General features: G+C 44.0%; 1 protein-coding gene and 1 long non-coding RNA gene across 5 annotated transcripts; both read left to right on the top strand.

Moving 5' to 3' along the window:
• The first annotated feature begins 5,018 nt into the window (after nucleotides 1-5,018).
• LOC109870258 (thyroid hormone receptor alpha-like) lies at nucleotides 5,019-52,841 on the top strand. Of its 4 annotated transcripts, none has more exons than XM_031804685.1 (9): nucleotides 5,019-5,378; nucleotides 27,342-27,403; nucleotides 28,296-28,334; nucleotides 33,567-33,667; nucleotides 34,205-34,352; nucleotides 34,535-34,740; nucleotides 39,537-39,683; nucleotides 40,944-41,202; nucleotides 48,623-48,881. In XM_031804685.1, exons 1-9 carry the CDS (start codon nucleotides 5,323-5,325, stop codon nucleotides 48,871-48,873), a joined length of 1,269 nt encoding a protein of 422 aa, XP_031660545.1. In that variant the 5' UTR covers nucleotides 5,019-5,322; the 3' UTR covers nucleotides 48,874-48,881. The 4 variants fall into 4 exon arrangements, with proteins under 4 accessions (XP_031660545.1, XP_031660547.1, XP_031660546.1 ...); XM_031804686.1 differs by lacking the exon at nucleotides 5,019-5,378 and adding an exon at nucleotides 17,201-17,813; XM_031804687.1 differs by lacking the exon at nucleotides 28,296-28,334.
• An 11-nt stretch (nucleotides 52,842-52,852) lies between these two features.
• LOC116357447 (uncharacterized) lies at nucleotides 52,853-56,742 on the top strand. The gene is made up of 2 exons (XR_004205418.1): nucleotides 52,853-55,361; nucleotides 55,671-56,742. It is a non-coding gene; the product is annotated as an uncharacterized LOC116357447 (long non-coding RNA).
• Nucleotides 56,743-65,737: the final 8,995 nt, after the last annotated feature.

The raw sequence follows: 65,737 nt of genomic DNA, 5'->3' as shown, positions 1-65,737 counted from the left end.
ACTGCGACCTGGCCAAGATAAAGCATAGCAGTGTGAACAGACAACACAGAGTTACACATGGAGTAAACAATTAACAAGTCAATAACACAGTAGAAAAAGGGGGAGTCTATATACAATGTGTGCAAAAGGCATGAGGAGGTAGGCGAATAATTACAATTTTGCAGATTAACACTGGAGTGATAAATGATCAGATGGTCATGTACAGGTAGAGATATTGGTGTGCAAAAGAGCAGAAAAGTAAATAAATAAAAACAGTATGGGGATGAGGTAGGTGAAAATGGGTGGGCTATTTACCAATAGACTATGTACAGCTGCAGCGATCGGTTAGCTGCTCAGATAGCTAATGTTTGAAGTTGGTGAGGGAGATAAAAGTCTCCAACTTCAGCGATTTTTGCAATTCGTTCCAGTCACAGGCAGCAGAGTACTGGAACGAAAGGCGGCCAAATGAGGTGTTGGCTTTAGGGATGATCAGTGAGATACACCTGCTGGAGCGCGTGCTACGGATGGGTGTTGCCATCGTGACCAGTGAACTGAGATAAGGCGGAGCTTTACCTAGCATGGACTTGTAGATGACCTGGAGCCAGTGGGTCTGGCGACGAATATGTAGCGAGGGCCAGCCGACTAGAGCATACAAGTCGCAGTGGTGGGTGGTATAAGGTGCTTTAGTGACAAAACGGATGGCACTGTGATAGACTGCATCCAGTTTGCTGAGTAGAGTGTTGGAAGCCATTTTGTAGATGACATCGCCGAAGTCGAGGATCGGTAGGATAGTCAGTTTTACTAGGGTAAGCTTGGCGGCGTGAGTGAAGGAGGCTTTGTTGCGGAATAGAAAGCCGACTCTTGATTTGATTTTCGATTGGAGATGTTTGATATGAGTCTGGAAGGAGAGTTTGCAGTCTAGCCAGACACCTAGGTACTTATAGATGTCCACATATTCAAGGTCGGAACCATCCAGGGTGGTGATGCTAGTCGGGCATGCGGGTGCAGGCAGCGATCGGTTGAAAAGCATGCATTTGGTTTTACTAGCGTTTAAGAGCAGTTGGAGGCCACGGAAGGAGTGTTGTATGGCATTGAAGCTCCTTTGGAGGTTAGATAGCACAGTGTCCAATGACGGGCCGAAAGTATATAGAATGGTGTCGTCTGCGTAGAGGTGGATCAGGGAATCGCCCGCAGCAAGAGCAACATCATTGATATATACAGAGAAAAGAGTCGGCCCGAGAATTGAACCCTGTGGCACCCCCATAGAGACTGCCAGAGGACCGGACAGCATGCCCTCCGATTTGACACACTGAACTCTGTCTGCAAAGTAATTGGTGAACCAGGCAAGGCAGTCATCCGAAAAAACGAGGCTACTGAGTCTGCCGATAAGAATATGGTGATTGACAGAGTCGAAAGCCTTGGCAAGGTCGATGAAGACGGCTGCACAGTACTGTCTTTTATCGATGGCGGTTATGATATCGTTTAGTACCTTGAGTGTGGCTGAGGTGCACCCGTGACCGGCTCGGAAACCAGATTGCACAGCGGAGAAGGTACGGTGGGATTCGAGATGGTCAGTGACCTGTTTGTTGACTTGGCTTTCGAAGACCTTAGATAGGCAGGGCAGGATGGATATAGGTCTGTAACAGTTTGGGTCCAGGGTGTCTCCCCCTTTGAAGAGGGGGATGACTGCGGCAGCTTTCCAATCCTTGGGGATCTCAGACGATATGAAAGAGAGGTTGAACAGGCTGGTAATAGTTTCAGAAATAGAGGGTCCAGATTGTCAAGCCCAGCTGATTTGTACGGGTCCAGGTTTTGCAGCTCTTTCAGAACATCTGCTATCTGGATTTGGGTAAAGGAGAACCTGGAGAGGCTTGGGCGAGGAGCTGCGGGGGGGGCGGAGCTGTTGGCCGAGGTTGGAGTAGCCAGGCGGAAGGCATGGCCAGCCGTTGAGAAATGCTTATAGAAGTTTTCGATAATCATGGATTTATCGGTGGTGACCGTGTTACCTAGCCTCAGTGCAGTGGGCACCTGGGAGGAGGTGCTCTTGTTCTCCATGGACTTCACAGTGTCCCAGAACTTTTTGGAGTTGGAGCTACAGGATGCATACTGTATGCTGTACTCTCTCTCTTTCTCTCTCTCCCCCAACCCCTCTCTCTCGTTCTCTTTCTCTGTCTCTCTCTCTCTTTCTCTTTCTCTCTTTTTCTTTCTTTCTCTTTCTCTCTTTCTCTTTCTCTTTCTCTTTCTCTTTCTCTCTCCTCTCCCTTCCTCCCTCCCTTCTCCCCATCCCATCCTTTCTCTCTCGCTCTCTCTTTCTCCCTCTAGAACAGATATTAAAACAAGCTTTAGTGGGGCTGAGCTTCTTGAAAGCCTGTTGCTTTATGGGGTTGACCTTGACTATAGGGAGAACTCTGCATCCGCATTGGTGCTTGGAGAGGGTGCAGGCAAGGTTACAGCACTGATGAAACTAGAGATGAGCTAGTGATAGAAAACAAATTGACACCCTACATAGAGGGAAAATGACACATCATAAATAGACAAAATACCATTTCTATAGCCAAACTTATCTGTTGGAGCGTATTTGGAGATTTAACTGATTCCGTCACTTCTTATACTTCAAAACCTGGCCGCATTATTTGTCTCCCTTTGACTGTAACACAATGAGTCCCTTTATCCTCTTCTCTGTTTTATTGCTGAGGACAAATTGTTCCAACAGCCACAGGCAGCAGCAGCACGAGAGATAGCTCTGTCAATGGATCTGATGAGAGAGAGGGAGGTTTGTTTATGTGTGGCTGAAGGCCACTCTATTCATTTTCATGTGATAGGCCTTCTGGTGATTCTGTGTCATTACTGTCGCAAGTTTTTATTTAAAAAAAATTTACACCACAGTTTGTCCTCACATTTGTGGTGTAGGGTCGCGGAAGGCTCTATGACAATGCATCGCTTATGTGCTGTGCTGGATTCTGTGTGTGTGTGTGTGTCTCGTGTTACCAGTTCCGAACAAACACATACTATGTGAGGTGAGGTTATAGGCCAGCTGAGCACGTGTTAATACAAAATATACCAGTTCACCATAATATTACCCCACCACTGCATACTGTAGTGCCTTGAAACACCCTTGAAGTCCCTGTCGAATATTAAATATCCAACATGAGGTCATTGTGCCATTATGTCCACGGGGGCATATGGTTAAGCGTTATCTATCAGGGTCATGACACCACTGTAGGAGACCACCTTGTTTTCTCCCATGATGCCCTAGTTAAACGCTTGTGTTCATAGTAAATAGCAGAGGTGGGACCAAGTCATTGTTTTACAAGTCACAAGTAAGTCTCAAGTCTCAAGGGGCGGCAGGGTAACCTAGTGGTTAGAGCATTGGACTAGTAACCGAAAGGTTGCAAGTTCAAATCCCCGAGCTGACAAGGTACAACATCTGTCGTTCTGCCCCTGAACAGGCAGTTAACCCACTGTTCCTAGGCTGTCATTGAAAATAAGAATTTGTTCTTAACTGACTTGCCTAGTAAAATAAAGGTAAAATAAATCAAAAAAGTCTTAGCTCCCAAGTCAAGTCTCAAGTCCTAAACTTTGAGTTTTGAGTCCTAAACAAGTCACCAAATGTAATACCATTTCATATTTTTAACAAGAGTAATAATTAGTATATTACATTTTAAGCAAATCATGAATGCTTTTAAAAAATATCGATATATTTATTACTTTCCAAATAAACATTATATTTCCATGGAAATACATTGGTAGCCATGAGAAAGACCCCCCCCCCCCGCCCCAAGAGTGATCGACTATCGAGGATCGCTATGGGGCACAATCGGGCGATATAGGCTTATACACAATCGCACAACCTTAACACACACACACTCTCTGTGTGGTTACAGTAGGCTAAGGTATGTCAATGGTTTTAGGAACAGCAGTAACATCAGGCAGGATTTAGGCTACCAACTGCCTAGCCAGTTGTAGCTCAATCTTGGGTGCAATGATCACGTTCCCGCACTGACTGACTGTGTGGAGGCTCATTAATTTAACGTTACGTTAGCCTACATGCTACACTAGCAAAGTTATACATTTAATAGCTGTTGGCTATATTAGCCACGACTTACCGTTCTTTGTGCAGATTCAAATGTCGAACAAAGTTGGAAATTGTTGCGCCTCCGTCTGTAGTTTTCTTCCCGCATGTTTTGCAAGTTGCAATCCGTTTTTTGTTAATACAGCATCATCTTTATATCCAAAAATAATAATTTGAGGTATCATCTTTCCAAGGGCTCCATCTGAATTCACTCGCCGACGTTCCTCTGCACTGCCAGGCACAACTTTTTCTCAGCTGGCACAATTTCCAAATGTAATCCGTTAAATGAAGAGTTGATGCGGTGCACATTTTTGTTAATAGCATCATTTTTAATATTTGGGCTTGGTGAGGGTATCTGGGGAGGGTATCAAGTCAGGTCGAGTCAAAAGGCTCAAGTCCAAGTCAAGTCACGAGTCATTGGTGTTAAAGTCAAAGTCGAGTTGCAAGTCATCATATTTGTGACTCGAGTCTGACTCCAGTCCAAGTCATGTGACTCGAGTCCACACCTCTGGTAAATAGTCATGCTAACATGACTGTAAAATAAATGTAATGATTTTTGTGTATATTTACCATAAGAGAATATCCATACACCAACTAATTCACTTTCAAGTGAAATATTTAAAAAAATATATATATATATATGAAAAATATTCAGCCACTCTTGGAGGAAAACAGAATACAGTGAAGACGTAGTAGGTTTATTTTTCTTATCAAAAGCCAACACTTTCCAGCTTTAAAATCAATCAATGTGCTATGAAATAGAACACAGCAAACTTGGGGATTTTCATGAAGCAATGTAGTAAATTGTATTCCTGTGGTCCATTAAAATCACAGCTTTTCAACTCACACTATTATGTCTTACCACTATTATACCACAGATTTACTAACAACAATCTGATGCTCGCAATCCCTCCATCCCTCTGTTTGGGATTAGAAATGCATTGAATGAGAGATTAGGGAGGAAGAATAGAACCGAGGGAGGAGTGGTCAGAATGGTTGAATAAGGGAGGAACCCACCAAGTCTCCACATCGGTCAACTGTGCCTAACTAAATGTATCCTATCCTCTCATTGACAGATCTTGTCCGGTCCAGTCCATTCGTCAGTCCCAGGGCCAGCACAGGGGGGTCGCTCCGGAGGCCAGAGCCCATCCGGACCGGGACCCTGTGATGTCGCACTGACTGACCCCCCTCTCTGCGAATGACCAGCAAGCATCTGAGGGTGGGGCCCGCCTCAGTCTCGCATGATTGGCTGCTGGATGGAATTAAGGTGAATGGAACACATGCCCAAGGAGCAGGACCCTAACCTATCAGAGGGAGAAGAGAAACTGTGAGTCCCGCCTACTTCCTAGTCTCAACCTTACAGGCTATGACCCTGCCGCTAACATCACGCGTGAATAGGTATCACATGGTCTTATCATTTTAGAGGTCGTCTGAGGAAAGTGTAGAATTACTGTGTGTTTTACCTTTTTGTTTTGAAAGTTTGCTCTCCGGTTTCTCTCTCTCGCTGTGCTTCTCGACTATGCTATTATTTATTTTCTCTCATCCATCTCTTCCCTCTCTCCCGGCTCCCTCTATTTCTTCTCTCCGTTTCCATCTCTCTCTGCCTTTCTCTCTCTTTCCACTTTCTTTACTGTATGCAAGTTGAAACAGCTCCAAAAAGTGATCTTGTTTTCTAAGAAACCTGTACACTAGGCCTCCAGGCTTCCCAACCCTGAGTGTGTAACTGCAACTTACAAACTGTACCGCTCAAAGACAGTCCGCCCTACACGAACATAGGCTGTTTCCCTGTTCATCATTAATTAAAACACAACATCAGTGAAATAGAAGCTCCTCTGTCTCAACCAGTCAGGCTGTGGCAGAGTGGAATGGGGATTTTTATCAAAGAGAAACCTGCTCTTGCTCAAAGGGCACAACTATCAGTCAATTTGATATGCCCCGGAGCGATTGGAGGCACAGCTCCACCTGGCTAGGTTAGAATTATATCACATTCTGGTAGCGTAGCCTATAGTTTCATATGGTTGATAGTGATGATGTTTGTGTTCTGTTACTGTTGTGTTTATGTACACACAATACCCTATAATGACAAAGCAAAAACACGTTTTTGCAAGTGTATTACAAATAAAAAACTGAAATATTACATTTACATAAGTATTCAGATCCTTTACTCAGTACTTTGTTGAAGCACTTTTGGCAGCGATTACAGCCTCAAGTCTTCTTGGGTATGACTCTACAAGCTTGGCATACCTGTATTTGTGGAGTTTCTCCCATTCTGTCAGGTTGGATGGGGAGTGTCGCTGCACAGATATTTTCAGGTCTCTCCAGAGATGTTCGATCGGATTCAAGTCCGGGCTCTGGCTGGGCCACTCAAGCACATTCCGAGACTTGTCCCGAAGCCACTCCTGCGTTGTCTTAGGTGAACCTTTGTCCCAGTCTGAGGTACTGAGCACTCCCTTTAAGAGTAATGGAGGCCACCGTGTTCTTGGGGACCTTCAATGCTGGTACCCTTCCCCAACTATGTGCCTTGACACAATCCTATCTCAGAGCTCTACGGACAATTCCTTCGACCTCATGGCTTGGTTTTTGCTCTGACATGCACTGTCAACTATGGGACCTTAGATAGACAGGTGTGTGCCTTTCTAAATCATATTCAATCAATTGAATTTACCTCAGGTGGACTCCAATCAAGTTGTAGAAACTACTCAAGCATGATCAATTGAAACAGGATGGTCTTAATTTAAGGTTAGGTTTAAGGTTAGGGGAAGGCATTAAGGTTAGCAGTGTGGTTAAGGTTAGTTTTAAAATATGATTTTATGACTGTAGCTGTGCCAGCTAGTGACCATTCTGCAGAGCTGCCTCCAGAATAATTAATACAGTGACAGATTAGCATTTGATGAAAAACGCTAATCTGCCCACTTCTCCATCAAAGATAATAAAACAAAAACACTATAATAAATACCACAGTAATATCCGCAGAAACACCACAGTAAATGCTACAGTATACTACAGTCCTAAAAAACACTACAGTAAATACTACAGTGTACTACAATCAGCAAAAACTCACGTTAACTGTAGTGTATATACTATGGTAATTTTCTTTTACCACAGTATTTATACTATAACTTTAAATACTACAGCATACTATAGTAAATACTACAGTGTTCACTGTAGTGTTTTTGCAGACTTTAGTCAGTGACTAGTACAGTAAAGTCAGCAAAAACACTACAGTGAATACCATAGTATTATTACCATAGTATGCTATAATATTTTTGTTCATGTGGGTGTGCTTGCACGTGTACCTGGGTGTGTGTGCATGTATATGTGTGTATGTTGTTCCTTTGTGCTTGTGTCTGGTGTGTGTCATGGTTGTGACATATGGCCTCATGGAGAGGGTCTTTGGCTCCCTGGAATGCTGTGTCAAATTCCCTGGTGCTGATCCCTGTGGCAAATGACCAGGGCGCAAATGAAAGGAAAGCCAGACTAGATTACTCAACCGCAATGGACACCTGACGGTAGATTAGCAACTGGGCTGGTGTGTGTATGTGTGTGTGTGCACATGTGTTTGGGATTCTGTGGGTTTGTATGTGTCTGTGTGTATAATGGACGTTCAGGGCTAAATTAAGCCCTGTTAATTAAAGAAGAGGAGGAATTAAAGAGCTTGCTAATCACATTGAAGTTGATTAAACGGTTTGCGACTGTAGTGGATTTCATTTAACTTCTCTAGGGTAGGGGGCAGCATTCGGAATTTTGGATGAAAATGCCCAAATTAAACGGTGTGCTACTCGGGCCCAGAAGATATGATGTGCATATAACTGGTAGATTTGGATAGAAGACACTCTAACTGTTAAAATAGTGTCTGTGAGTATAACAGAACTGATTTAGCTGGCGAAAACCTGAGAAAAATCCATTCAGGAAGTAGTTTTTTCTTTGGTTTTGTAGTTTTCTATTCAATGCCAATACAGTATCCATTAACTTAGGACTCTATTTGCAGTTCCTATGCCTTCAACAGTCTTTAGAAATCATTTCAGGTTTGTATTCTTATTTTCATTTTTTTTCCCCCATTTCCTCCCCAATTTCATGGTATCCAATTGTTTTATCTTGTCTCATCGCTACAACTCCCGTACGGGCTCGGGAGAGACGAAGGTTGAAAGTCATGCGTCCTCCGATACACAACCCAACCAGCCGTACTGCTTCTTAACACAGCGCGCATCCAACCCGGAAGCCAGCCGCACCAATGTGTCAGAGGGTACACCGTGCACCTGGCAACCTTGGTTAGCGCGCACTGCGCCCGGCCTGCCACAGGAGTCGCTGGTGCGCGATGAGACAAGGACATCCCTACCGACCAAGCCCTCCCTAACCCGGACGACGCTAGGCCAATTGTGCGTCGCCCCACGGACCTCCCGGTCGCGGCCGGTTACGACAGAGCCTGGGTGCGAACCCAGGGACTCTGATGGCACAGCTAGCGCTGCAGTACAGCGCCATTAACCACTGCGCCACCCGGGAGGCCCCAGGTTTGTATTCTTATAAATGAGGGAGTAAGACAAGTCTGAACAAGTGGACCCTACCGTGTCGCAGAGCTTTTTCATGCGCATGTGCATTTCTTGTTTACCTTTTATATTGACTACGGTATTGTCCGGTTGAAATATTATAGATCATTTAGGCTAAAAAACAACCTGAGGATTGAATATAAACACTGTTTGACATGTTTCTATGAACTTCTTTTGACTGCGTTTGAGCCTGTGGATTTTACTGAAGAAAACACTCAAACAAAATGGAGGTTTTTGGATATAAAGAGACTTCCTCAAACAAAAGGAACATTTATTGAGTAAATGAATGTCTTCTGAGTGCCACCATATGAAGATCATCAAAGGTAAGGGATTAATTTTATCTCTATTTCTGAGTTTTGTAACGCTTCTGCTTGGCTGGTTACTGTTTGTAATAATTTGTTTACTGGGCAATGTTCTGAGCTAGGTATGTTCTGGGCTAGGTATGCTTTCTCCGAAAAGCATTTTATAAATATGACACATTACTACATATAAAAGCACTAAACCTCTCTCTCAAAGCTTCACTTATTCAAAAGTTTTACTTCAACCCTAAATGGTTCTCAAGTAGATAACTAAGAAAAGCTCATCCATTGTTTAAAAATGGCCTTTTTTGTCTTTGTGCAGATTGCCATGTCTCATTTTCGATTCATTGAGTATAGCTCTTTTTCAAACAAGCATTGCAGAGCTGGCTACAATTTCAATTTCATCCCAATGAAAGATAGAACAAATATTACAACAAATATTATGGCTGGACTCAAATGTGCTGGTTGTTAAAATACTCAGAGTCCGGGGGCGTGGTTAACAGTGTGCACCTCATCTCTCCTTTCACATCCAAACTGGATCGATATTTGGTTTCAATGCAGACGAGAGCACTGCTGAATCAAGCTTCACAAAGATATGAGCTGGTGAAGGGTACCTTGAGCGTTAATGCTTAAGGCAGGTTATTCTCTTTGAGTCAGAAAGCAAAACTCCTCCTAGTGACCCGTGAATGCATTGTCTGCAGCATTCGGTCACATGACAGCTCTAAAAGCCTCACTTGACTGTTGCACTAGAATTATTCCAATTCAAGCGAAACGGTCAAGTGCGGCCTTTTCCCACAGCCTTTTCCCGCCAAGGGCACTCTCTGGTTGAATTTCATCATTTAGATTTAAATAATTTTCATTTAGATTTTTAAGGTTAACCACATTACAATGATTTTTAGATACAAATACAATATATATATACTGTATATAGAGTTGAAGTCTGAAGTTTACATACACCTTAACCAAATACAGTTTTTCACAATTCCTGACATTTAAATCCCTGTCTTAGGTCAGTTAGGATCACCACTTTTTTTAAGAATGTGAAATTCTTTCATCACATTCCCAGTAGGTCAGAAGTTTACATAGACTCAATAGTATTTGGTAGCATTGCCTTTAAATTGTTTAACTTGTGTCAAATGTTTCAGGTAGCCTTCCACGAGCTTCCTGTAACGGCTCTCATTGGTGGTAGGAAGAGTAGACCAAAGCGTGGAAAGTGTTCATGATTCTTTTATTCAAAAAACACTCAAACAAAATAACAAAAGCGAAAACGGAAGCGCACAGTTCTGTCAGGATAAGACACTAAACAGAAAACAAGATCCCACAAACTAATGGGGGGAAAAAGGGCTGCCTAAGTATGATCCCCAATCAGAGACAACGATAGACAGCTGCCTCTGATTGGGAACCACACTCGGCCCGAAAACATAGAATTTCCCACCCGATTCACACCCTGACCTAACCAAACATAGAGAACAATAAGGATCTCTGAGGTCAGGGCGTGACAGTACCCCCCCCCCAAAGGTGCGGACTCCGGCCGCAAACCTGAACCTATAGGGGTGGGCATCTACTCTTGCTGGGGGCTCCGGTGTGGGACGCAGACCCCGCTCCGCTTGAGGCTCCCCCCACTTTGGTGTCGCCTCTGGTGCAGGGATTGTCGCCGGGACCTCCGGACGGTAGATAGTCGTCGGGGACTCCGGGCTAGGAACCCCCCCTGTAAGCTCCGGACTGGAGACCCTTGCTGCAGGCTCCGGACTGGGGACCGTTGCTGCAGGCTTCGGACTGGGGACCATCGCTGGAGGCTCCGGACTGGGGTGCGTCGCTGGAGGCTCCAGACTGGGGAGCGTCGCTGGAGGCTCCAGACTGGGGACCGTCGCTGGAGGCTCCGGACTGGGGACCGTCGCTGGAGGCTCTGGACTGAGGACCATCGCTGGAGGCTCCTTTCCCTGGCTCATCACTACAGGCTCCGGGCCATGGATCATCACTGGAGGCTTCGTGCCATGGATCATCACTGCAGACTCCGGGCCAGACTCCGGGCCAAAGTGTTTATGATTCTTTTGTTCAAAAAACACTCAAACAAAATATCAAAAGCGAAAACGAAAGCGCACAGTTCTGTCAGGCTAAGACACTAAACAGAAAACAAGATCCACAACCTAATGGTGGGAAAAAGGAATGCCTAAGTATGATCGCCAATCAGAGACAACGATAGACAGCTGCCTCTGGTAGGAACCACACTAGGCCAAAATTAAAGAAACAGTAAACATAGAATTTTCCACCCGAGTCACACCCGGACCTAACCAAACATAGAGAATAATAAGGATCTCTAAGGTCAGGGCGTGACACTTCCCACAACAAGTTGGTTGAATTTTGGCCCATTCCTCCTGCCAGAGCTGGTGTAACTGAGACAAGTTTGTAGGCCTCCTTGCTCGCACACACTTTTTCAGTTCTGCCCACAACATTTTCTAGAGGATTGAGGTCAGGGCTTTGTGATGGCCACCCCAATACCTTGACTTTGTTGTCCTTAAGCTATTTTGCTACAACTTTGGAAGTATGCTTGGGGTCATTATTCATTTGGAAGACCCATTTTCGACCAAGCTTTAACTTCCTGAGACATCTTGAGATGTTGCATCAATATATCCACATAATATTCCACCTCATGATGCCATCTATTTTGTGAAGTGCACCAGTCCCTCCTGCAGCAAAGCACCCCCACAACATGATGCTGCCACCCCCGTGCTTCACAGTTGGAATGGTGTTCTTCGGTTTGCAAGCATCCCACTTTTTCCTCCAAACATAACAATGGTAATTATTGCCAAACAGTTCTATTTTTGTTTCATCAGACCAGAGGACATTTCTCCAAAAAAGTACGATCTTTGTCCCCATGTGCAGTTGCAAATCGTAGTCTGGCTTTTTTATGGCGGTTTTGGAGCAGTGGCTTCTTCCTTGTTGAGCGGCCTTTCAGGTTATGCTGATACAGGACTCGTTTTACTGTGGATATAGATACTTTTGTGCCTGTTTCCTACAGCATCTTCACAATGTCCTTTGCTGTTGTTCTGGGATTGATTTGCACTTTTCGCACCAAAGTATGTTCATCTCTAGCAGCGTGGTTGCGTGATCCCATGGTGTTTATACCTGCGTACTATTGTTTGTATAGATGAACGTGGTACCTTCAGGCGTTTGGAAATTGCTCCCAAGGATAAACCAGACTTGTGGAGGTCTCCAATTATTTTCTGAGGTCTTGGCTGATTTCTTTTGATTTTCCCATGATGTCAAGCAAAGAGGCACTGAGTTTGAAGGTAGGCCTTGAAATACATCCACAGGTACACCGCCAATTGACTCAAATGATGTCAATTAGCCTATCAGAAGCTTCTAAAGCCATGACATAATTTTCTGGAATTTTCCAAGCTGTTTAAAGGCACAGTCAACTTAGTGTATGTAAACTTCTGACCCACTGGAATAGTGATGTAGTGAATTATAAGTGAAATAATCTGTCTGTAAACAATTGTTGGAAAAATTACTTGTGTCATGCACAAAGTAGATGTCCTAACCGACTTGCCAAAACTATAGTAAATGAGTCTCCAACCTAAGTGTATGTAAACGTCCGACTTCAACTTTACCTGTATTTATGTGAAAGATGTTTGAAAAGGATATTTTGGTCTTAAATTATATTGTAAATTGTAATGGTAGAGTTATGTCTTTCATGAAGTTATCAGAATTGTACAGGAAGGTCTGCTCAATCCGGAGGAATAAAAATCACATAAATAGGAAAGTATACCAGTTTCATTTGAAGACCAAGATGTTGACAACTGTGCCATACAGATTGCAAAATAGTTGGGAAGAGATTTTTGAAGTACCAATTTCATGGTACAGGGTGTATGAGATATATGAGAAATATGAAATAACACAAGATTCAAGACTTCGTGCTGTTCAGCTAAAATTATTATATAGAATTCTTCCCACCAACAAACTGTTGAATATTTGGGGCATAAAATAATCTAAACTCTGCAGATTTTGTTGTGAGGATACAGAATCAATAGACCATTTATTTTGGTATTGCCCTCAAGTAGCCTGTTTCTGGACTCAGGTTCAGGTTCAGGTTCAGGAATGGCTGAAAATGCATAACGTTGATCTGAAATTGACCCTAGAAATAGTACTGTTAGGAGATCTGGAGAAACCAGGTCAGTCAATTACTAATATACTAATACTCTTAGTGAAAGTATTTATCTTCAACTCGCAATCTGTGGATTATATTTGATAGATTGAAATTGTACGATAAGCATCACAGCACAGTTGAAAGATACATGTTGTGTAGAATTTCCGAAGAGGGTGGCCAGCAGAGATAGGTGGGATGGGTTGAGGGAAGCTGAGGGTTGGGATGTGGAATTGGAGACAAGTGGGAGTGGAGTTGCTAGGCAGGAGATGGAATGATGGTCAAAGATAAAAGTATTCAAAATAAAGTCAAAATAAAACATAATAAAAATTAAGTTTGAATGACACTGAGGGGCAGTGTTTTTACAGCTAATGCCGGTTTGGCTGAGGCTGATGCCGTGCAGGTGTTTGTACACATGCATATGCACACACTCTCATTCAAATACACGCATACACACACATATGTAATAGTGCCAGACATGCACTCAAATATATACAATTGGCATTGCTGTTATGATTCCAGTTGTCCTTGATGTCCTTTGTTTTGTGTTATTGCATTTAAGTTCGCTGTTTTCTTTTGTCTTTTTCTTTTTCCTCTGTAGTTCATTTTGTTGGTTGTTGGTGCATTGGGGGGTTACTGTGGGAGGGGTCTCGGATGTTTGAGGGACAGCTATTAGGGAACTGTCGGGGGATCTTGGAGGGTTTGGGTCCCCGTTTTTTTTGGGCCTGGTGGGAGATCTGCCCGACGTGCCCTTGAGCAGGGCGTTGACCCTGGATGCTTCTGTGTGTCGCTCTGAATGGGAGTCTGTTGGATTACTGGTGTGGTGTAGTTGTTGAGCGGCTTCACTGCAGGTATATTGTATGTTTTGGATATTCAATCAAATATTTTTATGAAATTCCAATGATTATTATTGTTTTTAACTACGTTTGGATCCTGCAAGGATCTTCGTCAGGTCAGGGTCTAAATTATTGTTTGTTTATTAACAAAAAGGTACGTGGTAGAGCTTATGAGTGTGCAACATTTGTTTCCTTACCTTGAAAGCAGTTTATGAACAAGGAGTGACTGCAATCTACACTTTGGTTATTGTTAAACTAGCCACTGTGGACCGCAGTCACTACTGCTTTTCAAGTTAGGCAACACAAATTTAAATATAGTATTTTGCTGATCTATCCCTTTAACTGCACTGCTAAGGTGAGAGTAGCTCTTGTACTATTGCCCTTAATAATAACAATGGCATATAGTAATATTAAGTGTTGTGGTTTTGTGGGTGCTGATGGTAGCAAATAGCTTAGCATTAGCTTTTTTTGTTTCCTTATTGGTTTTGGTTTTCAACCTTGCCAAAAAAGGCAATGTCCTATGTAATGTTATGCAATTATAAGCTCCTTAACGCTGTTGTCAATGATGTTGCAAATGAAGTCAATGTACTGTTTTAGTTGCTGATAAGATGGCGGAAATTGACGAGGTGTAGAGAGCACATTGACATACGGAGAGGGGCTGGGTTATCATTCTATAGCTGGAATCAAATGCACACACACACACGCACGCACACACGCACGCACACATCCACTCCATTCAGACAAGACAACAGCATTTGTATTTCGACACATTTTTGCAGTCTGAAAACGACGACTTCAGTTGAGAGATCCATTCAAACAAGCCTTTTTATGAATAGATAACAGCCATCTAGCACATTGCATTTGACCTTCTTGAACTTCTCCAGCCTCTGTGGCTCTGTTTAATTCAATTGCCATACCAAACAATGCAATTGAAGTCACTGGAGACATAAACAAGATTTTGGCCCAATTGGCTTTTCCTTGCCCTGCTGACGTCAGGATTTCCCACCATGGCTTCGCTATACGAGCTTTGTCCTCTCAATATTGCTTTTATGACTTCCTTGTGTCATATGGAAATGAATAGCAGTAGATGTGATGCTCAAATTGATAACGAACAATATGAAAAGCAACAATGCCTGTAGTACCCTATTGTTATCTTGTTACACATTCATTGGACATGTAAGACAAACAATGTTACGATTTCCTTTTGGCATGGGCCTCAATCATAACCAGAATCATAATTGCTTGCAGTTTCCCTCTCTCTTTGTTTCTTTTTCTCTCTCTCAAGTCAGTAATGACAAGGATTAACCTCTTCAAACCAATCCACACACATCACCACAAGAGGCCAGTCCTAGACAGACAGACAGACAGACAGACAGACAGACAGACAGACAGACAGACAGACAGACAGACAGACAGACAGACAGACAGACAGACAGACAGACAGACAGACAGACAGACAGACAGACAGACAGACAGACAGACAGACAGACAGACAGACAGACAGACAGACAGACAGACAGACAGACAGACAGACAGACAGACAGACAGACAGACAGACAGACAGACAGACAGACAGACAGACAGACAGACAGACAGACAGACAGACAGACAGACAGACAGACAGACAGACAGACAGACAGACAGACAGACAGACAGACAGACAGACAGACAGACAGACAGACAGACAGACAGACAGACAGACAGACAGACAGACAGACAGACAGACAGACAGACAGACAGACAGACAGACAGACAGACAGACAGACAGACAGACAGACAGACAGACAGACAGACAGACAGACAGACAGACAGACAGACAGACAGACCAGACAGACAGACAGACAGACAGACAGACAGACAGACAGACAGACAGACAGACAGACAGACAGACAGACAGACAGACAGACAGACAGACAGACAGACAGACAGACAGACAGACAGACAGACAGACAGACAGACAGACAGACAGGACAGACAGACAGACAGACAGACAGACAGACAGACAGACAGACAGACAGACAGACAGACAGACAGACAGACAGACAGACAGACAGACAGACAGACAGACAGACAGACAGACAGACAGACAGACAGACAGACAGACAGACAGACAGACAGACAGACAGACAGACAGACAGACAGACAGACAGACAGACAGACAGACAGACAGACAGACAGACAGACAGACAGACAGACAGACAGACAGACAGACAGACAGACAGACAGACAGACAGACAGACAGACAGACAGACAGACAGACAGACAGACAGACAGACAGACAGACAGACAGACAGACAGACAGACAGACAGACAGACAGACAGACAGACAGACAGACAGACAGACAGACAGACAGACAGACAGACAGACAGACAGACAGACAGACAGACAGACAGACAGACAGACAGACAGACAGACAGACAGACAGACAGACAGACAGACAGACAGACAGACAGACAGACAGACAGACAGACAGACAGACAGACAGACAGACAGACAGACAGACAGACAGACAGACAGACAGACAGACAGACAGACAGACAGACAGACAGACAGACAGACAGACAGACAGACAGACAGACAGACAGACAGACAGACAGACAGACAGACAGACAGACAGACAGACAGACAGACAGACAGACAGACAGACAGACAGACAGACAGACAGACAGACAGACAGACAGACAGACAGACAGACAGACAGACAGACAGACAGACAGACAGACAGACAGACAGACAGACAGACAGACAGACAGACAGACAGACAGACAGACAGACAGACAGACAGACAGACAGACAGACAGACAGACAGACAGACAGACAGACAGACAGACAGACAGACAGACAGACAGACAGACAGACAGACAGACAGACAGACAGACAGACAGACAGACAGACAGACAGACAGACAGACAGACAGACAGACAGACAGACAGACAGACAGACAGACAGACAGACAGACAGACAGACAGACAGACAGACAGACAGACAGACAGACAGACAGACAGACAGACAGACAGACAGACAGACAGACAGACAGACAGACAGACAGACAGACAGACAGACAGACAGACAGACAGACAGACAGACAGACAGACAGACAGACAGACAGACAGACAGACAGACAGACAGACAGACAGACAGACAGACAGACAGACAGACGTGCATGTGTGTATGACCTACTCTCAATACTTATTTTCCACCATAATTGGCAAATAAATTCATTAGAAATCCTACAATGGGATTTTCTGGAGAAAAAAAATCTCATTTTGTCTGTCATATTTGAAGTGTACCTATGATGAAAATTATATTTCTTTGTTGTTTCTTCACTCGAGTATTGCCAATCTCTGTTTTTGCCTCAGAATTGTTTTGAAGCGCAAAACTGGGTTGTTGGCAATTAGCTACGTTTGGAAATAGCCCTCATTTCAAGTTATTGAGCTTTTGGCTCCGTCGCTGAGGTACAAGAATAGACCCATCGAGCCTGCCTTGAGGTCAGAGCTGACAGCTACCTGTTTGTTGCCATATCAGCCTACCTTCAATCATCCCCAAACCTGCTGTCAACCCCTCAGGTGGAGAGGCTGGCCCACAGCCAATCATGAGCATGGGTGGGTCTAACAGGAGAGTGAGAGCCACAGACACGAGAGAGAGAGTGAGAAAATGACCGTGAAAAGCACAGCGTTGAGATTGTAGGAGGGATTCAGAGGAACAGATCAGCCAGAGAGAGTCTGCAGGGATTCATACAGAGAGAGAGAGACTGAGAGAGTGAAAAAGAGAGGCAGAGTGGGTGTGTGTGCTAGCGAGCCAAGGTCTTTTCGGAGCTAAACATAGCAAGGTTGGCAGCAGTGTCAGTGTACAGTAGATGTGACTCGTATTTGCCAACGCTGTTTGAGGCCAGCAACTCTTCTCGCCATGCATATTCTACACTCGCACTGCGTCATAAGGTCAGAAATGGTCTTCTTTTTTGGACCTTCAACTTTTTTTTGCAGATGAATTGTCTCGTGTTGGTGTTGTTGGGTGTCTGCTGTGTTGTTGTAGTTTTGGGCACAGGAATGATGGTACATAGGAAATAGGTCATGTTGCTTGCTTTACTTCTTGAGTAAAGAAAGCAAGACTTTAAGGGTTCTTTAAAGGTTCCGACAAGGCACTTGGCCCCCAAATGGTACAAATGTGTAGCCTCACCATTTAAATGTGAAATCATTTGTTTGTTTTGTAAAAGATCTGTGCACAGTATTTTTTCCCCTTCTTTTTCACTCTCTCTCGCCTCAGCAGAAGACTTGAGCTGTGAAGCTCTGAAGGGCATTTTTTTGATAGAGCACAACAGAAAGCGTTAAGAGGGGACTGGACGCGAGGCTAGCTACTTCTGAGGGCTCCGCTAAAGTGATAAGCTCCTCAGTCTCTGTCTGCTTGACTGTGATGATGGAGGTTGTGTATTTCTGAATGGATTACCTGAGGTGTGATGTTGTTAATGGAGGCTTGGAAGGTGGCAGTGGCATCCCTAGAGTAAGTCTATTGACTTGTTTTTAAATTATTTTTGTTTTAGCCTTTATTTAACTAGGCAAGTCAGTTAAGAACAAATTATTATTTTCAATGATGGTCTAGGGACAGTGGGTTAGCTGCCTTGTTCAGGGGCAGAACGACAGATTTTTACCTTGTCAGCTCGGGGATTTGATCTTGCAACCTTTTGGTTATTAGTCCAACGCTCTAACCACTCTAGGCTACCTGCCGCCCCGTTGGGTGCCCCGTCCCCTTCCCTAGGGAGTGGGATGAGTTTTATTTGTGGGGTTGGTGGGCGATGGGGGTCTTGAGTAGGTGCGTGTGTGCGTAGCAAATGTGAAGACCCTGGTTGGGGAAACAGGGACGGAACTTTTTCTGTCTCTGTGTGTATGTATCAGGATACTAAGTGGTGTTATTCTGTGTGTGTGTGTTTGTGTGTGTGTGTGTGTGTGTGTGTGTGTGTGTGTGTGTGTGTGTGTGTGTGTGTGTGTGTGTGTGTGTGTGTGTGTGTGTGTGTGTGTGTGTGTGTGTGAGTGAGTGAGTGAGTGAGTGAGTGAGTGAGTGAGTGAGTGAGTGAGTGAGTGAGTGAGTGAGTGAGTGAGTGAGTGAGTGAGTGAGTGAGTGAGTGAGTGAGTGAGTGAGTGAGTGAGTGCTTGTGTAGTCGTGCGACACAGGCAGCATCAGAAGGCCACAGGGTGGGAGGCTGTACTGTCAGTGGGTTGACAATTTGATGGCTATCACCCCGGGCATCGGCATATCTGATGGCTTTTGATGAGGAAGCCAGAGCTGGGAGTGACATTTACCGTTGGCTATCACCCAATGACAACGCTATACTTGCTGCATTGTTGTTACAGCTGGACATGTTCGGTTCATCCCATAGTGGCACTCGATGGTTGATATATACATACTAGATGATTGATAGGGGGCGCCTTGTTGAAGCCACCATGCCACCATCTTGGTACTCCCCCACCATTGTAAAAAGTATTTTGCATGCTATAGAAATGCCTTTATTAATGTCTACAAACATTCCTGATAGGCTTATTCTATTACAGACACGTTCGCACATACTTTGAAATTGTATTATGTCAGCTAGACATACAAATAAAAACAATGCAGAGTTTTTTAAAAAGTAAGAAGAATTTGCTAAATAAACTAAAGGAAAAATAGTAACACAAAACAACAATGACGAGGCTATATACAAGGGATCAATGTGCAGGGGTACTGGTTACATGTAGGTAGGGATAAAGAGACTATGTATGCATAAATAATAAACAGAGAGTAGCAGCAGCGTATGTGAAGAGTGTGAAGGAATGTCAATATGCATGTGTGTGTGTGTGTGTGTGTGTTTTGGAGTGTCAGTGTAGTATGTGTGAGTGTGGGGTTAGGGTCCTGTGAGTGTACATCGAGACTGTGCAAGAGAGTCAGTGCAAAACATTTTAATAGATGAGAATAAAATAAAGGGGGGGGTCGATGTAAATAGTTCGGTGGGTGGCCATTTGATTAACAGTTCAACAGTTTAATTGCTTGGGGGTAGAAGCTGTTAAGGAGCCTTTTGGTCCCAGACTTGGCGCTCCGGTACCGCTTGCCGTGTGGTAGCAGAAAGAACAGTCTATGACTTGGGTGGATGGAGTCTGACCATTTTTAGGGCGTTTCCCTGACAACGCCTGGTATTGAGGTCCTGGATGGCAGGAAGCTCGGCCCCAGTGATGTACTGGGCCGTACCCACTACCCTCTGTAGCATCTTGTGGTCAGATGCCGAGCAGTTGCCATACCAGGCGGTGATGCAACCAGACAGGATGTTCTCGATGGTGCAGCTGTAGAACTTTTTGAGGATCTGAGGTCCCATGCAAATCTTTTCAGCCTCCTGGGGGGAAATAGTCATTGTCGAGCCCTCTTTACGATTGTCTTGGTGTGTTTGGACCATGATAGTTCGTTGGTGATGTGGACTCCAAGGAACTTGAAGCTCTCGAACCTGCTCCACTAAAGCCCCGATGATGTGAATGGTTGCATACTCGACCCTCCTTTTCCTGTAGTCCACGATTAGCTCCTTTGTCTTAACCACGTTGAGGGAGAGGTTGTTGTCTTGGCACCACACTGCCAAGTTTCTGACTTCCTCCCTATAGGCGGTCTCATCGTTGTCGGTGATCAGGCCTACCACCATTGTGCGTGGCTACGCAGTCGTGGGTGAACGGGGAGTACAGGAGGGGACTAAGTATGCACCAGGCCCACGTAGTATGCACCAGGCCCGCGTGGCTAATGTGTAGCTCTGTCAGGTTGGATGTGGAGCGTCACTGCACAGCTATTTTCAGGTCTCTCCAGAGATGTTTGATCGGGTTCAAGTCCAGCCTCTGGCTGGGCCACTCAAGGACATTCAGAGACTTGTCCCGAAGCCACTGCTGCGTTGTCTTGGCTGTGTGCTTAGGGTCGTTGTCCTGTTGGAAGGTGAACCTTTTCCCAAGTGTGAGGTCCTGAGCACTCTGGAGCAGGTTTTCATCAAGGATCTCTCCGTACTTTGCTCTGTTCATCTTTCCTTCAATCCTGACTAGTCTCCCAGTCCCTGCCACTAGAAAACATCCCCACAGCATGATACTCCCACCACCATGCATGACTGTAGGGATGGTATTGGCCAGGTGATGAGCGGTGCCTGGTTTCCTCCAGACGTGACGCTTGGCATTCAGGCCAAATAGTTCAATCTTGGTATTATCAGACCAGAGAATCTTGTTTCTCATGGTCTGAGAGTCCTTTAGCTGCCTTTTGGCAAACTCCAAGTGGGCTGTCATATGCCTTTTACTGAGGAGTGGCTTCCGTCTGGCCACTCTAGCATAAAGGCCTGATTGGTGGAGTGCTGCAGAGATGGTTGTCCGTCTAGAAGGTTCTCCCATCTCAACAGAGGAACTCTGGAGCTTTGTCAGAGTGACCACCGGGTTCTTAGTCACCTCCCTGACCAAGGCCCTTATCCCCCGACTGCTCAGTTTGGCTGGGTGGCCAGCTCTAGGAAGAGTCTTGGTGGTTCTTCCATTTAAGAATGATGGAGGCCACCAGTTTCTTGGGGACATTCAATGCTGCATAAATGTTTTGGTACTCTTCCCCAGATCTGTGCCACGACACAAATCCTGTCTCGGAGTTCTACGGACAATTCCTTCAACCTCATGGCTTGGTTTTTGCTCTGACACTGTCAACTGTGGGACCTTAAATAGAGAGGTGTGTGTCTTTCCAAATCATGTCCAATCAATTGAAGTTACCACAAGTTGTCGAAACATCTCAAGGATGATCAATGGAATATATTTGTATATATTTATTTATATATATATTTTTTTTTTACATATTTGCACAAAACATTTTTTGAAGGTTTTTTCTTTGTCATTATGGGGTATTGTGTGTAGATTGATGAGAAAAAACGCATATTTAATTAACGAGGCTGCAATGTAACAAAATGTTGAAAAAGTGAAGGGGTCTGAAAACTTTTTACCGGTCTCTCATCCTGTCATATCTAGCATGAAAGCAGTCATACATATGTATTGCAGCCCTATAAACGTGTCTACTTGTTATTGTGGCCCTTTTTGGTTGAGTGTCAAATGACCTCACGCTGTTGTAAAATAAGTCACTTTATTCCTGTTTGGGTTTGCAAAGTCGCAAATCACATGCGCTTCATTACAAGTACTGAATTTAATTTGAAGAAAAAAAATGGATTGCCCCAATTAGCCATTTCTCTATTAATAAGGGTGTTTATACATTTCGCCCTCTTCTAAAGAACCATCTCAGTCCTCTTTAACACTAGATCCGCCAAGACGGTCAATCTGACTTAATTTCAATAAAAACTTCTCCTAAATATGTGTATTTTACACTCTAGTAGTACTTTCGGACAAATTTCATAAAAGACAACAACTTTCTGAGCATGCCATCCTCAAAGCGCCATGACTGCATATTTAGTAGAATAGCCGGGCCTCGAAGAGCACCAACAGCCACCAGTCCAATAAATCCATTCAACTAGAAAAGCCTGGGCTAATTGGACCCCCCTTCGTGACAATGTAATTTGTTTGCGTTTATGAAGGTCTTAGGTAACACTAGAATACAACATGTAAATACTTAAAAGAACATAACATGGTTTATGTTACTGTAGACGATACAGTATGACTCATGATGAAGTCTCTCCTGCTCATGGGTGTTGTTCATCTGCAGCCAAATCAAGCATGTTGTAAAACACAGCAACAGGCCAGCGGCGAGTTTCTCCATCCATATCCGACTCTCGCTCACCTGCTGCCCGATACGGATCCTTTCCCAGATATGGAAAGCCGTTCACCACGAATCAGAATAATAATCATCAGAGATCTCATGATCCATTTATTCCCCGCCATCTGAGTCCGTTTTCATTCAGATCTTGTAAGCAAGGCTTACAGCATGTGAGTCCTTTTCGTTCTGGGCTTGCCATTGTAAGATATGCACGCTCTCACTGTGTAGCCTACTCCAAGTTTTATTAGCCTACTAAACTATTATACCTGCTTGGATTCAGTGGACTGATATATAGGATACACTGTTTTGCGATTTAGGAATAATTAGAATATATGGTAGAATGGCCCGAATGGCATGTTCTTCATTCACAATTGGTGATTACATAATTATGATTCGTTCGCCCCCCCCCCCCCTCTCCCATCATAATATACTTCATTTATTTAATCTTGTTGTTATATGTGTGACAATTTGTTTCGGTATAGTTTTGGTTCAGTTTCGAGGCAATTATCGAGGGGATTCTCAACTGGGCATGGCACATTCAACTATCGGAGAAGGAGCGGAAAAGGCCGAGGAAACCATTCAAATGTTATATAGACTTATTTAGGAAAAGTCTAGGACGAGGGGGACATGACTTTAAAAATGGCAGAGTAATTAGACATTTAAATTTGTTTTCAGTCATTGCGATGCGTTCTGCCTTTCTAGTACTAATATACACAATCGCAAATCAATCCATTAATATTTAATGTAGGAAGGTCATAAAAAACATGAAACAAGGCAATTTATTTCAAAAGAACAGAGTAGCATGTTTTGAGTTGTATTTATTTGTGCTTAGTTGTCAAGGCTATGGCTACGCCCTACCACAGTCAACACACATATTTTACATTAAGAATATAATGGAATATCCCAAATGGCTATTGCTGATTGTCACCAGTAGCCTACTCACATGAGGAATACATGGAAACATGGTTATTCTAGAAAAAAAGTTATATTTTAAAACAGCATCCGCGCAATTGTACAGAGTTTTGGCAAAAAAAAAGGTTAATTAGAAACCTTGGCATCTGCACTTTCAGATATGGTATATCAATCAAAATGTCGGGCCTGCATGGACCTCTGTATGATGATATGGAAGTAGCGCTATTTGGTAAGCGCCTTGCTTCTTTTGTCGATGCAGGACATCAAGTCTCTTCGTTTTCTATTCGACAATTGATACTATTGTCACCCATCATTGACTATTGTAAATGTAATCTTGTCTTTAGGCCACATCTATTACTATTATTCGTATTCGTATTAATATGTGTGTGAAATTAGTTTCGATATAGTTAAGGTGTAGTCTGAACGGGCCAGCTGGGCGGGAGACTTGTTTTACAGTCGAAAATACACTATCATCTTATTTTAGTATTTACAGTTTATGCGCTTCTGGATCAATCAAGTCATTTCGTGAACCTGAGGTTAACATAATCTTTTAACATAATAAATGCATTCGGTTATCAATGTATTATGGACTATTCATACAATTTAACTATAAACAATGGTCAGAATAACCGTCATGGCCATTCTAGTAGTTATTGAATTAAGGCGCTCTCAGTTTTAAAGTGAACTTTGGCGTTAAAAAAAGGTAAATAACTGAGCTCTCTTTCTATTCACACTGCCATTGCCTTTCAATGAGGACTCAAATCTTTTGCCAGTTCACTACACCCATTTTGTGGCCCGAGTCCTCTTTGCATTCATATCGCTATGTTTAGAAAGGAACCACAATCTTTTTCCTACATTCCCTCAATACACTCTGGATTTTTACAAAGCGCAGAACGTGTTATCGGACACCTAGATATGCCTACTTACATTTTGGAAGCTAATAGATTGCATTTCGTTAAAATATGAGATGATAATTGTAATCGAATGATACCAATAATATATACGTGTTAATAGTAACAAATAAACAACAGCAGAATAACTGCCAATTAAATAGTGCTGTAATTGACAATTGTACACCCAATGTAGGCTACTGCTCCTTTAAAAGCTATCATTTATTTTATACCCTATGTTGTGATTCTCACCAAATATGTTGTCTCCTCACACTATTCAAACCCCACTTTCGAATAAACAGTTTATGAAGCTCTCGTATGTATCACATATTGCAAACAAATAACCTGACTAAAAACTCCACACAAATTGTGGGATTTCTGTGCATCCTCGCATTGGCAGCGGTGCAAAGTGCTTAATACTTTAAAAGTACCGCTTAAGTAGTTGCTTTCGGTATCTGTACTTTAGCATTTCTATTTTTGAAAACTTTTGCTTTTATTCCACTACATTCCTAAAGAATATTCTGTAATTTTTTTACATTTTCCCTGACACTCAAAAGTACTCGTTACACTTTGATTACTTAGCAAGACAGGAAAATGGTCACAATTTCATTTTAATGATGGAAATTTGAATGCAGAGATACAGAGGTCCTGAGGCCCATTGTTGTGCCATTCATCCGCTGCAATCAACTCATGTTTCAACATGATGCACGGCCCGATGTCGCTAAGATCTGTACATAATTCTGGAAGCTGAAAATGTCCCAGTTCTTCCATGGCCTGCATACTCACCAGACATGTCACCCATTGAGCATGTTTTGGATGCTCTGGTCGACGTGTACGACAGTTTTCCAGTTCCCGCCAATATCCAGCAACTTCGCAAGGCCATTGAAGAGGAGTGGGACAACAATCCTCAGGCCACAATCAACAGCCTGATCAACTCTATGTGAAGGAGATGTGTCGCCTTGCATGAGTCAAATGCTCGTCTTCTTCGTCGTCGTCGTCGTCCCCCTTGACACTGACTTGTTTTCTAATCTATGCCCGTACTTTTTTTCTTAAGGTATCTGTGACCAACAGGTGCATATCCTTATTCCCAACCATGTGAAATCCATAGATTATGGCCTAATGAATTTATTTCACTTGACTGATTTCCTTGTATGAACTGTAACTCTGTTAAATCGTATAAATTGTTGCATGTTGCATTTATAATTTTGTGTAGTGTATATTTTAAACCAAACACTTTTAGACTTTTACTCAAGTAGTATTTTGCGTTGAGACTTTCACTTCTACCTGAGTTATTTTCTAACGTATCTTTACTTTTACTCAAGTATGACAATTTAGTACTTTTTTCCCACCACTGTCAATTGGTGCCTAGAAGAGAGAAGATAACGATGTGCAGATTCACCCGAAAGAAACGTGTGCTGTTTTGGATAGTGATCAAGTATGCACAGAAATTCCCAAATTTGTGTGGAGTTTTTAGTCAGGTTATTTGTTTGCAATATGTGATATATACGAGAGCTTCATAAACGGTTTATTCGATAGTGGGGTTTGAATAGTGTGAGAAGACAACATATTTGGTGGTGAGAATCACAACCTAGGGTACAAAATAATTTCTAGCTCTTAAAGGGGCAGTAGCCTACATTGGGTGTACATTTTACAATTATATCATTATTGCATCTGCATTTATTATCCTGTTATTTATTTTGTTACCAATAATATATACATGTTAATAGTATATTTTGATTACAATTATCATATCATCTTTTAACCACAAAATGGGTGAAGTGAACTGGCAAAAAGTGTTGAGTCCTCATTCAAAGGCAAGGACAGTGTAATAAAAAGACAACAGAGTTATTTTGCAATTATTTTTTTGACTGAGATCGGTTCTGTTAAAGGGGACTATATGTGAAAACACACTAAGACTCGATTTGGTTCACTGTGGCACCGACATTACTGTAATTGAAAACAACTCAGTCGGTAATGCAACAAGAAGGCATACACACAGGGTCAGACACAGTTGGCATTTCAGCCCAATTAGGGAGTCAATGAAACAGCCACTTAAGTCCTTAGGATTTCCCTCACAACAATGGATCGCTATTTACTGAGAACGGAGAGGGGGAGTTAGACCAGACAAACTAGTGTCCAAATTCACTTTAGTAAACTATATTATGTTTTATTAAAACATGTTTTAAAAGGAGTGGCATTTAGCCTAGTGGTTAGAGCGTTGGGCCAGTAACTGAAATGTTGATAGATCGAATCCTCGAGCTGACAAGGTAAAAATCTGTCATTCCGCCCCTGAACAAGGCAGTTAACCCACTATTCCTAGGCCATCATTGTAAATAAGAATACTTTCCTAAATAACTATAGGATAAATAAAATATGGTGAGATATGCTGAAGTGCTCAGGAGAGTCTGGATGGTTGCAGAGGTGGGACCCTTGGAAGTCTACTAGTGTTGACATCTGATAGATCCTACAGCATGACTTGTTAGTGCACTCTCTTCTGGGCTGTGTGCTTCCAGAGCTCCCTAAGGAGCTCACAGTCTCCTCAATTCTCCTGTTGCAGAGCTATGTTCAGATGTGTGTGTGCGCATAGGTGTGTTTTTGTATGCGTGTGAGTGTTGCCAACTGTCTACTTGTGTGTGTGTGCGCGTATGTGTGTTTTGGCGTCGTTGTATGTGTGTGTGTTGTTGTTGTTGTTCTTGCCTTCCCCTCTAATGTAAATTGAAGTGGCAGGGCAGCCATTTTCCCGACCACAGACACTTAGCGCGAGCACTGCTACAGTCCTGCAAAAGACTCCCGCAGGAGAACTGTCAGGAGAAGACATGTCCTTCACGCCGCCTGTGTTTTTGAATTCCCGTGTGTCCTATTGTACGTAGACTCTAATGTCTCTCTCCTCTCTCTCTCTCTCCCCCCGTCTCCAACTATCTTTTATTCTCTCCTTCTCTACAGGTGGATCGATGGCCCGAAAAGGAAAAGAAAGAACAGTTCATGTTCTGTGAAGAGCATGTCTGGTAGGTACAGTTACGGTAGATTTACAGCCGTTTGCACACAAGAACACTATGCTCACAATGTGGGTTTGATTGAATTCCAGCCTTAGACTCTTCAACTCTGGAAAGAAAAACTCAAACCTGCATTGTGTTCCCAACCTGTCACCTGGGTTGTACGGTGTGTGCTTGTGTGGAAGACCCAGAAGCCTCAGCTCATAAATCACTGCCACCTTCTTTACATTTTAGTCTGTGTTTATCACCAAAGAGAAGGGGGGGGAAAGGGATCTCTTTCAATGGGAGGCTGTCACTCTGCTCTCGTTCTTCACGCGGCAGAATACACTGACTGACAGCTTGGAAGTTGAGGGGCGGAGGGTGAAGAGAAAGGAAAACAACTTTGAGGAATTTGCAGGACGCTACACGTCGCCTCTGCCGAGATGCCATAAAACCTCTGTGTTTGTCATCTCCTGAACACGCCCAGGCAGACAGACCAATGAGGAAGCCTGTAGGCCCCCAAAACCTAGCATGCTCTCTGGCAGCTAGACCTGAATCATGTGACCCTCCACGGTCCATCTCAGCTGGGAAACTATGACAATATGTCTGAGCCGGGCTTTGAGGGGTGGTGGGGCATAGTGCAGGTCCTTATTATCTAAGTGTTATAAGTTATGGCATTGGCACATGGCGTGGCACAGAAGGAAGGAAATGGGTTTCTTAAAAAAATATTTTGGGGGAAGAAGTTGTTTGTTACCAAAACCGAGTAGAGGTTTAACGGTTGCCTAAAATAAACAATATGTCATTTTGCTTGAAATTGATTTTCTATCTAGATTAAGTGTAGTATTTTTCTATGAAGAAAGCATTGCCCCTTCCATTTTGTATTCGGTGAAAATAGATTCAAATGTGACTTTTCTTTTCTAAACAGAAATGAATGGATACGGACAGACTGGGTCAGAGAGTACAGGTCAGTTACATACATCCTTTTGGGTCGGAGCATATCGAATTGGAATTTGAATAGATGGGACAGTACATCAATTGAGATATTGGAGTAGGGGTGACTATAGCAGTGGGTGTGGGCTGCAGCGGCACTATTGAGTTTGGGCTCGGGTTTCTAACAAAACCACACAGACTGGCTTGGGACCAGCCTGAGACTGAGACTGGGCGTCCCTACCCTGCCTTACCCTGTCTTTCCCTGCCTTCTCCCTGTCAAGTGTCCACTCCTTCGCCTCTGTTTTTCTGCCATAAGGGGAGGGCCAGACTGACACTAGTAAGACTGTACTCAGTGTGGGCCAGACATAAACACACACGCCAAAACACCCACACGTTTACTCCCTTTTTACTCTCTCTCTCTCTAAGGATAGTACACACACGTGTGCATACAGTGGTACACCCTCACATTCGTGCACACACACACACACACACACACACACACACACACACACACACACACACACACACACACACACACACACACACACACACACACACACACACACACACACACACACACACACACACACACACAGCAATGCAGAGAGAGGAGCCTACACAGACATTACATCTTGGCTCCCTAAGCTGCGTCCAAGGATCTGCTATTGGCAGTGTGTGTGTTTGTGTAATGCGCAGCGTACCATTTCGTCTCTCCTACCCTCGTATCACAGCTATATATTTTATTAAACGGCGGGCTGGAGGCCGTTTCCTGTTTCTACGCACTCCCCCACTAAATCCCAATGTTCTGTATGGAAATAGTACAGGTTTACCTTTTTCCTGAGGTGGCTTGAGAAGGGGAAGACTAGAAGAGCACTGGCCTGAAGGAGGAAGGATAAAGAGAGAAAGGGAGGAGGTAGAGAGAGAAGCTGTCTGGTGGGTGTTTTTGTCTTGTACCCGAGGGCGAGTCATACTTGATTGCCTTAGAGTGTCTCTCACACTGAAGGGTGCTTGTTGGAGTCTCTCTCTGCCAATGTACCATTTCTCAAGTGAGGAGATGTATTTAAGGACTTACACCTTCATTACATGCCAGGAAAAGAAAGACAGTACCCGAATTGGTTAACCTCCTCACTCTCAGGCGAACACAGAGACACACACATGCATGCGCGAGTGCACACAAACACACATTGTCACACTGTCGTTTCCTCTAGTGGTTTGTATCCTGACTCTCATGTGATGGGGTCCTCAGGCCAAGATCTTAGGATAAGATCATGAGTTTTTGTTTGACTGTGTTCTATTGTATGTCTGCTTACGCCAGGGTTGGGCTCAATTCCATTTCAATGCCGATCAATTCAGAAAGTAAACCCAATTCCGTGTACTTCCTGAATTGTCTGAAATTGAAATGGAATTGACCCCAACCCTGTTTCATACTTTAAATGTATTTGGAGAGACAAGTAACTGCCAAAATAAAAGAAACACCAACATAGTGTTACTCAACCCTCTGTTACTCAATAGAAACGCAAGCATACAAGGCCTTCCCTCGTCCCTCCCTTTGGCAAATCAGATTACGACTCTATACTCCTGCTTCCTCTTTACAGACAGAAGCTCAAACAGGAAGTACCCATGATGCGCTCCGTAGAAAAAATGGTCAGACGAAGCCGAGGCTGTGCTTGCAGGAATGCTTTGCTAGCGCTGACTGGAATATTTTACCGGACGATTAGCGTCGACGAGTTAACCACATCAGGAAATGCATCGCAGACATCGTCCCCACAGTGAAGGTTCGCTGCTTCCTCAATCAAAAGCCCTGGATTAACTCTGAGATGTGCGGTAAGCTAAAGGACAGAATTACCGCTCACAGAGCAAACGCATCCAACCCCAGGGCTATGGCTGAGGACACGAACATGTACAAAAAGTCAGACTACGACCTCCACAGAGCAGTCAAACAGGAAAAAAGACAATATTGGAACAAGGTGGAAACCTATTATACCGGCGCCTAAGCTTGACACATGTGGCAGGGGCTACAGTACATTACAGACTACAAAGGAAGCCTGATCTGCCCAACGATGCCTCTCTACCAGATGAACTCAATGCCTTGTATGCGTGCATTGACAAAAAAAAAAACACAGAGCCCTGAATGAGGGCCCCCGCTAATCCGGAGGACCGGGTGATCTCTCTCTCCGTGGCTGACGCACGTTTTTTTAATGGGTAAAGACTCGTAAGGCTGATCGGCTAGACACTATTCCAGGGAGTGTCCTCAGAGTATGCCAGACGAACTGGCAGGTATCTTCACAGACATTTTTAACCTCTCCTTCACCCAGTCTGTAATCCCCACATGTTTCAAACTGACTACCATCATTCCTGTTCCCAAAAACTCTTAAGTCATCCTGCCACAATGACCACCACTCTGTAGCACACGTCTGTGATAATGAAGTGCTTTGAAAGGCTGGTTATGGCACACATCAACTCCATCATCCCGGACACCCTGAACCCACTCCAATTTGCATACCGCCCCAACAGATCTCAATTGCACTCCACGCTCCCAATTAGAAAAGAGGAATACCTGCGTGAGGATTCTGTTCATTGACTACAACTCAGCATTCAACACCAAAGTGCCCTCCAAGCTCGGGACCCTGAGACTGAACACTCCCCTCTGCGACTGGATCATGGACTTCATGACGGGCCGACCCCAGGTGGTAAAAGTAGGCAACAACAGCTCCGCCACGTTAACCCTCAATACGGGGGCCCCCCAGGGGTGTGTGCTTAGCCCCCTCCTGTACTCCCTGTTTGACACATGGCATGGCACCCTCAACATTCTTTGTCTGAATAACCCATGAAGGAAATGGGTTTCTTAAAAACAATTATGCGAGAAGTGGTTCGTTACCAAAACTGAGTCAAGGTTTAGCTGTTGCCTAAAATAAACAGCATGTCATTTTGCCTTACATTTAGATGAAATAAAGTCTTTCAAAATACATTTATCTAGATTAAGTGTAGTACTTTCCTATGAAGAAAGCATTGCCCTTTCCATTTTGTATTCGGTGAAAATAGATTTAAATGTGACTTGTCTTTTCTAAACAGAAATTAATTAATACGGACAGACTGGGTCAGAGAGTACATTTCAGTTACATACAGCCTTTTGGGTCAGAGCATACACACACACACACACACACACACACACACACACACACACACACACACACACACACACACACACACACACACACACACACACACACACACACACACACACACACACACACACACACACACGCGTGGACACCCCTTCAGATTAGTGGATTAGGATATTTCAGCCACTCCCGTTGCTAATAGGTGTATAAAATTGAGCACACAGCCATTCAATCTCCATAGATAAACATTGACAGGCTCTGTCATAAGTGCTGTTCGGCGGATGCCAGGAGAACGCTACCTGCCTAAAATGCATAGTGCCTACTGTAAAGTTTGGTCGAGGAGGAATACAAGTCTGGGGCTGTTTTGGTTCGGTCTAGGTCCCTTAGTTCCAGTAAAGGGAAATCTAAGACATAGGAGCTGATCGTGGACGACAGGAAACAGAGGGCCGAGCACACCCTCATTCACATCATTGGGGCTGTAGTGGAGCGGGTCGAGAGCTTCAAGTTCCTCGGTGTCCACATCGCTAAGGATTTGGAATGGTCCAATCATAAAACCATAACATTTCTAAACAAGACTGCTAAATTAGCTAATCAAGTGGCTACCCGGACTTCCTTCATTTCTCCTTTTTTTGCACAAACTCTGTTGCACTGACGCTATGCACACACACTGATCTCTACTCACAAATACAGTTGAAGTCGGAAGTTTACACACCTTAGCCAAATACATTTAAACTTAGTTTTTCACAATTCCTGACATTTAATCCTAGTAAAAATTACATCTTAGGTCAGTTAGGATCACCACTTTATTTTAAGAATGGGAAATGTCAGAATAATAGTAGAGAGTGATTTATTTCAGCTTTTATTTCTTTCATCACATTCGCAGTGGGCCAGAAGTTTACATTCTCAATTAGTATTTGGTAGCATTGCCTTTAAATTGTTTAACTTGGGTCAAACGTGTTGGGTAGCCTTCCACAAGCTTCCCACAATAAGTTGGGTGAATTTCGGCCCATTCCTCCTGACAGAGCTGGTGTAACTGAGTCAGGTTTGTAGGCCTCCCTGCTCGCACACACGTTTTCAGTTCTGCCCACAAAGAACAGCTTCAATGCACCTTGGCGTATATTCTAGAAGTGTCTGGAACTCGATGCGACACCATTCTTGTTTTTTTGTTTGTTGGTATTTTGGGTATCGATTAGGATCCCCATTAGCCTCTGTAAAAGCATCAGCTACTCTTCCTGGGGTCCACATGAAACATGACATAATACTGTACATAGTACAGAACGTTATTAGTCAAGGACTGAACTACATCAATTTAAAACGTCACACAGAGTACATACACACAATATCTAGGTCTAATTCATAATACAGTGCCAATTACAATACACTATATATAAAATGGCTGTCTCTTCACAGTCCCCTTTGTGCAGTAAGGTGTTCTTTTATCGTTTTTTTTTTATTGCTAGCTTGAGTTATATGCGGGGGCACAGAGTTCCATGTAGCCATGGCTCTATCTAATACTGCGCGTTTCCCAGCCTCTGTTCTGGACCTGGGGACTGTGAAGAGACCTCTGGTTGCATGTCTTGTACTGATGAGTGTCCTAAATGTGCGGCAATTGCTTGGACAGACAGTTTGGTACCTGCAACAGATCAAAACTTCGCACAATGACCAATAGTGATGTAGTCGATCTCTCCTCAACTTTGATGTCGGGGGAAAACGCGGTGTTCAATTGGGTTGAGATCTGGTGACTAACACATACACACACACGCCCTTTAACCCCCCCCCTATGCCCTTTTAAGACCCTTCTTTCAAAGTCGCTAAGATCTCTTCTTCTAGCCATGGTAGCCACAATAATGGGCAGCAGAGCTTTTTTATACATGACCTTCAACATGATGGGTTGTTGATTGCTTAATTAACTCAGGAACCACACCTGTGTGGAAGCACTTTGTAGCCCTCATTTACTCAAGGGTTTCCATTATTTTGGCAATTACCTGTATCTATTACGGCTATCTTGAAACCTCTGAGGTCCGAATACTGACTATCTTTAAAGCATCAGTACTGCGTGGCAATAGTGTGAACTTCAGGTCTTGTCCTCATACTCACTCCTTCTCATCCCACTCTCCTTCTCCACCTCTCTCTGTGTGCTGCAGGGTACATCCCCAGCTACCTGGAGAAGGATGAACCGTGCGTGGTGTGTGGAGACAAGGCCACTGGCTACCACTACCGCTGCATCACCTGTGAGGGCTGCAAGGTGAGACACACAGGGCCACATGCACACGCTACAGAGCACAACTTTTGAATGGAGACTGCACTGTTTAGGTTAGGACAAGGCCAGGAAAAACAAAGATCGGATGGGGTTCATCTCAACATCAACCATAAATAAATAAGGATATTCACATGCATTCAATTCAGGACACACACACACACACACACACACACAGCATGACAGCTTCCTCAATATTTACAGTATGTCATATCTATGTCAGTTCTGTCATCCTCACTCTAGTCCAAGGGACTCTGACTGACTCTCTCTCTGTCTCTCTCCTCCACCACTTCAACTCTGCTTCATGGTCTGTCTGCCACCCCTGTCAAATCCTCTCGCACACACACACACACACACACACACACACACACACACACACACACACACACACACACACACACACACACACACACACACACACACACACACACACACACACACACACACCCTCTGGCATCTTCTTTCTTCCCTCTTCCCTTTCTGTTCCTCTATTGTTTTTCTTCACCCTCTCGCTCTCTCTCCCAGGGTTTCTTTCGGCGGACAATTCAGAAGAACCTCCACCCCGCCTACTCCTGTAAGTACGATGGCTGCTGCATCATCGACAAGATCACCCGCAACCAGTGCCAGCTGTGCCGCTTCAAGAAGTGCATCGCAGTGGGCATGGCCATGGACCGTGAGTGTCTCTCTCGCACTCACATGCATGCATGCACACACACCGTGTCGTGCACAATGTCATTTATCCTACACATTTACAAACATTTTACAAGTCACACGGATGCCCTCAGTCGTGACTCCTTGATGTAACTGAAATACATTTTCTATCTCCCTTTTTTGTTCCTCCTTTCTCTCTCTCAGTCGTCCTGGATGACTCTAAGCGGGTGGCCAAGCGGCGTCTGATCGAGGAGAACCGGGAGAAGAGGAAGAAGGAGGAGATGGTGAAGACTCTGCAGAACCGGCCGGAGCCCACCGGCTCAGAGTGGGAGCTGATCCGCATGCTGACCGAGGCCCACCGCCACACCAATGCACAGGGCTCCCACTGGAAACAGAAACGCAAGTTCCTGGTAAGAGGATGAAGGAGAGGATGGCTGCCAGACTGTGAGATGTTTTAATGACAAAGACAAGCAGAGACATAACAGGTGTTGAAGCAAGGAGACATGACCAGGCCCCCCCGGGACAAAACTCTAGTACAAATCTAAAGTAGATTTTCTCAAAGCCTTACTTCCTTGTTAATCTCTGTTTATACCTGGTTTTGCATCACAATCTGCCTTACAATAATTGGTTACAGTAATCAAATTCAACATGTCACAACAGCTTGATTGTAGAGTTTCAATAAACTGGTAGACCAGATATGGCTAAGCTTCCAGGTGACGAACTTACAACAGTGTTGTAGACATGAGACCACAGCTACATGTAGCTTGTCAGCGTCTGAAGTGTACAACAGGGCCTTCTCTCTCGACCTTGGGAGGAAACTCCTCCATGACTTAGACTCGATGGATTTTTACAAAAGATTGAATACGTTTCCCCATATGTCCCCATATTCTATGATAAGTATTTTGTTTTTCAAAGGCCCGTTGGACATCACTGCTCATTGTCCATTTGAGCTTACAAACGAAAAACACAGAGAAATATTTGTAGCCTGTATGTTGAGAATGCCAAATCACTGTGGATTCCGAAAGTATTCATACCTCTTATTCCACATTTAGTTGTGTTACAGCCCAAATTCTAATTGGATTCAATTGAACTTTTTTCCCCCTCACCCATCTACACACAATACCCCATAATGACAAAAGAGAAAACATTTAGAAATATTTGCTAATTCATTGAACATAAAATGTAGAAATATCTCATTTACATAAGTATTCACACCCCTGAGTCAATACTTTGTAGAAGCACCTTTGGTAGCGATTACAGTTGTGAATCTTTCGGGGCGGCAGGTAGCCTAGTGGTCAAAACTGTAACTCAGCCCCTGAGGAACATTTATTGTCTTCTTGGTAAGCAACTCTAGTGTAGATTTGGTCTGTGTTTTAGGTTATTTTTCTGCCGAAAGGTGAATTAATCTTCAAGTGTCTGGTGAAAAGCAGACTGAACCTGGTTTTCCTCTAGGATTTTGCCTGTGCTTAGCTCCATTCCATTTGTTTTTTATCCTGAAAAACTCCCCAGCCCTTAACGATTACAAGCATATCCATAACATGATGCAGCCACCACTATGCTTGAAAATATGGAGAGTGGTACTCAGTAATGTGCTGTATTGGATTTGCCCCAAACAGAACACTTTGCATTCAGGACAAAAAGTGAATTGCTTTGCCATATTTTTTGCAGTATTACTGTAATGCCTTGTTGCAAACAGGATGCATGTTTGGAAATATTTTAATTCTATACGGCTGTCCTTTTCACTCTGTCAATTAGGTTAGTATTGTGGATTAACTTGAAAGTTGTTCATTCATCCTCAGTTTTCTCCTATCACAGCCATTAAACTCTAACTGTTTTACAGTCACCATTGGCCTCATGGTGAAATCCCTGAGCGATTTCCTTCCTCACCGGCAACTGAGTTAAGAAGGACGTCTTTATATTTGTAGTGTTTTTGTCTATTGATACATCATCCCAAGTGTAATTAATAACGTCACCATGCTCAAAGGGATATTCAATGTGACTTGTTAAGCAAAGTTTACTCCTGAACTTATTTAGACTTGCCATAATAAAAGGGGTTGAATACTTATTTTCATTTTTTATTCATTAGTAAAAAACTCTAAAACATAATTCCACTTTCACATTATGGGGTATTGTGTGTAGGCCAGTGGGAAAAAATCTAAATGTAATCCTTTTTAAATTCAGGCTGTAACACAACAAAATATGGAAAAGTCAAGGGGTATGAATACTTTCTGAATGGTTTAAATGTGTCTATTGCAAATCACTTTGACCTGGCCTGTATGTATAAGCCTTTATTACATTCAATGCCAGCGGGGGCACCAAACTCTGACCTATGACTTTTCTAGACCCTTCAAGGACGACCAACGTTCGTCTCGCCCCCACTAGGGCTGATAATGTTGCCAGCTTCTGATTGACTGGCTGGCTGGTTCCCTAAGTGTTTGTTTGGTTCTCAGTTTTGCTGGCTGGCTGTCAATTTTAGGCTCATTTGTGATAAATTGGGCTTCTGCACTTAATAATTACACTAAATAGTCCCATTAGCATTTACGTTGAGTGCCGTCCATCATCTCGACTGGCAATCAGCAATTACTTACAACTCCCCACAGTAAAATTATTGCTACAGCCCCTGTCACACAAGCCTAAATTGTCTATAAGGTCTCTGGTCTAGGCTATACACTAAGGTTTCTATATGTTTTAAAGGTTACATTGGTTAAGGTATTTATAGAAGTTTTAAAAGGAACTCATGGTTTTCTTCTGGCACAAGTTGAAAGGCATTATTTTCTATATTGGCTGGTATAAGTTGCAGCTTTCTCAAATCCAAAGTTTGATTTTGGGTTGTCAGTACTTTCACACACCTCGTAATGGTGAGGGCACATTGAATGTGGCTTTGCGGGTGAACATTCTGTGGTATGGATGATTCTCTCTCTATTTAGAGCCGTTCTGGGTGAATTGGGGCCTTACAACTGGTGTGCACATATGGGTATATGAGAGCGGTATTGTATCATGTGTGTGTGAGAGTGAGTGAGTGAGCCCCATTAGCTGACGCCATAAAGCTAGCTAATCTTTCTGGGGTCCAACACCAATTAACAAGACATTACAAACAACCACGAATCAAGACTTCAAACATTCAACAAGTAGACAATACAGACAATTAAAATTCCTGACAGAAAAACAGAAAGTGTGAGAAAATATGGAAGTGTATGTTTTTGTGTGTTCAAACCACATGTCCCATTTCCTCCTCATACCACACCACTTGTTGAACACAGTTGCCTTGCAATTCTTACCACACCTGCCATTCACGGTGAGCCTCGGAAACCCCCACCAGGATCACCCCCATTTCCTCTCATCTTCCTCCCAGGTAGATCACCTGTTCATGGGGAGGTTGCTAATAAAGAACCCTGCTTCTTGCCAAGGCTTAGTGTCAGCCATGCTGTGAGTGAGTGAAGTGCCCAGCTCATAGCTCAGCACCTGCTAGGCCTAATCCCTAGCTACAACCTCCTGCCGCTGTGTGCCCAGAGCCACCTGGCTCATGAATAGCACATCAGATCAATAGGACTACCAGTACTACCACAGGGTATCCTGACAGGGCTAGTCCAGACAACATGGGGTAGCCTAGTGGTTAGAGCATTGGCCTAGTAACTGAAAGGTTGCAAGATCGAATCCCTGAGCTGACAAGGTAAAAATCTGCCGTTCTGCCCCTGAACAAGGCAGTTAACCCACTGTTCCTAGGCCGTCATTGAATTTGTTCTTAACCGACTTGCCTAGTTAAATAAAGGTAAAATGGAAACTAGGGTTATAGGGCTGTGGTGGTCATGACATTTTTTCAGCTGGGGATTGTCAAGCAAATAACTGCCGGTCTCACGGTAATTGACCGTTAATTAACATCAACACATTTAGCACATTTAGCATCTCCACAACAAATTCCTATTTACAAGCTTCATGCTCTTGGAATCAAATGAAAGGTCCAGTCCACTGCATCTCCCTCCTAGACCAAGACCATCCAAGACCCCCCCCCCCCAGTTCCCATAGAGCTGTACCCCCCCCCATAGTCGAAAAACCTCCCCCGCCACTCCCTCCCCATCTCCACTGCCCCCCCCCCCAAGTCGCTGTCCCCCTCCAACCCAACCAAAACAACCACCCACCCAATGTGCCAACAACCAACAAAAGAAACAAAAGAGAAATAAGGAAAACAATGCAAAAACAAAAGGCATCAAGGACAGCAAAAAACTCATCAGCAAGGCCAACTACATGCATTTGAGTGCATGTGTGACACTATTGACATGTGTGCGTGTGCGTTTTAAAGCGAGTGTGTGTGTGTGTGTGTATGCAGGTATACACCCTTGCAAGCACCTGCACGGCATCAGCCTCAGGCAAACAGGCATGGGATGTAACAGCGCAGTGTCAACCCTCAGTGTCATTCAAACGTACTTTCTTAAAAACGTTCATCTTTGACCGTCATTCTACTCCACTCCCACTTGTCTCCAGTTCCACATCCCAACGCTCAGTTTCCCTCAGCCTATCCCACCTATAATGCCTTTTGCTATGTTACTTTTCAGCCCTTTCTCAACTCCCAATCAAATTGGCTGGACCAATATTAAGAGTTTGAGTCTGATGTGCCTTTTATTTATTTAAGTCAGTTAAGAACAAATTCTTATTTACAATGACGTCCTAGACCGGCCAAACCCGGACAACGCTGGGCCAATGTGACTCCCAATCACAGCCGGTCGTGATACAGCCTGGATTCGAACCAGAGTGTCTGTAGTGCTGTTTCAAGCACTGAGATGCAGTGCCTTAGACCGCTGCGCCACTCGGGAGCCCGAGTCCATAGGTCCATAGAATCCCATCTGCTAGTCGTGCATGTAAATCAACCGCTGATACCGAATTTGACCATGTGCTATGCATCTCTATGTGTATTCTCTTTTTGCACACTGAGGAGTTGTTTACTACACATGATCTGATCTTCCTCAATGATGTCAACCCTTACATAAAAATAAATAAACCCGATTCAGTCATTGTAATGTATCTACTATGTCTAATTCCGTATTTTTGTCGGATGTGCTTAAATGTGTCATTTTACCAGCGAACAAGTGAATTAACTCTCATGGAATATCAAAGGACTTAACTCAAGTCTCTTGACCCGTGTTCCTGACCGCAGCTGCTGGCTATCTGTTGACATGTGTTGTGTCCATGTGTCCCCTGTCCTGTCCCCTAGCCAGAGGACATAGGTCAGTCTCCCGTGGCCCCCACGTCGGACGGAGACAAGGTGGACCTGGAGGCCTTCAGTGAGTTCACCAAGATTATCACCCCTGCCATCACCCGCGTCGTCGACTTTGCCAAAAAACTTCCCATGTTCTCGGGGGTAAGGCCCTACGTGTGTGTGTGTGTGTGTGTGTATGCAGTGGGGTGTGTGTGTGTCGGGATGTGTCGGTCTTCCTTCTATCAGTTCTTAATACTGCCCTTGTGTCTTTGTTTGTGTGTTTGAATTGAAGCCTGTTGACCTGAGTCTCTGAGTCTCTCCTCAATAATGAGCCTGCATTGTGTTTGGTGTTGACTTAATTAGGTATAGATTCTGTCGTTGCTGCAGTGTTGTTGCTACCAATGACAGTATGATTACTATGGTCATTAGCAGGATCAGCAGCCAACAAGTGCTCAGCGAAGTGGAGATGTTGTTTCCTACCTTCACCACCTGGGGGCGGCCCGTCAGGAAGTCCAGGACCCAATTGCACAGGGCGGGGTTCAGACCCAGGGCCTCAAGCCTAGGATAGATAATAAGCAGTAGCAGAAGCGTATGTGATGAGTCAACAGAGTTAGCGCAAAAAGGGTCAATGCAGATAGTCCGGGTAGCTATTTGGTTAACTATTTAGCAGTCTTTTGGCTTGGGGTAGAAGCTGTTCAGGGTCCTGTTGGTTCCAGACTTATCGGTATCACTTGCCGTGCGGTAGCAGAGAGAACTGTTTATGACTTGGATAGCTGGAGTATTTGACACTTGTGCCTATGGCTGAGACTCGCGCAAATAGAGGGCCGAGGGGAATGGGGGGGGGGGGGGGGGGATTTGGGGATTCAGTCATAGAGTGCAGCTGATATAACAGAATGTTATATACAGTCTTGGAACTCTACACACAAAGCCTACAGCACTACATTTGGGAAGTATGTAGGCTTACGGAACTATACTTTGAAATTCCAATCGAAGGATGGAAGAGTGCCTTTAAAGTTCACTTTGTTTACATTCAGTAACAGTCTCTCTCGCCCTCCCTTCCTCGGCCTGAAAACTGCAATAGCACAAACAGGATGCTAGCAGATCTTTCCAATCCCATTCTTCACCAAACTGATCAATGCACACACACACCACATAGCCCAGTGGCTTTTGAGAAGTCTACCAAAGAACTCAAAATTAGAACTGTTGTTATTTTTAAACCTGCCACTCCGAATACTGGTCGTTGTAGAATTATTGTATTGTATTTTCCATATAGGATTGTATTAGAATGATGGTGTTTTTTTAGGATCTTACTATTTGATAAAAGTCTGATTGTAAATTGGTCTATTGATAAATTCAGTCTATGACGGCGAGCAACCAATAAACTCTTACTATTACTCTCCTCCTTTTCCCTCCTCCCTCTAGCTGCCTTGTGAGGACCAGATCATCCTATTAAAAGGCTGCTGTATGGAGATCATGTCGCTGCGCGCTGCCGTGCGCTACGACGCAGAGAGCGAGACGCTGACCCTGAGCGGCGAGATGGCGGTCAAGCGGGAGCAGCTGAAGAACGGCGGCTTGGGCGTGGTGTCGGACGCCATCTTCGACCTGGGCAAGAGCCTGGCGCAGTTCAATCTGGACGACACGGAGGTGGCGCTGCTGCAGGCTGTGCTGCTCATGAGCTCAGGTGAGGACCGGGTCAAGGGTCAGTGGACAGAGGTCAATTGAGGTCATTCAGGTCAGAGAGGATTCAGGACGCGTTCCAAATCCATCCCCTACCACCTAGGCACTTTCTGTGGCTCTGAACGAACTATAACGTAAGAATAAAGTTGCTGTACTATTAGATGAAGGTAACTAGGCTAAAACCCAATTGTGATAAGTGTACCATATTACATATTGGATCGTTAAAAATACCATTTTTACATTATCTTGTAGTATACCAATGAAATGGTCTGATGGTGACGTAGACATAATTGGTATTCATATCCCTAAAGATAGAAATGATCTTACCACAACCAATTTCAATAGAAAGTTAGCAAAAATAGGCAAGATTCTGATTATATGAAAATTAATCTGTTCAATGACTTTGTTCAAAGTATCGCCCTTTCTTAAACAAGCCGTACAAAGCTGGTTACAATTTCTATTTTATCTCCCAGAAAATACAGAACAAATATTACAACAAATATTATGGTTAAACTCAAATACACCGTTTTTTTATTTTATTTTTATTTTTATTCACCTTTATTTAACCAGGTAGGCAAGTTGAGAACACCTTTATTTAACCAGGTAGGCAAGTTGAGAACAAATTATCATTTACAATTGCGACCTGGCCAAGATAAAGCAAAGCAGTTCGACAGATACAACGACACAGAGTTACACATGGAGTAAAACAAACATACAGTCAATAATACAGTAGAAACAAGTCTATATACGATGTGAGCAAATGAGGTGAGATAAGGGAGGTAAAGGCACAAAAAAGGCCATGGTGGCAAAGTAAATACAATATAACAAGTAAAACACTGGAATGGTAGATTTGCAGTGGAAGAATGTGCAAAGTAGAAATAAAAATAATGGGGTGCAAAGGAGCAAAATTAATTAATTAAATACATTAGGGAAAGAGGTAGTAGTTTGGGCTAAATTATAGGTGGGCTATGTACAGGTGCAGTAATCTGTGAGCTGCTCTGACAGTTGGTGCTTAAAGCTAGTGAGGGAGATAAGTGTTTCCAGTTTCAGAGATGTTTGTAGTTCGTTCCAGTCATTGGCAGCAGAGAACTGGAAGGAGAGGCGGCCAAAGAAATAATTGGTTTTGGGGGTGACTAGAGAGATATACCTGCTGGAGCGTGTGCTACAGGTGGGAGATGCTATGGTGACCAGCAAGCTGAGATAAGGGGGGACTTTACCTAGCAGGGTCTTGTAGATGACATGGAGCCAGTGGGTTTGGCGACGAGTATGAAGCGAGGGCCAGCCAACGAGAGCGTACAGGTCGCAATGGTGGGTAGTATATGGGGCTTTGGTGACAAAACGGATTGCACTGTGATAGACTGCATCCAATTTGTTGAGTAGGGTATTGGAGGCTATTTTGTAAATGACATCGCCAAAGTCGAGGATTGGTAGGATGGCCAGTTTTACAAGGGTATGTTTGGCAGCATGAGTGAAGGATGCTTTGTTGCGAAATAGGAAGTCAATTCTAGATTTAACTTTGGATTGGAGATGTTTGATATGGGTCTGGAAGGAGAGTTTACAGTGCCTTGCGAAAGTATTCGGCCCCCTTGAACTTTGCGACCTTTTTCCACCTTTCAGGCTTCAAACATAAAGATATAAAACTGTATTTTTTTGTGAAGAATCAACAACAAGTGGGACACAATCATGAAGTGGAACGACATTTATTGGATATTTCAAACTTTTTTAACAAATCAAAAACTGAAAAATTGGGCGTGCAAAATTATTCAGCCCCCTTAAGTTAATACTTTGTAGCGCCACCTTTTGCTGCGATTACAGCTGTAAGTCGCTTGGGGTATGTCTCTATCAGTTTTGCACATCGAGAGACTGACATTTTTTCCCATTCCTCCTTGCAAAACAGCTCGAGCTCAGTGAGGTTGGATGGAGAGCATTTGTGAACAGCAGTTTTCAGTTCTTTCCACAGATTCTCGATTGGATTCAGGTCTGGACTTTGACTTGGCCATTCTAACACCTGGATATGTTTATTTTTGAACCATTCCATTGTAGATTTTGCTTTATGTTTTGGATCATTGTCTTGTTGGAAGACAAATCTACGTCCCAGTCTCAGGTCTTTTGCAGACTCCATCAGGTTTTCCTCCAGAATGGTCCTGTATTTGGCTCCATCCATCTTCCCATCAATTTTAACCATCTTCCCTGTCCCTGCTGAAGAAAGGCAGGCGCAAACCATGATGCTGCCACCACCATGTTTGACAGTGGGGATGGTGTGTTCAGGGTGATGAGCTGTGTTGCTTTTACGCCAAACATAACGTTTTGCATTGTTGCCAAAAAGTTCAAGTTTGGTTTCATCTGACCAGAGCACCTTCTTCCACATGTTTGCTGTGTCTCCCAGTTGGCTTGTGGCAAACTTTAAACAACACTTTTTATGGATATCTTTAAGAAATGGCTTTCTTCTTGCCACTCTTCCATAAAGGCCAGATTTGTGCAATATACGACTGATTGTTGTCCTATGGACAGAGTCTCCCACCTCAGCTGTAGATCTCTGCAGTTCATCCAGAGTGATCATGGGCCTCTTGGCTGCATCTCTGATCAGTCTTCTCCTTGTATGAGCTGAAAGTTTAGAGGGACGGCCAGGTCTTGGTAGATTTGCAGTGGTCTGATACTCCTTCCATTTCAATATTATCGCTTGCACAGTGCTCCTTGGGATGTTTAAAGCTTGGGAAATCTTTTTGTATTCAAATCCGGCTTTAAACTTCTTCACAACAGTATCTCGGACCTGCCTGGTGTGTTCCTTGTTCTTCAGGATGCTCTCTGCGCTTTTAACGGACCTCTGAGACTATCACAGTGCAGGTGCATTTATACGGAGAATTGATTACACACAGGTGGATTGTATTTATCATCATTAGTCATTTAGGTCAACATTGGATCATTCAGAGATCCTCACTGAACATCTGGAGAGAGTTTGCTGCGCTGAAAGTAAAGGGGCTGAATAATTTTGCACCGCCATAGAGACTGCCAGAGGTCCGGACAGCAGACCCTCCGATTTGACACACTGAAGTCTATCAGAGAAGTAGTTGGTGAACCAGGCGAGGCAATCCTTTGAGAAACCAAGGCTGTCGAGTCTGCCGATGAGGATGTGGTGATTGACAGAGTCGAAAACCTTGGCCAGATCAATGAATACGGCTGCACAGTAATGTTTCTTATCGATGGCGGTTAAGATATCGTTTAGGACCTTGAGCATGGCTGAGGTGCACCCATGACCAGCTCTGAAACCAGATTGCATAGCAGAGAAGGTATGGTGAGATTCGAAATGGTCGGTAATCTGTTTGTTGACTTGGCTTTCGAAGACCTTAGAAAGGCATGGTAGGATAGATATAGGTCTGTGGCAGTTTGGGTCAAGAGTGTCCCCCCCTTTGAAGAGGGGGTGACCGCAGTTGCTTTCCAATCTTTGGGAATCTCAGATGACACGAAAGAGAGGTTGAACAGGCTAGTAATAGGGGTGGCAACAATTTCGGCAGATAATTTTAGAAAGAAGGGTCTAGATCGTCTAGCCCGGCTGATTTGTAGGGGTCCAGATTTTGCAGCTCTTTCAGAACATCAGCTGAACGGATTTGGGAGAAGGAGAAATGGGGAAGGCTTGGGCGAGTTGCTGTGGTGGGTGTAGTGCTGTTGACCGGGGTAGGAGTAGCCAGGTGGAAAGCATGGCCAGCCGTAGAAAAATGCTTGTTGAAATTCTCAATTATGGTGGATTTATCAGTGGTGACAGTGTTTCCTATCTTCAGTGCAGTGGGCAGCTGGGAGGAGGTGTTCTTATTCTCCATGGACTTTACCGTGTCCCAGAACTTTTTTGAGTTAGTGTTGCAGGAAGCAAATTTCTGCTTGAAAAAGCTAGCCTTGGCTTTTCTAACTGCCTGTGTATAATGGTTTCTAGCTTCCCTGACCAGCTGCATATCACGGGGGCTGTTCGATGCTAATGCAGAACGCCATAGGATGTTTTTGTGTTGGTTAAGGGCAGTCAGGTCTGGGGAGAACCAAGGGCTATATCTGTTCCTGGTTCTAAATTTCTTGAATGGGGCATGTTTATTTAAGATGGTTAGGAAGGCATTTAAAAAAAATATCCAGGCATCCTCTACTGACGGGATGAGATCAATATCCTTCCAGGATACCCCGGCCAGGTCGATTAGAAAGGCCTGCTCGCTGAAGTGTTTCAGGGAGCGTTTTACAGTGATGAGTGGAGGTCGTTTGACCGCTGACCCATTACGGATGCAGGCAATGAGGCAGTGATCGCTGAGATCTTGGTTGAAGACAGCAGAGGTGTATTTAGAGGGCAAGTTGGTTAGGAGGGTGCCCGTGTTTAAGGCTTTGGGGAGGTACCTGGTAGGTTCATTGATAATTTGTGTGAGATTGATGGCATCAAGTTTAGATTGTAGGATGGCTGGGGTGTTAAGCATGTTCCAGTTTCCTAGCAGCATGTTCCAGTGCCTAGCAGCACGAGCTCTGAAGATAGATGGGGGGCAATCAGTTCACATATGGTGTCCAGAGCACAGCTGGGGGCAGAGGGTGGTCTATAGCAGGCGGCAACGGTGAGAGACTTGTTTTTAGAGAGGTGGATTTTTAAAAGTAGAAGTTAAAATTGTTTGGGTACAGACCTAGATAGTAGGACAGAACTCAGCAGGCTATCTTTGCAGTAGATTGCAACACCGCCCCCTTTGGCAGTTCTATCTTGTCTGAAAATGTTGTAGTTTGGAATGAAAATTTCAGAATTTTTGGTGGTCTTCCTAAGCCAGGATTCAGACACAGCTAGAACATCCGGGTTGGCAGAGTGTGCTAAAGCAGTGAATAGAACAAACTTAGGGAGGAGGCTTCTAATGTTAACATACATGAAACCAAGGCTATTGCGGTTACAGATGTCGTCAAAAGAGAGCGCCTGGGGAATAGGAGTGGAGCTAGGCACTGCAGGGCCTGGATTCACCTCTACATCGCCAGAGGAACATAGGAGGAGTAGAATAAGGGTGCGGCTAAAAGCAATAAGAATTGGTCGTCTAGAACGTCTGGAACAGAGAGTAAAAGGAGGTTTCTGGGGGCGATAAAATAGGTATAATCAAGGTATAATGTACAGACAAAGGTATGGTAGGATGTGAATACAGTGGAGGTAAACCTAGGTATTGAGTGATGAAGAGAGAGATATTGTCTCTAGAAACATCATTGAAACCAGGAATGAAAACAGAAATTTTTATGGTATTATAATTATTAATGATATTATGAATAGGATTGGTGGAGTTGTCACACATGCAGCTATTGAAAATGTATGGGAACGTTTGCTCAATCCAAAATCACAACCAACCGATTGCATTATTACTACAAAAATGGAGGAGGCAAGTGGAAGAGAAATGAAGGCTATTCCATGCGAGAAATTGACAAGAAACTGAAGATCTCGTACTACTTCCTTCACAGAACAGCGCAAACTGGCTCTAACCAGAATAGAAAGAGGAGTGGGAGGCCCCGGTGCACCACTGAGCAAGAGGACAAGTACATTAGAGTGTCTAGTTTGAGAAACAGACACCTCACATGTCCTCAACTGGCAGCTTCATTAAATAGTACCCGCAAAACACCAGTCTCAATTTGCCATTTGAGGACTTGTGAGGCGTCTGTTTCTAAAAACTAGACACTAATGTACTTGTCCTCTTGCACAGTAGCGCACCGGGGCAGGTTTTCATCAAGGAGCTCTCTGTACTTTGCACGGTTCATCTTTCCCTCGATCCTGACTGGTCTCCCAGTCCATGCCGCTGAAATACATCCCCACAGCATGGTGCTGCCATCGCAGGGATGTTGTCAGGTTTCCTCCAGATGTGATGCTTGGCATTTAGGCATTTAGGTCAATGAGTTCAATCTTGGTTTCATCAGACCAGAGAATCTTGTTTCTCATGGTCTGAGAGTCCTTAGGTGCCTTTTGGCTAACTCCAAGCTGTGCCTTTTACTGAGGAGTTTCTTCCATCTGGCACTCTACCATAAAGGCCTGCTTGGTGGAGTGCCGCAGAGACGGTTGTCCTTCTGGAATGTTCTCCCATCCCACAAAGGAACTCTGGAGCTCTGCCAGAGTGACCATTCTTGGTCACCTGCCTGACCAAGGCCCTTCTCCTCTGATTTCTCAGTTTGGCCGGGCGGCCAGCTCTAGGAAGAGTCTTGGTGGTTCCAAACTTCTTCCATTTAAAAATAATGGAGGCCACTGTGTTCTTGGGAACCTTCCATGCTGCAGAAATGCTTTGGTACCCTTCCCCAGATCTGTGTCTGAGAAGTATTTGTCTGCAAAAGTCCTTTTATAGGGAAAAACTCATTCCGAATGGCTGTGCCCCTGCCAAGCCTTGTGAAATCCATAGATTAGTGAATGAATTTATTTCAAATTGACTGATTTCCTTATATGAACTGTAGCTCAATAAAATATTTAAAATTGTTGCATTTATATTTTTGTTCAGTATATACATCTAGCCGTCCATCTATCCATTGATATACACTATGTGGCCAAAAGTATGTGGATACCTACTCGTCGAAAATCTCATTTTAAAATCATGGGCATTAATATGGAGTTGGTCCCCCCTTTGCTGCTATAATAGCCTCCACTCTTCTGGATTTCCCCTAGACGTTGGAACATTGCTGCGGGAACTTGCTTCCATTCAGCCGCAAGAGCATTAGTGAGGTCGGACACTGATGTTGGGCTATTAGACCTGGCTTGCAGATGGCGTTCCAATTCATCCCAAAGGTATTCGATGGGGTTGAGGTCAGGGCTCTGTGCAAGCCAGTCAAATTCATCCACACCGATCATGACCAACCATTTCTACGGAGGCATTGTCATGCTGAAACAGGAAATGGCCTTCAACAAACTGTTGCCACAAAATTGGAAGCACTGAATCGTCTAGAATGTCATTGTATGCTGTAGCGTTAAGATTTCCCTTCACTGGAACTAAGGGGCTTAGCCCAAACCATGAAAAACAGCCCCAGATCATTATTCCTCCTCCACCAAACTTTACAGTTAGCACTATTCATTCGGGTTCTCCTGGCATCCGCCAAACCCAGATTCTTCCGTCGGACTGCCAGATAGTGAAGCGTGATTCAAACTGACGTGTTGGAAAGGTGGCATCTATGGTCTAAGGCACTGCATCTCAGTGCAAGAGACGTCACTACAGTCCCTGGTTCGAATCCAGGCTGAATCACATCTGGCCGTGATTGGGAGTCCAATCATGTTGTATATAAAAGTACAATGAAGGTAGTATGTCAAATGTATGTATGTAATAAACAAAAAAATGTTTTCTTTTTGTCCTCCTTTCCCCATGATAGGCTAGGTGAAATTTTACCCTCTCTGTTTACTGACACACACCTTTTTCTCCCTCCCTCTCTCCCTCTCACCCTCTTCCTCCCCTTGCCTTCGGTCACAGACCGCTCGGGCCTCACGAGCAGTGACAAGATCGAGAAGTGCCAGGAGACCTACCTGCTGGCGTTTGAACACTACATCAACTACCGTAAACACAACATTCCCCACTTCTGGCCCAAGCTGCTGATGAAGGTGACGGACCTGCGTATGATCGGGGCATGCCACGCCAGCCGCTTCCTCCACATGAAGGTGGAGTGCCCAACTGAACTTTTCCCCCCGCTCTTCCTGGAGGTCTTCGAGGACCAGGAAGTGTGAGTGGTGCCCCCCCCCCCCCCCCCCCCCCCCCCCCCCCCGCTGCCAAATAGTAGGGTGGCGACTTGGGAAGGAATGGCTGTTTTTCTGGAGCGGGGGAGAGTTTTGGCAGGACTTGTGTTTCTCCGACATTTACGTGGTAAACAACAGGCAACAACCACACACCAGCAGCAGAGGTCAAACAAACAATGATTTGAGCTTTTAACCAACCACCTCTTCGTACCTGTTTTGGGGAATCAGTTTGGCGGCCCTCCCTGTCTGAGAAGTCTTATCCAGTGGGAGTTGCATCCCTTTGCCAAGGCGCGCGCAGGCACACGCACACACACTCTGGGTCCCTTCCCAGAGCCTTATCGGCGGCACCTCATTTGTCACTCGCCACTAGATGGTGGTCTTCACAGCTTTGCACCGGTTTGAAATGATGGCAACCATGTTTTAAACTGGTCCGCTAATTTCCATCTCAGAATTTGTGTAAAACAATCATTCAGGTGACGCCGTCACACACAAGCAGAGGTCCTGAGCGTGTGCCATATAGCGCCTACCGTAGAGCAAAGCTACCAGTACCTACTATCATCTCCCAACGCAACTGAGCCATGAGCGTGATCATGTTTGAAACAAGTCAGGGGCTATGTTTATAAGTCTCCTTTAATTGTCTGAAATGTGTAAAACTACAGACCATGGCTCCGTATCTACCTTCAGTTCTGTCATTAGGCCGGTTCCTGTGACTCACACACACACACACACACACACACACTGGGCAGACGTGCCTTGTCATTGCCTGTGCTGCTGGTGCCAGCAGTAGACCCTCTTATGAATGACAATTGAGCCCTTCTCTCTCCAAGGAAAGTCATCGCAGTGAAGGAAAGAGGGGAAGATGGAAGGGGGCCCACTGACGGGGAGAGTTCTCAGAGGAGTACGAGTGAAAGAGAAGAGGGGAGGAATAGGATGAGAGAGAGAGAGTTAAATTACTGGCAAGTAGACTCAATGGCTGGAGACTGAACAGCATCCATATAGACTCCCACACCCTGTCTGAATAGCAGTGAACAAGGCAGGCAACTCATGTCTCTCACACACACACACATCCTCACCTCAGAAACTCAAATGCCATGTTGACTGTACACATTGCAGTGATGTAGCCCTGACCTGCAGGGTAAGTTAGTCCGAGTCTGCGCCTGTGTGACTCAGCTCAGTATGGCCCCTCCAAGCTTCCATACTCAGTTGTTAGAGTAGCGGTCACTGAGAAAGGGCAAGGTCAATGACGTCTGCCATTTACCTCAAAGTGGGCACACCTTCAAGGCTGGGGCGCCGCCATCGCTCCTGTGCCGACAGGCTCTACCTCACCTCTGGACACAGGGCAGCAGCCCCCAGCCTCCTCACCCACCCATCTACACACACACACACACACACACACACACTCTTAAGGATACTCAACAAACACACATGTGCATGGGTGGAAACTCATAAGCACACATACATTAAGACGAATCCCTCAAACACACAATCTCAGTACTACCACTCAGTTGAAATTAAATACCACTGAAGACAGGAGGGCCTGCCCTTCCCTATGGGGACCTCATTGGTTTCACTGACTTCTCTCCTCTTTTTCGGGGGAACGGGGGATGGTAACCATTACATTCGGCTTTTCTCTTTTTTGTTATGTGGGATCAAGTGTCACTATTCAAATTTGGAGTCCCTATTTTTTATTTTTTTCAGTTGAAACAGAAGCCAATAAATCACACGACGGAGGAAATTGCATGTACAGTCCGGCTGTCGCCATGGAAGAGGATTGGCTGGAGAAGCGATACACCGCGAGCAAGCGGAGAACCCCAAGGTTACCAGGCCGTAGACGGGCGGGTTTAGCACTGTTGAGGGAACAAAAAAAAGTTCAAAGAGACAACCAATTTTCATTGAACGCTAAGCAGTAGTTTGTGAACGACTGAACGAGGCGGCGGGAGGGATGAATGGATGGATGCGTTTCAGCATTCCAGGGAGCATGTGGAGGAACGCGTCAGGACATGGAGCCGAGCGTTGAGTGGGACCAGGATGGCGGGTACTCATAGCAGAAGGCCAAGCCTAACTGCAGCAACCTCAACCGCCGTAGGTGGAATCAACCCGAAATCGACTGTTACCAGACTTCAGAGCACTCTAGTGGAGCAGCCAGAGCCCCCTCACACTACTGCAGTAGTCCCAACCCCTCTCTCCACCCTCCCCACCCTCATCAGCAACTATACAACCCCTAATCCTCAAACCTAGCTTCAAGTCCTCTGTCAGGCATGCCCCCTCCTCTGAGAGTCCTGGCCGACTCTGTATAACATAGGCCACTGGGACAGGGCTCCCAACTAACCATGTCACATTTTCAGTATTAAACCAACAGCCCTCCTCCCCAACCCTCATCCACTCTGGGCTGGAGACGTCCCTGGGTGAGGGAGGGATGGTCCGGGGTCTGTTTGTCACTCATACACTATCCTCTCAGCATTGGTCTCCGCATTGGTCTCCAAGTCTACCCAGATCCAGCCCCAGTACATACTCCTTCCCCTGCCCAACCACCCATTCACCCAACTCAATGTAGGAGGCCAACGGTAGGTCTGAAAAATGTACACCAAACTGAATCCACGCCTCTCCCTTGTGAGACAAGGCTGGCCATAACCGCTCACTTAGAGCGGCGTTACCGAATGAATGTGAACGGCAAAGCAGCAATGGGAGCGAGTGAAGGAGAGAGCGTAAGGGAGCGGGACAGAAAGAAGGTGGGGGCATCAGCCCTTCCTTCCGTCCCTTCGTATGGCGTGGGTTGGAGGGGGACCGTCGCCCGTGGTCAAAGCTCCGTTATGAACTCAGAGGACGGGGAGATGATCAGGTGATCTCCCCCTTAACTCCCAGCGAGTCCCCACCTTCGGCTCTCCATAAAGGAGAGCCACCAACTTTCACATGGAGACGATCGGCAACAGAAACAGAAGCGCCATTCAATGGATGCGGGTATGAAACTCCAAGCTTCGTTGACAAAGAACGAAGTGACAGAAAAAAAAGGTCCTTAGTTCCTGTGAGCCGATTGGGTGTGTGTGTGTGTGTGAAATGGTTGGTTGAAATGCTGCTTTTACCTTCTGAGTTGAATTTTTATTGAGAAAGACATATATGATGATAATGTACCCAGAAAAGTGAAATGAGGAATATATGACTTTAAAAAGACTCCTGAACAAAAGTCGAACTCTTGGAGATCTTTTTCCCGTCATTTGTATCTCAACGTTTTTTTTGTGTGATGTTTATGTCATTATTTTTTTTTTACGCTTAAACTGCTTTTACGTAAAAAGAGAGAAAAAAAGAACAGCCGTAGTCACTTTTTGACCACGCGTGCAGCGTAACGTAGACATTTTCCATCACCTATAGTTTGTGTTGATAAGCCAACTGTTCTGTTGTCTGTGCATCTGTCTGATTGTCCGTCCCTTTTCAGGAGGAATTTACAACAAACAAAAAACAGGAATATTCTTTATATATATATATATATATATATATATATATATATATATATATATAAATATAATGTTAGCTTTTTTATGAAAGAAGACTTTGAAGAAAAAAAATTCACAAGCAGGAAAGATAATGCAACCGGAACTGAAACACAATCTTCTCATACCTCACACAACACAAAACTCAAAAAGGAACTTGGGAGGAGTGATGATTCACAGGCACATGTGGAAGTGCGTAAATGCATTTAAAAAATAATAATAACATTGAGGTATATATGTGCTTGTGGGCGTGTACGCATCTGTAGCGATTACAAAAAGACTCAACCACAAGCCTTGGCGCTCGCTACCTATTAAATTGGTTCTTGGAAGATTGTGGACACAACGTAAGTAAAGTCTCGCATCATCAACAGGTGCTGAAATGGATTGCTGGCAGTTGGCCCCTCCCAGGTGTATCCACGACCATAGATAGTGAAGTCAAATGTGAATGGCCCAGAGCTTGAGGGGGGGGGGGGGGGGGGGGGGGGGGTATTTTGTAATGGCTGAGTGCTCTATGGTATTGAATGTAGCTGATAGGATGGGGCTGGATCTGGTACACACAACCTCACTTCCGCTCACCAGCAGAATGGACAGTGGTGTCACATAGACGTTACACGGAAACAAACTGAGAATATTGCCCATCTGCAAGGTGCAATATATACAATATGTTTTTTTTGTAAATACTTTTCTTTTTCATAATTTTTTGTTTTATTTTGGCCACAACCAAGGATGTAAATACAAACAAATGAAATATGAAAAACCAGTATATGTAAAAACATATGCAACACTCACAAACTGGATGTTTGAGCACCAACTTGCCGGTACCTGCGTCCCACCATCTGGTAAAATAAGCGGGGGGGGGGGCTATGTATATTAACGCTTCATACTGTACATCTGTGTGCTTGTGTGTGTACTCTCACACGCGCATGTCGATCCGTATTCAGAAGTGACCCCGTGACATTAAGCATCCCTGTGCCTCCTATTCTTTGCAAAGAGATAGCTAACAATCCCTACATTATGTCTTGGCCACAACTCTAAGCTCTATACAGTCAAGGCTATACAGTGTGTGTCCACCAACAGACTGGTCTCTCCAGGTTAACGACGGGAGTGGGTAGCAGCCACAGTAGTCAGAGTATGTGAAGGTGTAATGGATATTGCCGTTTAGAAGGGGAGGGGGGATGGCAAGACTTCGCTAAAAGAGAAATCAGTCAATATTCCCAATACAAAAGCTACGCCTAAACCACAGCTTGCCTGGCTACTGCCCGCTACGTCTTAACTTGGGATAGCCCATTTAATGGAATCCCCCAACATCCCTGTCCTTTCATCAGCAGTCATAGCATGGTTCAGTCCAACAGGCTGAAACATGGGGAGAGGGAGGAGAATGTCTGTGATGTTAAGTTTTTTTGCAGGGGGGCTGTGTTTGCTCCACATATGTCAAAATGTAGTTTTGTGAAAACAAAAAAAGGAACTCGAGATGTCTATGCAAATCCGTTACAACCCCTTCAAAAGCGTGCTCCCTTTACTGGCGAGGCAGACTGGCAGTCATGTTTAAATTAAAGCAGTTTCAACCTTGTCCGGATTCCCCTGACCCAACTCAACTGCATGAATCCCATGGGTCCTTATTTGATCTGGGTACAAAGGCCCTTGCTACTCTGTTGCGGGCTGAGGGTCAGGGCTGTCAAATGAGTGGGGCCCAGGGTTGACGGGATACTCGAAGGCTCTGTTCTCCAACCATAACCCAGCTCACCGGCTGATCCCTGGGGTCCAGCAAGTCTACTTGTTGAAATGACAAAAGGCCAAGTGTTGGAAGGGCACTGTCATAGAAAGGTTGTGCTGTTGTAAACTGCTCCAGAATCAGTGTGTGTGATGTGTGTATCTGTGTTACAGTATTTGTCTACATGATGCAACGCTCTCATGGTTTAGCAGATCGATTTGGTGCTACCTAACAAGGCCCACGCAGCCTCAGACGAGTCCCTACATTTTTGTAGAGTTCTTTTAGAAAGACGAGTGGATAAGAAAGAAAAAACGCTGGCATAGATGAGCTTTCAAATATTTAATCTAGCGGCCAAAGGACTGTCATTCAAGACGTCATGGCGCTCAGTGGGTGTCGAGCGACGTACGTGGGCGAGATGCGAGTAACTTGTGCAATGGCCGGATGATCTCTCACCTCTCCTCATGGAGGTCAAAGGCCAGACCACTCAGAGACACGAGCGAATGCACTGATGCACAATCGTTGAACAAACCAAGTTTGTTCACACATTAACAGGACAGCTTTAACCCGCTGTACACTGACATAGCAGCATGTACGTAGTTGAGACGCACTTTCCGTAGCCTCGATTTGAGAGTCTTTCCCGGAAAATATAATAATATAAAAACAATTAATGATTGTGTCAGCGTAAAGCGTTTAAACATACTGATTGCACCCGATAATGACCAAATAGCGCTTGCAACATTTACTTAGAATTAGTTGGACCGTTATATCAGTGTCGCTGTATCCTCAAAGCCATAGCAGTTGACAACATATATATATATTTTTTTTACAAATGTTTTGAATGAAGTGCGTTATGTGAGCGAGTGGTGCTGTAGTTTAACTAGTCTTGTCAGACCCTATTAGGCGATTTACTGTGAGAAAATGTGAATATGCATGACCCATGAGAGTGTTGGCTAGAACACCTACTCTAAACATGCACACTCACAGACACGCACCTTGTTTCTCCGGACTGGGTAAGAAAGCTATTGAAGGATTCTCTCAGGTAAAAAATAAATAATACAATTTTCTAGATAAATGATGATAGACCTTAGATGAACCACAATTGTTAGCTCATATTTGTTGCCCTATGGATGGAGAATGTTATGCTATTTACTGTTTGCACTGTGCTCCCTCTCGTTGGTTTTCCCAGTTCCTTCCCCCTTTACCCTTCCTCGTACGAAGAAACTGCACCGCATCCTCATAGCTTTGTTTTAAATGAGAGGGTACTTCTGCCCGCGTGTTGGTTTGTGAGTATATCTGTCTTTCCGCCTCTGTCTGCCTGTATTTATAATGTCTGTCTGCTTCGGTGTCGGTGGGTGAATGTACGTGCGTGTGTTTGGTGATAAACACTCTGACTCACGCAGGACTTTTCTGTATTTGGGCCAGTTCCTTGCCCGCAGACAAAAATAATTATACCCTATGGTCCAGAAGGAATCACGCCTCACCTTTGCTTACTACATACAGACACGCATACAGTGTACAAAACAGATTGTAACAATCACCGACAGTTAATTCCTGTTTAATATTCCAGTCTATGCGCTTTCCCCCTTTTACAGCTACAGTGCAAGCAGCAATACTCAGCTGCCCCGCAGTTAGCGAACGGCCCACTTGCATGGCTTCCATCCAACATGGCAGCAATTCACCATCAAAAGGAAAAGGAAAAGCTTTGCACCTCTGTCCACAGACGTGTTCTATTTAGGTCTGCATAATGCCAATACTTAGTGATGCATTGGAAGCTTGGTATGGCTCAAATTTGTTTGTGTTGTATGTGTGTGTGTGTCCGTCTTCGTCGGTTTGTATGTGTGTGTTGTGGTGTGTTGAGCATCCGCTGACCCGCTTTGGTCTCCCCAACTCCCTAAGCATCTTTTGAGGCCGCAGTACGAGAAAGATTTCTGTAAAACAGCCTTGGTCATAGGCTCACATTTTTATTTCCCTTGAAGAATGTAGCCAATAACGTGTTTGAGGGGTCAAATAGGGGTGCATATATTTGTCCTTTTTTGCTCCATGTACAAGTGGGTAACCTGGATGAGTGTGGAAATGTTTTTGTTTTTTTGCATTTCTCAACTCCCCCTGAGGCACCCTCGAAGAGTGGGGGTCGCAGCCAGGGATCAGAGATTATTGACGGTGACCCTGGAGCAATTAGGGTTAAGTGCCTTCCTCAAGGGCAGATCAACAGATTTTTCACCTTTTCGGCTCAGGGATTCTGAACTAGCAACCTTTCGGTTACTATTCCAATACCCTGACCGCTAGGCTACCTGCTGCCCAAAAGGCTTGGGAACCGTTCGGGTGTGGGTGAGGGGGGTTGTAACTCACAAGTGCAGAATGTGAGCTGGTAGGAATGCTTTTTAAAAAGGGGCTCAACTGGATGGACTTTTATGCTTGCAAATGGAAACCAGACTGTTGATAGTGTTACCTCTGTCCTGGGTTCTCTTGTTTTTGGCATTGCAGGTTTTGAAACGGCTGCCTTATTGATTGTGTTTTGTATTGCTCCCATGTGAAACTGTACTGCAGTATTTTATGTAGAGATCGATGATTTGTGTTGACTTTCATTGGTTTTCTTTGAAAAAATGCAGACAATAGAATTGGGCTCTTGGGGGAAAGATAGGCCTATATGTATGTTTGCTTGATTTTTCCAGCTTCGGTCTCCTAAGAATAACATTAGGAGGATATCGTCACAGAGAAGTAGAAATGACTAGAGCAAACACCCCCATGGAGGCAATTCTGATGCAACAGAAAAACTATTTTTCTAATGAAATCACCAGATTGCCATGTTAATCCTGCCAACAATAACCGGGACAAGGGAGTTAGTGTGTGTGTGCGCGCCTGCGTCCATGCGTGTGTGTATGCGTGATATAGAGAAAGAGGTAGGTCACGCAGCTCTGTGCGACTATATTTTGTGTTGTGAAGTGCTTGGACTGTTCAAAGTCGTGACTGTTAGGCGTCGGTAAGCCATCCTCTAGATGTGCTTGTGTACAGTAGTAAGTTGAGTAAGAGTGAGCACATGACTGTAGTCATTAAAAATCACTATGACCCTTCTATGGCACATTGACCTGCACTGTGGCCTGCTCACTGTCTCAGGCATGGACAGCTGGGCAAGTTAGAACGTGTGAAGATCTTTGAATGGGAGTAAAGCAATTGCTCTGGCGATTCGTCCGATTGTGATGTATTGAGTCTGTTACTTACTAGGCCAAATTTTTCACATATTTTTCCAATTAGTTATTAGCACTATTAGGTAGTGCCTTCAGGAGCTTTTGAAGGCAGGTGATTATAGTTGGTTGGTCGGCTTTATGCTGCTTGGACATCCTATGTGTCTATTGCAATTTGTAAAATTGTGGAGATATTTTTTGTAAAAGGTGCGCATCGGAAATATTATGCCTAGACAGCAAGGAATGTACACTATTAATGAGAAAATTCTCTAAATATTTTTAACACACCATATGTATGAATGCATATGCAAAGTTTGTCAGGTTGAAAACGGGTTTGATCGGTCGGGACTGCTCAGGTTTGAATGTGAGGCCTCAAAGGGTGCTTTCCTTAAACCCCTCCTCTTCCCATGTGTCTCCTGTCTTCTTTTCATGGCACTGCTCTGACATGTACCCTCCTAGCACAGATCAAAACCTCAATCCAATCGACCAATACTCTACTATAGCCTTTTATTGTATGGACAGCCAGAGATATACTCTGTTAAGATAGTGAAGTTAATGCCGCACAAGGGATCAAACGTTCTCACAGAGAAGTTCCACACAGAAACAGACGGTCTAATTGAGTTCCATAGTTCACAAATACCCACTACTCCATCCAGTCTACAGTAGCTGGTCTTGACAGAAGGGTCCATGTCAAACTGCCTGTTCTCCAGTCCTGGAATAGGGACTACACTCTGGGCGATGTTTTGCTGTACAGGTGTGTGTGATCTCTTTGTGTTGACGTCTATCACCTGCACTTTTGCAGTCCACTGTTCTATCCAGAGAAAGGCCACATGTGCCGGTTTTATTCGAAAAGGTCTTGAACGGTGCACTTCGACATGACACCTGATTCAAATCTATTGGGTTTTAATCTTACCAAATTTGCCCAATGGAAAGACGCAGAGGCGAGCCTCGATATGGTTGGATTGTATTTTCTCTGGTTCGAGTCATTTTTGTGTCTCTTGATGTTGTTTTTATGGATAATTGTTTTTTTTTTCTTCAAAAAAAGTTTTTTAACCAGTCCGTTACCTAACTTCTCATTATATTTGTGGTTATTGTTAGATAAAACAGAATTCAAAACCTTCAGCCAGCAGTACATGTAAATCTATCAAGGCTGTAGTCTTAATCTGAGACTGCCGTAACTGGTGGTGGCCAGAGAGCACACAGTACCCTGCTGAAAAAAACTGCATAGGCTGGTGACCAGCCTCCTCTGTGTTGTTGCTGGTGACCAGCCTTATCTGTGTTTTGGAAACTGGTCACCAGCGTACCAGCATGTGCTGGTCGCCCACAAAACCTGCGTCAAATCACATTATGCTGACCTGCAAGGTGACGTCTCATTCCTATTATAAACTGGGTGGGTCGAGGCCTGAATGCTGATTGGCTTATAACAGTGGTATATCAGACTGTATACCACAGGTATGACAAAACATTTATTTTTACTGTCCTATTAGGTTGGTAACCAGTTTATTCTAATAATAATAATAATAAGGCACCTTGAGGGTTTGTGGTATATGGCGTCATGCTTATATAAGAACAGCCCTTAGCTGTGGTATACTGGCCATATACCACACCCTTATTGCTTAACTGGAATCCAGTCTGAGGGGGGATAGCCAACAATTCATTATCTTATTCACCCACAACCTGCATTCAGAATGACTGCCTGGGTTGGAAAGACAAATAAACCATCTAAACTGGAACAACCATTTTAGTAACGGGTGCAATAAATCCAACTAACAGATTGGATTAGTTTAGAAAAAGGTATTTATCTTTAATTCATTATCTTTGATTAATAAATCAATGTACATGCAAAAACACAGATATTGAAACAAACAATTGTAAAAAATAAAACTGCAATAGAGCATGCTGGGAAATAGGTATTATTATGGGCGTGGTTTAGCAGACCAGCTTGGCCAGCTAGACAATGCTGGACCAAAGCATACAGGCATATCAGGAAGGGTTCTTTACTGCTGTGATGGTTGTGAAGAACCATCCTGTTCTTTCCCTCTCCACCATGTTTTCCTTTCATACAATGAAAATGCTACACTGTTAAACAGTTCCTGTAATTTTACAGTACACTACAGGCTACTGGTTTCAATGAGAGTATGCTAAACGACAACAAGTTACAGATGTTTTACAGCTGAATTAAGGCGTTATTGCTGTAAAAGGACAGTATGCTAGTGAATGCTGGTTACCTGAGACTATACCACACTTGGATTTGAACTCACCATCTCTTGGTTGCTAATGACCTGAATTTCCTGCTACACCGCCAGGTCTGTGGGCATGACAGAGATTGGCCATAGATTTAAATGGCAAGAATACATTTCTGCACTTTGCTAAAAGTTATCCCAGAATCAGGTCAATCATTGTCAGATAATCTGACAACACAAACTTAAAAATAGCAGTGCTCAGGGACACTTGATGTAAAGTGTGCATAATTGCTTTGGGGATTTGAACTTGTAAGCTTTTGGGCTGAAGTGCATTAATGTTTCAGCAGTGCCACAAGGTACACCTTTATTACCAAGAACATACAGAGCCTTAGGAAAGTATTCAGACCCCTTCACTTATTCCACAGTTTGTTAGGTTACAGCCTTACTCTAAAATGTATTAAATAATATCCCCCCTTATCAATCAACAAAGATACCCCATTATTTCAAAGCAAAAACAGGTTAAACATGTTTGCTGATTTACTCAAAATTTTTAAAAACTGAAATATTGCATTTACATAAATACTCAGACCCTTCACTCAATACTTTGTTGAAGCACCTATGACAGCGATTACAGCCTCAAGTCTTCTTTGGTATAACGCTACAAACTTGGCACACCTGTATTTGGGAAGTTTCTACCATCAAGCTCTGTCAGGTTGGAAGGGGAGCGTTGCTGCACAGCTATTTTCAGGTCTCTCCAGAGATGTTCAAGTCCGGGCTCTGGCTGGGCCACTCAAAGACATTTCAGAGACTTGTCCCGAAGCTACTCCTGTATTGTCTTGGCTGTGTGCTTAGGGTTATTGTCCTGCCCCAGTCGGAGGTCCTAAGTGCTCTGGAGCAGGTTTTAATCAAGGATATCTCTGTACTTTGCTCCGTTCGTCTTTGCCTCAATGCTGACTAGTCTTCCAGTCCCTGCCGCTGAAAAACAGCCCCACAGCATGATGCTGCCACCACCATGCTTCAGTGTAGGGATGGTACCAGGATTCCTCCAGACGTGACACTTGGCATTCAGGTCAAAGTGCTCAATCTTGGTTTCTTCAGACGAGAGAATCTTGTTTCTCATGGTCTGAAAGTCTTTAGGTGCCTTTTGGCAAACTACAAGCGGGCTATCATGTGCCTTTTTAATGAGGAGTGGCTTCCGTTTGGCCACCCTACCATAAAGGCCTAATTGGTGGAGTGCTGCAGAGATGGTTGTCCTTTTGGAAGGTTATCCCATCTCCACAGAGGAACTCTAGAGCTCTGTCAGAGTGACCATCGGGTTCTTGGACACCTCCCTGACCAAGGCCCTTCTCCCCCGACTGCTCAGTTTGGCCGGGCGGCCAGCTCTAGGAAGAGTCTTGCTGGTTCCAAACTACTTCCATTTAAGAATGATGGAGGCCACTCTGTTCTTGGTCCCCTTCAATGCTGCAGACATTTTTTGGTACCCTTCCCTAGATCTGTGCCTCGACACAACGACACTACGAACAATTCCTTCAACCTCATGGCTTGGTTTTTGCTATTGTGGGACCTTATATAGACAGGTGTGTGCCTTTCCAAATCATGTCCAATCAATTGAATTTACCACAGGTGGACTCCAAGTTGTAGAAACATCTTAAGAGTGATCAATGGAAACAGGATGCACCTGAGCTCAATTTTGGAGTCTTATAGCAAAGGGTCTGAATACCTATGTAAATAAGGTTTCTGTTTTTTGTTTTTTAATAAATTTGCAATCATTTCTAAAAACCTGTTTTCGCTTTGTCATAATGAGGTATAGATTGCTGAGTTTTTCTTTTTATTTCATCCATTTTAGAATAAGGTTGTAACGTAACAAAATGTGGAAAAGGTCAATAGGTCTCAATACTTTCCGAAGGCACTGTATAACCACAAACTCTCAAAATTAGGATATGGTTAGGCTACAGTGTTGTTCCCTGGGGTACAAAAAGGTCATACTCACATGGTACTTGTCGTTTCCTTTTTAGGGGACATGTACAGATGATCTAGTATAATGTCACATTTTTCTACCCAATATTTTGAATATAAGGTACAATCATCGCTGCACTTTGAAATCCAGGTGGTGGGAATGTACTGGTGGGGCTCATTAGCATATTTGTGTGTGAACTAAAATACATGTATTTGTGCCAACCGTCAGTAGAACCACTTTAATTGGATGATGGTTATGTTGTCAAAGGTTGAGCACCTCTTTTAACACTGTCAGTTCTGGAATCTTTGTAAAGAGCATGTGACATTAAAGAGCTGCACTTAATGGAAGTTAGTTGCCTGGAAGTTGCTGTGAATTTTGTATTACCTAATTGGCAACCAGCAGTCAGAAAGTTGTCAAATTCACATGAACTAAATAGCCAGTAACTGTTAGAAACTAACTGCCAGTAACCTACAGGCAGCCTTAACTGCCAGTAAGATGTTATTGTAAAAGCACAGTAACTTACTAGCTGCCAGAAGTTCACAGTACCTTCACTGATTACAAGAAAGCTTATAACATTAGCTGACAACTAATACACAGTCTTTGAGACCCAGCCTAAACTTGCCTCAGCGTCTTGGTTGTGTCAGAGATGAGTTACTGTGAATTTTACAATAACTACTTGCCACAAGCTGACAGTATGTTATTGAACATGAACTTCCCGGTAACCAACTGCCATTATGTTATTGGAACATGCACAGTCACCTCTTAACAATGCAGCTCTTGATTGTCACAAGCTCTTGCAAATACTACAGAACTGGGAGTGGACAAATGAGGTTCTCAACCTTCAACAACATAACAATAAAACCACTTAAACTGGTACAACACTTCCTCTAATGGTTGGGACAAATACAACATTTTAGACCATGCCCACAAATATGCTAATGAGCCCTCACCTGCACATTGCCCCCACCTACATTTCAAAGTACTGTGAAAGTAATGTTGCGTTTGTAACCGAGTGGGAAGTGAACATATTCCAGTTGTGAAGTTGTAAATACCAGCATTCACGTCCTTTAAACACGTTGACAAATGCCGATTGGCTAAATAGATAAAAAGCTGCAAAAACCATCAACTAAAAGTACACTGTAAAAAAAAGCCATTGTTTTTATGGTAAATTACTGCCAGCCAGGTACCTGTATGTTACTGTGCAAAAAGTTACAGTATGTTACTGTAAATTCCAAAGAAACTTGGTTTAACAGTACATTCATTTTTTTTTTTACGGTAATGCACTGTTAAACCAGGTAACTGGCTGCCAGTAAGTTACTGTAGAAACAAGTTATGGTTTTTACAGTGTGGTCAACAGTGAAACCACAAAATATGCTGATCACCAGCAAAAACACAACGAAGGCTTGTCTGCCAGCTTGACCATGCTGGTCTGCCAGCATAACCAGTGACCAGGAGTAGGCAACCCTGGTCCTGGAGTGTCGCAGGCACTTCCAGGCCCTCCCCCCACCCCCACATTTTGCCATGACTTATGCCATGTTAATATGATATCTGAGATCTGAAATGGGGGCCCCCTAGAGGTCAGACAAGTTTAGATAGCTGGCTAGACTAACTACCCTAATTTACCAATCTAAATATTGTTAATTGACATGGGCTAATTGATTGACTGACAGTGAGCTACATATAACAAGAGGAAACTGCTAAATGCACAACAAAGTTTTGAAATGGTACTATTCTAATTCATCATTAAGTTGAGACCCCGACTAAGTTCCACATAAAAACAATTTTTTAAGAATAAAATACACCTCGGTGTCCTCATATGTAGCTAATGCAGGGTTTCCCAACCCCTTCCTCCTGAACCTGTACCCTCGTCCCATTCCCCCTTCTCGCCCTAGCATCTGAACCCCCCCCCCCCTCTTCCTCCAAGAATCCAGTGGGTGGTGTGATGTCAGGTTTTTGTGGTGGGCTGCTTATGACAGGTCCAGACAATCAGCGTGTTTGTAAACGTCAGTATGTGATTTTTTTCAAACCTTTTGTTTTTTGGTCAGGATTTTAAAGGAAGATATTTTTATGGTGATTGTCGCTGGTCTATTTTACTATATATTTATGTAATAAATATGTGACTAAATTTACATTCCCCCGCTCCCTGGTCTGTTATTGCCTCCTCCTCCATCCCTTTGTTAACAGTTGGTTACCTGAGCCTGCCAATATCATGGGGTAAGCGGATATATCAGAAGAAAAACTTTGTATCAGCTTAGCGAGCTATTTCTGTGCCCGTGCATTGCAGAGTGGGTATTATATAATAGTAGCTGGCAGGTAATAAATAGGGTGGAGAGAGAGAAACTGCTGATTGTTATTTTAATTCATGACTAGTAATTGTGATAGTTGGGTAGATGTGAAGCTCACATTGGAAAGGTAATTTTAGATCAAGTGTTTCCTACTGCAGCACGGCTAGACATACAGTATTTCTGAGTGTAGCCAGGCCTATTGTTTGGATAGAGAACCACTATAAAAGAACGCTTGGGAAGGGAAGGTGGGAGGGTGGTTGCGTCTGGACTTCACTGACTTCAACCATGTTTACCTGACATTAACCTAACGTAGCAGGCGTAAAAGAAATGCCTGAGCGGTGTTTCTTTCTTTCTGGTCCGGATGAGAATTTAAAAAAACTATTGGGCGAGGTTCTCTTCTGCACTATTGTACCAATCCAGTAAAATGTGGAGGAGGACTTTGTTAACTTCCAAAAGTGGAATTTGCATCACAGGCTCTCTTTCCATTTCCCCTGAAAACCCGGATGCATACGGTTGTTGCCGAACCCCGGAGAGGGTGACATGACATAGACACATCGAAACAGTCTTCCTTTCCCCATTCAGTCAGTGACCTCATCACCCTCCTGAGGAAAAGACACCGCCATGGGAACGTAAAAAGGGGAATTCTAGAGCAGACTGATAGTTTGTCTAAACACAAAAAGAAAAGCCTGGCAACTAAAGCAGGTAGTGCTTGGCAGGGTCCCCCCCACCAGAACCCCTAAGCTTTCTCTCCATCCCTTCCTGACACTGCTTTACTGAAACCCTTACAGTGGCAAGAAAAAGTATGTGAACCCTTTGGAATTAGCTGGCTTTCTGCATACATTTGTCATCAAATTTGATCTGATCTTCATCAACAATAGACGAACATAGCGTGCTTAAACTAATAACACACAAATTATTGTATTTTTCTTGTCTATGTTGAATACATCATTTAAACATTCACAGTGTAAGTTGGAAAAAGTATGTGACCGCCTAGGCTAATGACTTCTCCAATAGCTAATTGGAGTCAGGAGTCAGCTAACCTGGAGTCCAATCAATGAGACGTGATTGGAGATTTTGGTTAGAGCTGCCTTGCCGTATAAAAAAAATAACTCACTTGAGTTTGCTATTCACAAGAAGCATTGCCTGATGTGAACCATTCCTTGAACAAAAGAGATCTCAGAAGACCTAAGATGAAGAATTGTTGACGTGCATAAAGCTGTAAAGTGTTCCAAAAGCACCTCTAACAGCCTTGACGTTCATCAGTCCATGGTAGGACAAATTGTCTATAAATTGAGAAAGTTCAGCACTGTTGCTACTCTCCCTAGGAGTAGCCATCCTGCAAAGATGACTGCAAGAGCCCAGCGCAGAATACTCAATGAGGTTAAAAAAGAATCCTAGAGTGTCAACTAAAGACTTACAGAAATCTCTGGAACATGCTAACATCTCTGTTGACGAGTCTACGATATCTAAAACACTAAACAAGAATGGTGATCATGGGAGGACACCACGGAAGAAGCCACTGCTGTCCCAAAAAACATTGCTGCAAGTCTGAAGTTTGCCAAAGTGCACCTGGATGTTCCACAGGGTTACTGGCAACATATTCTGTGGACAGATGAAACTAAAGTTGAGTTGTTTGGAAGGAACACACAACACTGTGTGAAGAAAAAAATGGCACGGCACACCAACATCAAAACCTCATCCCAACTGTAAAGTATGGTGGAGGGAGCATCATGGTTTGGGGCTGCTTTGCTGCCTCAGATCCTGGACAGTCATTGATTGAAAAAGTAATTCCCAAGTTTATCAAGACATTTTGCAGGAGAATATTAGGCTATCTGTCCGCCAATTGAAGCTCAGCAGAAGTTGGGTGATGCAACAGGACGACAACCCAAAACACAGAAGTAATCAACAACGAAAATGTGCCTTCTGGAGTGTCCCAGTCAGAGTCCTGACCTTCTGGAGTGGCCCAGTCAGAGTGTTGACCTTCTGGAGTGGCCCAGTCAGAGTCCTGACCTTCTGGAGTGGCCCGGTCAGAGTCCTGACCTTCTGGAGTGG

The sequence above is a fragment of the Oncorhynchus kisutch genome, linkage group LG25 (assembly GCF_002021735.2).
Source record: "Oncorhynchus kisutch isolate 150728-3 linkage group LG25, Okis_V2, whole genome shotgun sequence".
Lineage (NCBI taxonomy): Eukaryota > Metazoa > Chordata > Actinopteri > Salmoniformes > Salmonidae > Oncorhynchus > Oncorhynchus kisutch.
The sequence above is the reverse complement of the archived record's forward strand: the minus strand, read 5'-3'. Positions and strand labels throughout refer to the sequence as shown.

Excerpts from the sequence above, each read along its gene's own strand:
- LOC109870258 (XM_031804685.1), top strand. The coding sequence starts at position 5,323 with ATGGAACACATGCCCAAGGAGCAGGACCCTAACCTATCAGAGGGAGAA. Across the intron at positions 28,335-33,566 it reads GACTGGGTCAGAGAGTACAG|GGTACATCCCCAGCTACCTG; the intron begins GTCAGTTACATA and ends TGTGTGCTGCAG. Across the intron at positions 34,741-39,536 it reads AACAGAAACGCAAGTTCCTG|CCAGAGGACATAGGTCAGTC; the intron begins GTAAGAGGATGA and ends CCTGTCCCCTAG.